Raw genomic sequence first — 65,970 nt, 5'->3', positions numbered from 1 at the left:
CATGGAAAGCTGGCGTAATTTGCATCTGTTTAAGTTAATAGATTTATGCGGTTAGTTTTTATTAAGAACTCAAACTTGAAATTTAAACAACAAATAGAAGTTATAAAGTGAGAATTGTGGATGCAAATTTCCGCCGTCTTTTTCTTTGACGAAAATGCACTGCAAAATAATAACACCTAAGATTAAGGTCAAAAGCCTCTCGCGCCCAAGATGAATTGGGGGGGGCTTTGGTCGAATAATCTCCGATGCCAAAGTTAGAATTTGAGAGAGAAAGTGTTTAGGAATTTTTGAGGAGAGAATGGCCTCGCATTTTAGTGAGAAAACATGACTATTTATAGGGGACTGATCGGCCCTATTTAGAGAATAGAGGCCGGCCACATATGGTCAAATTGTGAGTGTAATTGCAAGATATTATGTGAGTGAAATAATATCTTGCAATTAACTTGGCAATTAATCCCAAATTGAATAGGAAAATTGGGAGTTACCTTTTGAGTGAGAATTTGATGAGGAGTGATGAGAGGGTTTTGAATAATTACCATTTCGATCACCTTTGACTCTTCATTGATTGAGTTGTTATTGTCTGTTGCATGCGTGTGGGATTCTCGGTGTGCCTCAAGGATAATTTTGTCTTTTTCACCCAAAAGTTACACATGTTGCCTCCATAATTTTCTTGATTATTTTTGGCTCCACAAATGCCCCCATACCTGCTAGGCTGCTAGTAGGAAAGGGCAGCAGGTGTAGAGATCTCCAATTTTGATGCAGATTCCCATTTGGACTTGGAATTAGATTATTCTAGAAAAGGTAAATAAATCGCTTCCAAAGCCTATTTAAGCTTACCTTAAGTAAGGGATTAAATCAACTTTGGAGGGCAATTATTTATCCTTACAAGAAAGAGAGAAAGCTAGAGGATATCTGTTACCCCATCCCTAGCACTCTTCTTTGCTTGCCCATGCAAAAAACCATCTTCTGTTGATTTCTTTGTCTTCTTCGCATCGTACCAATGTAAGAAAAACTTAATTTTCTTTGTCTTTTCTTAGGTAGTGCTGCTACAGGGCAGTTGTCGGGATGGTGCGGCATGTCGGCTGGCAGGGGCCAAGAGTCGGCCTGCCATGGGCCGAGAATGTGGTGTGGTAGGGGCCACAACTTGTGCTACTCGGCTTGACTGAAGCAAAGGGCTGGCTCGACATGGGCGAGGAAGTGGCAAGGCATAGGCCACAGTTTGGGTTACCACGTTTGGGCTGTTTGCTAAGAATGAGGAAACTGCTTGAGTTTGATTTCTTAGCTGCCGTAGATGGAACAATCAAGGAAAAAGCTGCCAAGATCGGAGTTGCTGAAGATGAAATGTTTGATGAGCGAACTGTTGAGTGTGAAGTGGCTGTTGCCCCCTGACCATTTACTCCTTAGCTGGCCTTCGAATATTGGATCTTTTGAGCTGTGTTGCCTTCTCGCATTGGAGAGCAATTAGTTTACCCTCTCGCACTAGAGAGTAGACCCAAATGGGTGTCGGGAAATTAGTTTACCCTCTCGCACTAGAGAGCAGTTAGTTTATCCTCTCGTACTGGAGAGCAGACCCAAATGGTTGTCGGGGAATTAGTTTACCCTCTCGCACTAGAGAGTAATTAGTTTATCCATTCGCACTGGAGAGCAGACCTAGATGGGTGTCAGGGAATTAGTTAACCCTCTTGCACTGGAGTGCAATTAGTTTATCCTCTCGCATTGAAGAGCAAACCCAGATGGGTGTCGGGGAATTAGTTTACCCTTTCGCACTGGAGGGCAATTAGTTTATCCTTTCGCATTGGAGCGTAGACCTAGATGGGTGTCGGGAAATTAGTTCATCCTCTCGCACCGGAGAGTAGACCTAGATGGGTGTTAGGGAATTAGTTTACCCTCTCGCACTGGAGAGCAATTAGTTTATCATCTCGCACTGGAGAGCATACCCAGATGGGTGTCAGGGAATTAGTTTACCCTCTCGCACTGGAAAGTATGGAAGTCGTTGTTGTGAGCGCATTTAAGGAAAACTGGACTGCTAGATAATTGAAATAATCATTAGCTGTGAAGTCTTGTTCGGCAATCTACATGAGACTTCGAACTGTTTGTGGAACCCGCGTAAAAGTGTAAGTGAGAAACGCAGCAAGCTGCTCCCGGACATTCTTCAAGTATTGCGCCATTGTTAAATGTTTCGTCATGTGCCATTCCGAGGCTTGGTTGATGATCAGCTGAGAATCTAAATAGATTGCAAGCTTCTTCATCGCTAAGTCTTTAGCTAGCAAGGTCTACTAATAAAGCCTTGTTTTTTGCTCCTTCGTTGGATGCTTTGAAGTTTGGAATGCTATGGGCTTGGTCGGTGCGATTAGAAGACACAGGGCAAGATGGCAAGGTTAGGAGCCGTGGTGCAAGATTGGCACGGTTTGGAGCCATGATGACAGATCAAGGGCTGTGGAGAGCCATGAAGCAGGTAGGCATGACTGTGAGCACGAAGCTGGGGTCGGCTCGGGCTAGGTTATGCACCGTAGGCGGAAATGAACTAATAAGTCCTGGATGCTCAGTTGCTGGTGATGTGTTGCTTTAGTATTATGGAGTGATGAGAATAAGACATGCTGCCAGTTTGGGCTAGTGTGTTCTTTTGGTACTCGTTTGCCCCTATTGTGCCATTAGGCTGGGTTGCTACGTTTGTCGGAACATAAATAATCATTGTATCTTTTAATGTATATAGGATGGTTCTATTTGCTCGATCTTGTCAATGAAATGTTAATGTTACCTATTTATGTTGGTCATGTCTCATCGAAGCGCTTTGTCAAAAGCTTTGTTGCGTTAGAAATCGCGTAATCGCTTAGGCATGCGCCTCTTTACTTTTTCCAAAATTTTCCTTTGTTGGGGTAACGAAGCTCTCGGCTGTCTCCAGTCGTGACCTGTTAGTCTAGGTTGCTCTTCTATGTGTTTGGCTCATCTATATCGCATCTGTGGTGCATATGATACGCTCCTAACAGGCAAGCAAATTTCTTCGCAGGCTGCTGGTTGAACTTGAGACAGATTGTGTAACTGCTTATCTCCATTCTTCGTGCTGCCTACTCAGATGTAAGGTGGATGATGCTTTTTGCGGGCTTCGCCACACTTCGCCTGGAAAAGATTACTCATGTTGATTATTAGAGTGTGGCCCCAACTGTGAATGTATGTTCGTCCGTGGGCTTAACCAAAAGTGCATGCTCATCCGCGGGCTAAGACGAGAGTATATGCTATCTCGGGGGCCCAGTCGGGAGTGTACACTGCCATAACGCTTGGTTCATGATTGGTCAAGTGGCTGCTTGGTTCATGACTGGTCAAGTTTCGTTCTCTGCCATTGTCCTACTTCGGGAGATCTCATTTGGGGCACGCTGCATCTCGGTACGCTACAAGAGCTGATTCACCTAAGTAGTCTGTTGTGCAATGGCGCTTGTCAACTTTATGACTTGTCGAGATAAATGTTGTTCGCCATTTTGGGTAGAAGAGCATGGACGGTATACGTCTCCTTAAGTAGTGGAAGTGTAATGGATTCCAAGCGCGAGGTTTAAGATGGGATTTGTTAAATCTGCAAAGAAATGGGGTGAAAATACCCCTGATTCAATCGTCGGTCTAGAAATCTGAAGCTGGGACGGATGGTTGAACAAGTTTTGGGATTGCATGGAAGGCCACGAGAGTGGGCTGGGCCACGTAAGTGAGCTGATCTGCATGCAGGGCACTTGGGTGCAGTGCAGCCTGGTTTGCTTGGCTTTAGGCTGAGGGTGAATTGGGCTTGCGCAGGGCTTAGAGCGTGCTGGGCTCGCGTTGAGTCGTAACTTTGGCTACTTCTTGTGCGGCTCAGGTCGGTTTGCCTTGGGCATGGGCCCATGTAAGCTGGAGTAGCGTTGGGCGCGATTGCCTTGGGCTTGCAGTCGCCTGGTTTTGGGCTAGCATCTATTGGGCTTGCTGGGGTGCAGCATTTTGGGTTACTTTGATCTATGCTTGCAGCATTATGGTGCTAACTTGGGTTTGCTGCTGTGAGGTGGCACAGGCATGGGCTTGCTGCTACATGGCTGCCTGCCTACCGTAGGTAGATGGCTCACCAAGGGCTACCACAATGGTTGCTGCAGTGGTGGTTGCCACAGTGGTGCCCCATGGGGGTGGTGCTACTTCACTAACCATTGTGTTAAGCCTTGTAGATCGTCGTGGTGGGGCTATGCCTCAATCTTTATTGCTTGGTCCAAATCCTTAAACGTAGGAAGTTCCGTTCTTTGTGGTTTTCGAATTTTTAGTCATTGTACTTTTCTTTTAAGTTTATTCAAAGAACTTTATAAAAAATTATAGGAATAAGAATGTACGAAAAATCTGCAAATGAAAGAAAAATTGGAAACTTTGAATGCAAGAGTCTTCTTTGAGCGTGTGAATCAAGCTCTCAATGAAAGCACCAATTTGTGGATGCAAATTTCCGCTGCCTTCTCCTTTGACGAAAATGCACCTACAAAATAATAACACCTAAGATTAAGGCCAAAAGTCTCACGTGCCCACAATGAATGGAAAGGCTTTGGCTGAGGAATCTCTGATGCCAAAGTTACAATTTGAGAGATAAAGTGTTTAGGAATTTTTGGGGAGAGAATGGCTTAGCATTTTAGTGAGAAAACATGGCTATTTATAGGGAATGACCGGCCCTATGGTCAAATTGTGAGTGTAATTGCAAGATATTATGTGAAATAATATCTTGCAATTAACTTGGCAATCAATCCCAAATTGAATAAGAAAATTGGGAGTTACCTTTTGAGTTAGGATTTGATGAGGAGTAATGAGAAGGTTTTGAATAAATACCATTTTGATCACCCTTGTCTCTTCCTTGATTGAGTTGTTATTGTCCGTTGCATGCGCGTCGGAATCCCGATGTGACTCGAGGTAATTTTGTCTTTTTAACCCAAAAGTACACGAGTCGCCTCCATAATTTTCTTGACTATTTTTGGCTCCACAAGCATATACTAACTTATTGTTAGGTTGATAATTAAAGAGATTTTATAAATTGTATTGTGTAATTTTTCTTTAATGTTATTATTGGAGGATATACGAATTGAGATCTATTTCAACATTGAGAAAAGACTTTCGTTGATGCACATATTTCACTTAATTTAAATTTGAGGCAATGTCAGTCTAAGCTTATAACTTGGTTTAAATTTGAGGTGCGTTTTTAGTTTCCTTGAAGTAATTTGAACGTCTTTTTGTTCTCCAACTCCGTGTGATTGAGTTGGGCCTTTTCATGCTTAATATTAAATTTTCACCCAATAGGTTTAAAAGGGCGTTTCTAAGGTGGTGCGGATCGGAATTCAACCGTCGTGATTTGCTGAATTCACGGTAGAACCGGGCTTTTGTGACCTAGTGTAATTAAAAACTTTTAATTTTTTTATTTATTGGGTATGTTTTTGTTGAAAAGAAAGTGGGAGGTGGGGAACTGAGAGATTATTGGCGTGTTGAAGATGGAAAGTGAGGCAAAGAAAGGGAGCTGGGGTGAGGATTCGATTTCAGGTGGATTGAAGCTCCATTGCAACTGTGACCCGATAATCTTATACATTTAATTTTTTTTTGTCCACTAGGTGTGTGTGTGTTTTTTTTTTCTTCAGCGAGAGAGGGAGCCAATGAAGGGTGAAAGTGTTCGATTTCAGGTGAATTGATTGCAACCCAGTAAATCTTATACCTTTAAAAAAAAATTGTTCGATGATGTGTACTTGTCGGAGAGAGAATGATAGTTGAGGGTTGTATTCGTAGGGAAAAAGAGACAAAAAGATGGAATTGGTGAAGGGTGTGAACGCTTGATTTCATGTTAATTGAAGTTGCGCTTAGATTGGAGTTGACAAGGGTGGTTCATCCAGAACCTTAGAAGAAACTCAGGTTGTGAAGGTCAGTCTTTGAAGAAATCTAGATGCTCTATTATAATACATTTGCATTTTATTTTGGTATCACTTTCAAAATAAATGGGCTAATTGGGTCACCTATTAAACCTACGCGTTTTCTAAGGTGCGGTCTGAATGTGGTTCATTAGATCAAATCTGACAGGCTAAAAATCAATCCATCAAAATAAGTTTGCGATGAAACTAGGTCATAAATGACCCGTCATTAAATGAAAAGAATACCCGACACCAACTTAAAATTTTTTGGATTTAAACTCTCTCCCTCCCTGACAACAACAATAACCTTCTTAAATTTGTGTGCTCCTCCCAAACTCTCTATCTCCAGCAAGCGCTCAAATTTCCTTCCCGTTCAAAATATTGCTTCTCATTCAAAAATTTGTTTCCTGTTCCAAACCTAGTGGTACTTATGATATGCTTGTCTTCTCCAGCCTCATTGCACTTACATACGGCGGTTCAAAAAATCAGGGGAGTTTTGTTCAAGTGTGTCTAGTCGGTTTCACATAAAGGACATGTTTTTCGCTTCAATCAAGTTAGGTTTAGAGTCATAATCAATGTCATATGTGATTCTCCATAGTAAATTTCAAATTCGATGAGTAATGCTTTCTTCACAATAGATGTAAAGCTATGAAACTTTGTTAACAGGTTGTTGTAAGGGTATCTATGGTTGAATTTGTTTGTGTTAAGGATATGCTAACCCACGGTATTCAACTAGTAACCAAAGAAGAAAATTCTTATAAAAGAAAGGTTAACAACTTATTCCAAGCCCCATGTGTTCGGATTGATAAGGAGAAGTTTGATGAGGCATATCTTTATTCCTTTAGGGCAACCTGCTTTGGCGACCTTGAGTAACTGACCTATTTAATAGGTTATGAAATGAACAAGTTCACAAAGCAGGGTTTCTGCCTCAATATTGGGCTAGGATGTAACGAACTCCATGACGTAAAGGTTGAGCCAGAACGGATTAGGCTACTTAAGGAGTTTTTCTCGGGAAATTAGGGTTGGTAGGTGAAAGTAGCAAAGGGAGGAAAAAAATAGGACATAGGTAAAGCAAAGGCCACTCATAAGAAAGTCACCAAAAAAATATATTTGACTTGCTGGGAGATTGAAATGGTCTTTATGGAGTGCAAGAACGAGAATGATGCCTTCAAGCTAGGTCTGGTCTACTTTGCTGAGGTTGTGTTGAGTGGGACAAATACCAATGTAGCTATGAATCCAGACTATCTCTACCTTGTGGTGAATATGTATAGGTTCAACAATTTTTCATGGGGTTCTAACTTCTTTGAACAACTTTAAGACATCCTCTCCTACATTACTTTTAGGAAAAGTAAAGGTACAATTGAGGAAGAAGAAGAAAAAGTTAGGGAACCAAGAGAGGGCAGTGGTTCGGATGGGGCTGCAAAGGATGTTCATACGCTTTTCAGGTATTATGTGCTGCTTTCGTTGGTAATATTGACTTTATTACAATGATTGAATAATAATTAATTGAGCAATAGGTAAAAGTGTAGGCATATGAAAAAAAATTCCCAAATTAAGATGTCCTTATGTTATTGTAAGATGATGGATCCAAGAGCTACACCGAGAATTATACGGTGGAAGACAACAAAGAAGTAACCGATCCACGAACAACTGAAGTTGTACATAACTGAGAGCAGAAAGGTATCACTGTATTTCAAAACTTTTGAAATTTATGAATGAAAGTGAATGTCTATGAATAATGTGTGAAAATGTAAACCTAATAAGTGAATTTAAATAGAAGGTTGTGGAGATATGAAAGATTGTAATTGCTAAAGCGAAGAAGAACAAAGCGTACTAGACGTGGGTTGATGAAGTCGATGTTATGATACCTGACAACCTTATTTCCGACACAAATGATGTTGGTGAGTTGAAACTGTAGATTAAGGATTTGAAAGTGTCAAGAGAAGGAGATTTCAGATAAGAAAGTGCTGACAAAAGTGGAAGAGCTGTCCAAGGTGGTGGAAAGAAAAATTTGGCAACAAAACGGACTGGTTTCTAGTAATGTATCCCACTTAATTTTTCCTAATGTTGAAAATTGTGGCAATTGTGATGTTGAGTGTCTTTTTGTATTGATAAAATGTTGTACATGTTTTTTCTAATTATTTTACACTTGTGGATAAAACTACTGTGAACGCTACCATGATGCGAGGACAACTCAAAGATCAACTAGAGGCCGGAAATACATTGTGTTTAAAGGATTTGGGCTGGTGTTGTTGAAGACAATGATGGGGTAGAGGTGGAGTTTAGTAGATTATGGTTGGATGTTGTGAAGCGGGTCTACATGCCCTTGAGCCTTGATCACCATTGGGTTGCTGTCAAGATGAATCTTAAAGCTAAGAAAATAATTGTGTATGACTCATTAAATATAGCAACCAACTAGCGCCAAGCGGCTGTAAAATTGGCATTGCTCACGTGTTACCGGATGTCCTCAAAAGCCAATTATGGGAGGGGAAGAAAGAACCTTGGCCAATCATGATAATTCCAAGGTCCTCACAACAAGACAAAGAGTGAGTTGAAATGTTAGTGAATTTAGTCAAATTATTGAATTGTTACTGAAAGTGGTTGAATTGTTGTATGGCACATGGGGGATTGTAGTATTTTCACTTTAAAAGTGATTCAGTTGGTTTTTGCCGACTTTCCTTTAGATGTAGTAACGCCGTCCAATGTCCTTGCATTTCAACTCATGATGACAGTTGACATGTTGCATGGGGTACACGATTTGTAGAATGATTCGTGATTAACAATTTTAGTGTTAGTGTAGAATGATCGGTAATGAACAGTGTTAGTGTAGGGGAAGAAATACAATATTGTTGATATGTGGTGCTAGACAACTTTTTTATTTGTTAACATATTTTGTAGTTGTTTCGGATGCATGTAATGTGTTGGATAGCTGGTTGATTGGGAATGTTCTAAATATTTATCTATATTTGTAGTTGTTTTAGATGAATTCGTAAACATGTTGAACCAATGTTTTTCCATATTTCTACATATTAATTAGCAAATATGTTGAACCAATGAGGATTAGCAAGGGCTCATTCACAAACAATACGATGAGCAAACAAGGACATATGGTGATCACCAAAGCAAATATGTTAAGTAAAGAAAATTTGTTCAAATACTAAAGGTTACATTGCCCACAAATAAACCACATTTCACAAAAAAAAATCTTAAAGTATAAAACCATCCAACCGTCTAAGCTAGCTAAAAACTCAAACAAGAAACATAAAGTACTACTACTAGAGCATCAAGAAACATTAATTACAACTATTGGAACCAATCCGTGTAATTCTAAGTAACCTACAATACAATAAAACTACTGCAAGTAAACCTTAGGCTCACCAACGCAGGGAGAGGGGGGTGTGGTTGGCCGAAGGCTCTCCGACGGTCAAATTAGTGAATGATTTGAGATTCAAGAAGTGGGCAAGAGAATTAAAGTATATAGATTGCGTTGCCATAGATGAACCCTATGTGGGTGTATTTGAACCGTGGGAGAGATTTTTTAGGATAAAATCCTCATTCTAAGTTGGAGAATCCTAGAGGATATCTAGTATGTAGATATTACATCCTCTTAGTAGTTGTGATTATTTGTGGCACACATCTATCCCTACATTGTAGGGACTTCAAAACATATAGGATCTGATTGTGTCTATATTCGGGGTTAAATCGCGTGTCTTGTGGAACAAGCATGGTCATCCAGTGGAGTCGCTAGGACTCCGCCTATTACCCCGGCATTGAGTGATGGTGGCACCCTGCTCCGTATGATATAGCTCTGCCTAGAGCTGGTGAGTCCATGACCAGACTTTTGCGATAACAGTATTCGAATCCGCTTTACTCCAACCTTGAAAATCATGGTCCCACAAAAACGTCTAAACTTTAAAATTAAACAACCATCCAAATTCTTAAACTTCTCAACTCCATCATCATTTATTGTCACCTCTACAGTGACTGTTACTTGAACATTTAGCCAACGTATTTGTTTTTTTTTTTTTTTTTGGGAGGAGCTGGAAACGGGTTAGTGACTATCCTCTCCCTGTGGTCCAGACCAACTCTTGACTCATCCCTTACACCATCTTCCTTTCTACTCTCTGGTTGAGGGAAGCAAAGGATTAGATCATCCTCGAACATCTTATTAACTAGAACCAATCATCTAGCTATTTCAGATGACATCCATATCCCTTAACTGTTCGTCTCCCACAATATAAGCATACCTCAAAAACTTTTAATAACTGAAGAAAGTAGGCAGACAAACATCCTTCAACACTGTTGTTTGTAAGCGGGTACTAATGGTTAATGATTGATTGGGGATGTTTAAGAAATACGTCTCCATATTTGTAGTTGTTTTTCATAACTCCTCGTCCCTGTTTACCACTAGCACCAGCTTTAGCCGTAGAAAAACATCAATTTTTGTATTCACACTCTAATGGTCATTGCATTAAAGGAATTAATAGAGCCATCATCAACCCTTACAAGCTTGTCATTGGGTAGAGTGACGTTCTTGATGATCTTCGAGTTCCTAAACTAGATAGGTATCTGAGGGATTTAGACCCACATAGTCAACAAAGTTATAGGGTTAGATTCCCTAAACTCCACCATCCACCTTTCCAAATGAAAATTTTGTCCTCTCACATACCAGTGATGGTTGTGCATCACATACTCAACTTTATCTTTGGCAGTGAACACTAGGGTAAACCATTTATGGTCGAAATAGTATGAGAAAAATGTGTTTTTAAAGCCACATTTTCAACTCAAAGTGAGCTCCTTGTAGATGACCTTATCCTCGAAAGGTTTCCCAAACATTTTTCCATTAAGACCCTGGCCTTCATATGCTCCACGTAAATGATGAAAACCTGGTTGGTGTCCACCCTTGTCACACCCCTTTCCAAAACTTACAATTGTCAGTTTCGAAAGTAATTAGAGCATCCCTAGGGTTAGGAATTGGAATGAGTTTGCCCAGAAAGGAAGTATAGGGTTGGAGAATGATCTTCTAAGGTGGGATGAAGTAGCAACAACTAGGAAGTTGTGAGCAATTTTGGGGGAGGTGGGTGAGAGAGTAAGTGACGATTTAAAGTTTCGGGTTTGAATGAAAAAAGGGCAGGGAGATTATGTCATACACAAATGACACCACCAACAAATAAAGGATAAAAGTGGCGTGCAGAACAATATGAACAAGCAAATAATGATTGCAAATATTTCAATTATCTGTGCATGGAAATAAAGAAGCCACACCAGGCGCCTAGGGGAAATGAAAAGACTCCATAATTGAGATTGGATGACCAATCATGGCACAAAGAAGGTTTAACCTCTTTATGAAACGTTCCATGCGAAGAGGTGGTTCCATTCAATTATTCCCACCACTTGATTTCGAAACAAGGGTGTTTAAGATGAAGTCGTAGGTTTATTATGTATGGGATGATGAGTCAAAGGTTATGACACTAAACCCTAAATAAGTAAACAGCCCTACAAAAAACCATCTGGTTTCGCCATGTGGGAGGCTATGACTAGGTCTCTATTATAAAACTAAAATTCCACCCTCTGCACACCACCAGACTTGTCACATGGATGGCTAAGATTGAGCCTCTTTTATAAAAGTAAACCTTGACATTTCATTTCCCTCCACCTTATTGCTGCCTGATGTATCCACGAGGCTGACTCAGGGTATGCCACATGTAAATTAATTTGTAATGATAAATTTCTAATAAAAATTAAGAATGAAAAACGTACAAATATAAAAAAAAAAATTAAAAAAATTATGGAGCCGCTCGGGATCACATCCTCTACGATATGATCGCGGTTATATGGCGATATGTATTTTTGGAATTAATGAAACGGTCTTGAATATTGTTTTTACTAAGATGGGCCATAATTTGAAGAAATTGTAATAATTATTTTATAAATGGGAAAAATGTAAAAAAAATATTAGAAACGCTCTTATTGACAAAGCCTACAACTTTCGTGAAAGATTAAAATCCAAAACCTGAACCAATAATGCAAAAATAGTAGTGACAAACACTAACCGTCAGATTATCATTTACAGACACCTTTGATTTTTCATCACCGTTAGCCTATTTCATGATTCTTTTTTCAAAGTATCATATTTTAGTGGAATGCTAGATGAACGGTTTGGATCGTTGACATCATGTTCGGAAGATTAAGGTTTGCTCAAATATTACTCGATGTTCAATAAGTTTCTAAACACTAAAGAACATCACGTTCCGACATTTGATAATTAATTGCAAAGTGAATGTTTCATCTGTTGTAATAAAGTGTACATTTTAGCATTTGAACCCAACCGTCTTGCTTTTCTTTTACTGGGAGAAGAGGTTGAGATGGTACAAATTATTGTACAGAGGGTAGGGACTTGAATTAGAAGTGATTTTGTGCAGATGGTAGTTGAGATTTGAGAGCGTTCCAGGCTGGTCTGTTCAGTCTTCAGTATCAGTTCACGCTAGCTCAGTCCGACTCTTAAGGTAGGCTGTGCGGGTTATACTGTTGTATCTAAATGTACTTGCAAGTTGCATCAAATAAAAGAAATCTAATCCCTGGCATATCTTTCATTCTTTTCTCCAGATATCATCTAATGACTTGATTTATAGATTATTCAAGCAGAATGTGCAAAACGTTCGGTAGTCCTGTTCCTCGGATAGTTAATGGTTTAGCTTAATGTTAAGGGCCCGTTTGGAAGTTACTTAGGGAGTTTCATAAGTGCTTTCGGGGAAAAGCACCTCTCATGTCTCTCTATAAAATCACATGGAGATTTTATGAAGAAACACTTCTCATGTGCTGCTCGATAAAATCACGTGTTTCTCACAGTAGTGATTATGGCCCTCCTGGTATCACATTCAAACAAGGCCTTAAGATTCTTCTGAAAATGTTCACAGTTTACTTGACTCAAAGACTAGTTGGAAATATAAATTATCAGAATCTTGGTAGGTGTTTACCAATAGAGCGGCACAATTAGAAATGAGAAGTGATTTCCGCTTACCTTTTTTTCTCCCTTGGACGTCTCATTTTTATTTCTACTCATTGGATTCAATAAATCAAAGAGCACCAAGCAACATAATTAACCGAGGAAGTGTGGACATCATTACCTTCTATAAATTTTCAAAAACTTTTTTAGATGTGCAGATCAAATTCTGTATTTTAGAAGCCCGTTTAGAAAACCATAAATCTCAAGGCATAAATTGAAGAATCACAAACATCTGATCCCATGATCAGAAAGTACAAACAAGATTACAATTTTGAAGTTTTGAAATTTGGCAATTGATTTGAAACAAAGAGTTAAGGAAAGAGCCACCATAACATGAACCAACAAGATCAACACTCTGTGCTACTTGGGCTTGGTCAAACTCAAGCTAAAATCCCACAGTTTTTTAGCCAAATCTGCACCTTTTGCCTGAGAACTCTGTTTCCCAATGTTTGAGTCCACAAAGTATTCACCGGATACACCCTTAACTTGCGGGTTAAGTGCCAAATAGCATGTGGTTGCCGCACCCTACACAGACAATGTTCAATGTGATTATTCAACCACATCGGCTATAAAATGTCAAGTTGTCAACGGTACAAGATTATGTATACCGGAAATTATAATAGGACTGCTTGATCATATTGCAAATCGCATTTCAGATGAAAATAAATCATTGGTTGCTTATATTGTGGAAGTTCAAGAAGAACCTGAGGAACAATTTTAGTTTTGTTGAAGAGTCCACTCACACGAAAAAATACTGTTTCAAGTCAGTGAAAATTTGAGTTAATCAGTGGAAAACCAGACAAATTCTGTGGATAAATTCTTGATACAAATGATTCTAAGGGAGAGGGAGGGGAAAGTCAAACACATGACCTCGAATTTGAGATTGATCATATTCTTCACTCAAGGAAACATTGTTACTAAAATCATGATAAGTAGAGTAGAGAAGATGAGGCTTACAACTTAACAAGAAATCATGGTCTTTACCCCTTCTTGTTGTTAAAAGAACAAGTTAATTACCAAGTTGACGTCCAAGAATTACTGCAGATCAATTCTAATAGCAACAGGTTATATATTTGCATTGGATGACTCAAAATGTTCAATACCTTGAGACGCCTTGTAAGTTCATTAGTATGTAACAAGTTAGCAAGCTTGGATTGTGCAGAGGCATAATATCTGTTGTATCTGTATATTAGCAACCAAAAGGGTTAGATTATTGACGAAAACTTCTTCGAAACGTGCACTTCAAAATATTAAAAACCGATGCTAAAGTATTAAATCAGCGCAGTTGAAAGAAGATTTACCCTGCTTCATCATTAATTTTATGAAAATGAATCCCTTCGCGGTACCCATCTGGATGAAATGACAATGATACATTAACAATTCTCCCCTCTATTTTGCTTTCTCGTAACGTGCTTTTCATGGTCTTCAGCAGAAGTTCGGTGAGAAGAAAATGACCTGCACATTGGACGGTTCAAGTAACAAATGAATTGGTAAAAACAGAAGGAAATATTACAAAAACAATCCGTTGGTATACAATTTAAAGTATAAAAAAAAAATTGTTAGGCAGCAAACCTAAATGGTTAGTTGCAAATTGCATTTCTATGCCGTCTTTGGAAAGCTTGAATGGAGCTGCTCCTACCCCTGCATTGTTACTTACATCAAAGAAGAGATTGCATTACTTATAATTGTCATATTAACATTGTATGAAGTAAGCAAATGTTTGTAAATTCTGTCTTCAACTTGATTGATTCATACTATAACATTTTAAATGTTTTGGTTCAAATTGAATGGTTGTGTAAGACGGTATCAGATCTCAGTTGTACGCGTTGTATAATTTAAATCGGTTTGTTTGCAAATATAATATTGAACCTTATCTATACTGTCTAATTCAATCTAGTATGGCTCAAAAATAAACTAAAACAGTTGCTTTTCTTACACAAGGATGTTCAGTGGAAGGCCAGACGAATAATAATCTGCTCCAAATTTTCTTACAGATTCCAATGAGTTGAGATCCAATCCCTAACATCAATCTTTGCACCTGGGATTTCTTCAAGTATCGCTTCCTTAATGTTGGAGAACAATTCAGAAATAAACAAAAAATAACAGAAATAAACAGAACTTGAAATTCTAATATTTTATTAACTAAAAATACTTGATGTGCAGAATGAAATTATACAATAAATATAGAAACTAATATAAGAATATCAATGATACTAACTTGATCACAGAAGGTAGAGGCTAGTGTAAAAGTTATGTCATTCGAACAGTATTTTCGTCCCACTCTTGTGCTTGTGGTTCTACGTCTGCTCGACCAGGATTTAACTACCTAATTCTACAACCCGCACTGGATTCTAGAATTCTAGCGAATTTGCTTTGTGTGCTTACTCTCTGGAAATTTCATACGGAAGAAAAAGAGGAAGAAAGATGATCTCACTTGGATACTGTGATTGCAAATATATAGGTTGTTTCACACCCCTTCAAATACATGTTCAGTGTATTTGAAAGTACACAACTCTTTCTAATAGCTGTGTCTTTTAATCAAAACAATTTTTAATTAATAAATTAATTAAAAAACTTAATCCGAAAATTACAATTAATGAATCTGATTAATTTTAAATTCCAAGGCCCCAAGTGCCCTTGTCTTGATTAATTAATATTAATTGTATTTAGGCTATATTATATTCAAGCCTAATCCACACAACCATTAGGCCCAAACCTTCAATCCATTTTCAAATGGTCCAAGTTCTAATTACTAAGTAGAAGGAATAAGCCTATATAAAGGCTAGTGAAAAAATACTGTTGCCTAATGTGGGACAAGAAGGTCTCAAACTCCTACAATACCCCACATTTGAGACGACTCTTTGGTCCTAGAAACACTAAGATACGAGACTAAACAATAGATGTGACATACATCTGGAGAGGTGTCTTTTGCACTTGAACCTACCTTAGTATATACTTATCGGATTTACTAGATGACGCAGTGAATATAAAATCTTGAACTGTTCATCTCCGCAGTAAACCAAGACAATAAGCAAAACATACGCCACATTTACACATCACAAATTCAAACGTTTGTGTTTTTTTTTGGTCTTGAACAAATCCTGGATTCATGAGAGCTTTAGAGAATGTAGCCATGTAATTCTCATAAATGCGACTCTACATTTACTCTCATATAGGTGATATTGATTAAGAATAGGCTGCTACTATTCCACTTGATTTACAAGTATCAATATCATTAAACTAATGTATCCTACACCATCAGCAGTCACCACACTTCTTCCATCATAGGAATGGGTATGTAAGTGTATTTCTTCTTGAATCTAGCCAAACCAGTTTGCCTATTGAACCTAGACCATGGGATCTCCAATCAACTAGGTTAGATTTCCGTTTGGCAGTTTCATTTACTCTATTGGCTTTAAACCCATTCCCCTTGATATATGCTTAACTTGCTCTCTAGACAATCCTTTAGTAAGCGGATTCACAATATTATCTTTTGACTTAACATAGTCAATAGAAATTACACCACTAGAGAGGCATTGCTTTATTGTATTATGCCTTCGTCTAATTTGTCTAGACTTCCCATTGTATACAATATTTTTAGCTCGATATTGTGCAGCTAAACTATCACAGTGTATACATATTGCCGTTACAGGTTTAGGCCATATGGGAACATCCTCCAAAAAATCCAAGATATTGCTGCTCTTCCCAAAGTAAATACATATCCACTTGTGGATTTTGTATCATTACTATCCGATATCCAATTCGCATCAGTAAATCCTTCAAGCACAGGAGGGTACCTCGTATAATGTAATCCATAATTCATTGTATGCTTTAAGTATCTCAATACTCGAATTAAAGCTTCCCAATGATCATATACAGGATTGCATGTATATCTACTCAGTCCACTCACTGAGTATGCTATATCAGGCCTTGTACAATTCATAATGTACATAAGACTTCCAATAACTTGTGAGTATTCACGTTGAGATATAGCATCACCTCTATTTTTCTTAAGTTTGCTATTGGCATCGAAAGGAGTAATTGCATCTTTATTGTCCAAATGACCATATTTTCTAAGTGTAGCTTCTATATAATGGGACTGTGTAAGAATATATCCTTCTTGGTTTCTTTTTATTTTTACACCAAGAATCACATCAGCTAATCTAAGATATTTCATATCGAAACTTGATTTCAATATCTTCTTAGTCCAATTTATTATCTCTTTGTTAGTTCCCATTATAAGCATGTCATCTACATATAAACACAACATATCGCAAGCATTATTTTGAGTTTTTGTGTAGACAAACTTATCACACTCATTTATCTTAAAACCGTGTGTTATCATAATATGGTCAAATTTTTCATGTCATTGCTTTGGAGCTTGTTTAAGCCCATATAGTGATTTCACAAGTTTACAAACTTTGTGTTCTTGACCTTTAACCACAAACCCCTCGGGTTGTTCCATATATATTTCCTCATCTAAGTCTCCATTTAAGAATGCAGTCTTTACATCCATTTGATGTATTTCCATGTTATGGAGTCCAACTATAGCAATCAACAGTCTTATTGACGTAATTCTCGTTATAGGCAAGTATGTATCAAAGAAATCCAAACCATGTTTTTGACGGTATCCTTTAGCTACCCAACAAGCCTTATATTTGTCAATCGTACCATCAGGTTTTAATTTCTTCTTAAAGATTTGTACCCAATTGACTTATTGCCAGGGGGCAAATCGACTAATTCCCATCTATGATTTTGCATAATGGAATCTATCTCATTGTTAACTGCATCCTTCCAAAATGGAGCTTCAGGAGTGGACATGGCCTCCTTAAATGATTGAGGTTCTGTCTCGGTTAATAAGGTCACAAAATCAGGCCCAAAGTCCTTTCGAATTTTTGTCCTTTTACTCCTTCTAGGTTCAAGTTCTTCTTCTTCTTGAACTCTAGACGAGGATGAACCATCATCATGTTCTCTAGGTTCGTCACTAACCTCAGATACATCATCATGTAATCTCTTTTTCAATAAATTAGACTTGCCTATTTTGTATGGAAATATATCCTCAAAAAATATTGCATTTATAGATTCTATAATAGTATTGACATGTATATCACTGACTTCGGAATGAAAAACTAAGAATCTATAAGTTGAACTATTAGATGCAAAACCAATACAAACACAATCTATAGTTTTAGGCCATAATTTTGTTCTCTTTGGCAATGGGACTTGTACTTTTGCCAGGCAACCCCACACTTTAAGCAATTTAAACGTTGGGGTTCTTCCTTTCCATAATTCATATGGTGACTCCTTTCTCGTTTTAGGTGGAATTCGATTCAAAATTTTATTTGCAGTAAGTAAAGCTTCACCCCACAAATTGTGTGGAAGCCTAGAGCTATTCAACATAGAATTGATCATGTCTTTAAAAGTCCTATTTTTCTGTTCGGCAACACCGTTTTGTTGCAGTGTATAAGGGGCTGTTGTTTGATGAATTATGCCATGTGTGGCACAAAATTCAGCAAAGGCATGGGACTCATATTCTCCTCCCCTATCGAACCTTAAGACTTAAGTTGATTCTCAACTTCTGCCTTTATGTCTTAAACATATCCAAGGTCTCATCTTTACTATGAAGTAAATAAACATAACAATACTTACTGAAATCATCTATAAATGTTACATAATAGTTCTTTCCACCACGAGTTGGATATGATCTAAAATCACACAAGTCACTATGAATTAAATCTAATAAATCATTGGACTTTTCATGCACGGATTTAAAGCTTTGACTTGCAAATTTCGATTCTATACAAGTCACACATTGAACATTATCTAGATAATCAATTTTGGGCAGCAAACCTAAATTATGCATTCTAAAAAGTGAACAAAAATTTACATGTCCGAACCTAGAGTGCCATAAATTAGACGAATCAACAATATAAGCAGAAGCATTATTTATTTCATTCACAGCATTAGCAAGTACATTTAGTTTGAATAATCCATCAGCAATGTAACCCTTCCCTACAAACATTCCCCCTTAGTTAGTACAAACTTATTGGACTCAAAAACTAGTTTGAATCCTTTATTACTAAGGATAGGACCAGAAACAAGATTCTTCCTTATATCGGGGACATGCAGCACGTCAAGGAGGGTTAATTCCTTTCCAGAAGTGAATTTCAGAACACATTTCCCTATTCCAGCCACAACAGATGCAGATGCATTTCCCATAAACAGCTGCTTGTTTCCTTCGATTTTCTGGTACGAAGAGAACATATTTCTATCACCACACATATGGCGAGTTGCATCGGTATCTATCCATCAATTAGCGTGATTAGATACAAGGTTGATTTCAGAAATCATTGCAGCCAAGGCATCCACATTGTTTTCAATCAGGTTCGCGCGGTTGTTGTTGCCTTGATTTCCATGACCTTGATCCCTTCGATGGCGACATTCTTGAGCCCTATGGCCTTGCTTTCCATAAACCCAGCAACTTCCCTTGATTTTCTTGAAGTCTTTGCCTTTCGCACCAGGGACAAAGTGTTTTTCCTTCTTCTTAGTTTTCTGTAACTTTGGCCTTTGCTTTGATGACCTTCCTTTAACAACATTCTCCTTGACTTCCATACTCGAAACCAGGCCCTTCTCATTCTTTATGTTATCTTCCTCTATTCTCAGCCTGACAATGAGATTCTCAAGGGTCATCTCCTTACATTTGTGTTTGAAATAATTCTTGATCTCTTTCCAAGAAGGTGGCAATTTTTCTATAAAGGACGCTACTTGGAAAGCCTCATTGATCACCATCCCTTCAACATGAATGTCATGGATGATTTTCTGGAGATCTTCAGTTTGAGAGACAACGGACTTGGAATCCACCATTTTGTAGTCCAAATATTTGCCCACGACAAATTTCTTCGAACTAGCATCCTCAGTTTTATATTTTTTCTCAAGTAATTCCCAAAGTTCCTTGGCTGTTTTGCATACTACATAGACATCATACAATGAATCATCTAATGCATTGAGAATATAGTTTCTGCAGAGGAAATCATTATGATTCCAGGCATCTATAGCCATTAAAGTTTCTGCAGAAAAAATATTTTCTCCATCTGCAGTAGGTACAATCTCGCACAGAACATTAGCCAAATTCAAGGTTGTCAAATAAAACATCTTTTGCTGCCATCTTTTGAAGTCTCCGCCCTTAAATTTCTCAGGCTTCTCAAAATGAGGTTTAGTTCCTGATTTTTCTATACTGTTCGAAGATTGTTGGAGAACAATTCAGAAATAAACAAAAAATAACATAAATAAACAGAACTTCAAATTCTAATATTTTATTAACTAAAAATACTTGATGTCCAGAATGAAATTATACAATAAATACAGAAACTAATATAAGAATATCAATTATAGTAACTTGATCACAGAAGGTAGAGGTTAGCGTAAAAGCTATGTCCTTCGAACAATATTTTCGTCCCACTCTTGTGCTTGTGGTTCTACAATGTCTGCTCGACCAGGATTCAACTACCTAATTCTACAACCCACACTGGATTCTAGAATTTTAGTGAATTTGCTTTATGTGCTTACTCTTTGTAAATTTCGTACGGAAGAAAAAGAGGAAGAAAGATGATCTCACTTAGATACTGTGATTGCAAATATATATGCTGTTTCACACCCTTTCAAATACATGTTCAGTGTATTTGAAAGTACACAACTCTTTCTAATAGCTATGTTTTTTAATCAAAACATTTTTTAATTAATAAATTAATTAAAAAACTTAATCCGAAAATTAAAATTAATGAATCTGATTAATTTTAAATTCCAAGGCCCCAAGTGCCCCAAGGCCCAAAGCCCTTGTCTTGATTAATTAATATTAATTGTATTTAGGCTATATTATATTCAAGCCTAATCCATACAACCATAAGGCCTAAAATATTAGAATTTCAAGTTCTGTTTATTTCTATTATTTTTTGTTTATTTCTGAATTGTTCTCCAACACTTAACGCTTTCCCCAGCTTCCGTGTTCCTTACTGCCATAACTACATGGACACTGCGCAGTGCAAGAACCCGAGATGTCTCCGCCCCAATACCACTTGAGCCTCCTGAAATTTAAACCAAATGAAGCTCACTATGCCTATATCCCTTATCATATGATACAATCGTATATGAAGTTAAAGATAGAGAATGAACCTGTAAGTGTAACAATGGCATTAGACCAGTTCCATCAATCCCTTCAGTAACTTGCTCGGCTGTCGACCACGAGGAGAACCCAGATGCTCCTTTCTTGCTAAATATCCCACCCATTGATGTCGCAGACGATAATACGAAGTTAAAAATTTGCAATACAGAGAAAGGAGAGTGCCAACAAAGCAACCAGAAGACTGAAGTTATAGTACTCTTGAAATATTGTGTCAACGAGAATAGAGTGACACCCAATTCTACTAATTAAGGATATGGCGATAGCAATTTATAAATACAATAGATTCAATCTGAATAGCTTATATGTTTATACAAGCAAGTCTGTAGCATGCATATATATAAAAATTACAAAAAGGCTGTCATCATAATCAATGATGATTGATAGTAATCTAAGTTAATCATATGCATGCATGAAACAATCGTAAAATGATAAAAACGTTCGTATTGACACTTAAAACAATATATTGCAAACAAAAAATAAGAAAAATGAGTGTGCATCTATTTCAGAGTGCTGAAAGACTCCGAAGAACATGTGATGTGATCTCACCCAATGCCACTTGCACCTCTTGGTATTAAACAAATTTATACACTAAAAAATATTTAAACTTTAATTAACAATCTTATTTTGAGAAGAAAGACTTTTATGATACAAATATGTAATTACCGTAGTGTTTTGCCAATAGACATGTGTAAGTTTTTCTTTACATAACGTTATATCATTGAAAAAAGTGTTGAGAATGAATCCTACATTAATGGAAGCAATAACCTTATATGGGTTTATAAGTAAGTTGATCCACTTCTCATATTACTAATTGATTTTATAGTGAAACTTCAACTTCCTTCACAAATCAATGCCCATGCAAGATGGTATATACATGACAAATTGCAGCTATATATAATAGCTTTTATTACAAAAACAGATCATGTATAAGGACATTTTTTAACTTGTGACGTGGAAGGAAACTCGAAGCCAAATATTTAGTAATTTGTCATTTTTTTATCGGATGTCCCCCTTGTCATCTAGTTTTTGGAATATACAATGGAAATTGTTATTGACACTCCATAATTCACATTTGTTCTCCAAACTTTCTATATTTAGAAAGAAAAATATACTTGTGAGGAGTACAAAATGAGATTTTTGAAGTGTCAATAACAATTCCTTATTACCATTAAGGAATAAGATAATATATATTAGTTTTCTAGGTCCTTTCATGTAGTTTATATAGTCCAGTTTCTAGTCCAACTGATTAAATTACAAATACAGTGCAAACGGGAACTTTAAGGTATGAGTCGTCCAACGTTTTATCACAGTTCAAAATTTGGCAATTGATTTCACTACACAAAAACTGGTCAATGGTAACGAAGCCACGACAACACGACGAACCAGCAAAGTCTAATACCCCTCATTATTTGGGATCGGTTAAAGTCAAACTAAAATCCCAGAGTTTTGCAGCCAAATCTGCATCTTTTGCCTGAGAGCTCGATTTGGCAATGTTACAGTCTACAAAGTATTCGCCGCTTACTCCCTGTACTTGTGGATGAAGTGCCACAAAGCATGTGGTTGCCGCACCCTACACGGCCATGTACAATGAGATTATTTAACCACATTGGCTATATAAAATGTCAGCGATACAAGATTCCGAACCCCCACGAACCAAACAAAGAAATTAACTGCATCATATTGTAGATCGCATTTCTAATAGAAGTGAGTCCGACTTATACTTTTGAATCTCACCTCTTCAATGATGTGGTCTACAAATATGATGCATGTGGCATTAGTCCCAAAAGTATAACAAAAGATTATATATAGGCACACTTTGTGGAAAGTATAGAAGTACATACCTGCGGAATAGTTTTACCGGTACATATACCGAACACGTTAAATAAACCTGTGTCAAGCCATTAAAAAATAGTCAGTTGATCAGTGGAAAACCAAACAGATACTCAGTGTCAACACAATAGATACTGAGGGAGGGAGAACCAAACAAGGGCCTGGATGCAATGCAAAATGTTCTTAGCAACTTAAGCTACAAATCATTTAGTTATGTACTCAAGAACTTTGGTTATGAGCTAATATGTAAAATGATGCATCATGTATCCATGAAGGTAACCCTCCCTTTGGAACAATATGACGTTGGTAAAGTACAAACGACGAATTCTTACACTGAAAAAAGCAATCATTGCGGGTAATTTTGGTGCCAATTGCTCCGGGATGAAGAGAATTAGCAGTTATCTCTACCCCTTCTTCCTGTTAAAAAATAAGTAACCATGCGAACCAAGAATTAGTGGAGATCAATAATAGCTGTATGAATACTTATATGTATAGATATATGCAGTGTATTGCACTGGGTGACCTAATTAAAATGCTCAATACCTTCATACGCCTTGTAAGCTCATTAGCATGCAAAACGTTAGCAAGCTTGGATTGTGCATAGGCGAAATATCTGTTGTAGCTGTGTAGTAGCAAACAAAGCGGTTGATTATTGGCATATATTTATCCAAAACATACACCACAGAATGTTAAAAACGGAAATAAGTACGAAATCAGCATACCCAGCTGTATCATTAATTTTATCAAAACGAATTCCTTCACGGTATCCATATTGATGAAGAAGTGATGATACATTGACAATTCTCCCCTCTCTGTTGCTTTCTCGTGATGTACTTTTCATGGTCTCCAACAGAAGATTTGTGAGAAGAAAATGACCTGCACATTTTATGGTTCGATCAAGTTGCCCAATGCATTGATAAAATTAAAGCAAATTGTACAAAACCGATCTGTTGGCTGACAGTTCAGAGTTGGAAAAAAGTTGTTAGGCAACTAACCTAAATGGTTAGTTGCAAACACCAGTTCTATGCTGTCTTGAGAGAGCTTGAATGGAGTTGCCCCTGCCCCTGCATTGTTACTTCCAACAAAGAAGAAAGTTTAATACTTAAGTCAGTGCGTTCGCGATGTGCAGATAGAATTCAAACTAATACGATCCAAGAGGGTATATATCTCTAGCACAATACACACAAAGTGAAAGTATAAACTGAAGGAAAAAAAATTAATAAGGTGGTTGCTCTTACATTAGGATATTGAGTGGAAGGCCGGCGGAATTATAATCTGATGCAAAATTTCTTACAGATGCCAATGAGCTGAGGTCTAACTGCCTGACATCAATTTTTGCGTTCGGAATTTCTTTAAGGATTGTTTCTTTGACGGTCGCCCCAGCATCCACGTTCCTTACTGCCATAACTACATGGAGACCGCGCAAGGCAAGAACACGTGCTGTCTCTGCGCCAATTCCACTTGAGGCTCCTGAAATTGAAGAGAGTTTAGACAATGAAATTCATACAACCTTATATATTACAGAGGAAGACATGATAATTTAGAACCAAAACTGAAGGATATAATATATCCCAGAAGAGACATCTCTATATTACACAAAAGAATTTATTATATAAGAACAAATTGATCATCCAAAAAACTAACAAAAGTACTTAAATAAATGTAAATTAAAATATAACCCATTCGAGCTCACCTTGGCATATATCACAGAATTAGTAAAATTAGTCAAAATCACCTTGTTCTATATCCTTTTTGTATTCTTACATGAGAAAAACCTTTATCACATAAAAGTAAGGTATTGAAGTTGAGTTCCACTTCTAAATCAATTGGCACATTTTACCGTGGAGTTTTCACAGGTTCCACTCCAAAATCAAATGGGTATTAGTGGAGTAGCCCAACTACTTAACAAAAAATCTGGAGTCCTTTAACTTTCCGGTAATTAGTACTTTACTTTATCACATGTATTATACGAAATTTAGAGTCGAGGATGACCTGTAACGATGGCAGTAAGGCCAGTTCCCTCAATCCCTTGAGTAACTTTCTCTGCCGTCGAAGAGGCGGAGAACCCAGATGCTCCTTTCCTGCTAAATATCCCCATTTAATTCTGCAGACGATTATGAAATTACAAAAATTACAACAAACTGAATGCTAAGAAAGTTAAGCTAACATAGTAGAGTTGTAATCTTAAGATATTGGCAACGAAAATAACTGCCAATTAAGTGAGGACAACAACGGATATATTTGATTAATGGACATCCCTACTCCACCAAGTCGGCAACTGTTTTCTTGCTGTTGTTCCTGTCCCATGTCTAACGTCGCAAAAACTCTTGGCATTGTTACAAGAAACGACGTTGTGCCTAGGGCAAAATTTCCAAAATTTTGCAAAGTGTTCTGGACCTATTTTGATAAAAAATTCAAAATATTCCGATTCTTTAAAGTTATTTACTAAATTTAATTTTTTAATTAATTTTGGTATTTTATTGTTAGTTTTGGATGCATGTTTTCTCGATTGTTTTATGTTAATCATACACTTATATATTAAAAACAATAAACATACTAGACTTACTAGTATACAACAAAATTAAATGGATTTATACATGAACTTAGTACTACGGTATAATACATGAACTTAAGACTACGGTATAATGATGTTCTTCATTAATGAGTGAGAGATCTTAGGTTTAATTACCGCTATTATGAGACTTAGCTCACTTCCCTACCTTTTAGTGTAGATAACATCGTAATGTATTAAAAAATATATTTATAAAAGCATATACCAAATATTAAGAATTGAACAATAAAAGGTATGAAAAAGTTCGAGAATTTTGAAAAACTTGAAAAATATATGAAATTTTTAATTATGTTTCGAAATTTCCGTAAAATACTCAGATTCTAAAAATTGTGAATTTAAATATTGTGGTCTGATCTAATTTTAAAATTTTGGAATGATAATTGGAAACAATGTTTCCCATCCCATTCTTCCGAAAATCATCCATAGTCCCTTAGATTGAAATGCTTAGAAAAAAGCCAATAAATCATATGCATGCATGACGCAACGGTAAAATTAAAAGGCGTTGTTATATATTTGATGCTTCGCTTAATCGAAGAACAACTAACAGAAATGTACCTCTAAATCATAAATACCTTCGAATTAGTGAGAGTACAACTAATAGAAGTGTGTCATTAGAATAAAAAGTTTGATTAATGTTTATTGGAGTAAACCTTCTCGTTCGTCTTTTGTTGATTCATCATTTTATAGATGGTTGGTCTCTTTTTCTTCTTGCATACTCTAAGAGATTAAATAGTAGGTTTTTTATTTTTTTTATTTTTTATTTTTAATAAAGGAATTGCGCTCTATTAGTCAGCTAGAGTGAATCTTCCTGAATAAGAGAGAATTAAGTTATACTTGAATATTTAGTTAACCATTCGTGTATGCTATGCCATAAACAACAATTGGTCTTCCATTGTAAGGCGTGTGGTTAATCTAAACAATTCAAGGTATGTCGTGTTGTGACAAGGGGCTATTACAAGTCATGTAATGCTAGGGAGAATAAATTTGTAGATTAAATCTGTAAATTAAATTATGTGTCACTAATAAAAAATCAGAACGTTTATCAACGTTTAAGTAATAATCCAATCATTAATTTTCATGTCATTTAATTTACAAAATTTAATCTTCCTAGCAATAGTCATTACAAGTCATATCAGATCAAGGTTCGTTGTGTCGTTCGCCCAATAGGTATTCTCGCTTTTTGGAGTGGTACTTCTGTACTTTCGGGATTTACGAAATGATCCACTATGGCATGACTTTAAACACATTATCTTTTCTTTATTTTGTCAAATGAAATTACTTTCATTAAAAACTAGTACAAGAATAGAGATCAAAAAACCTCTCACAAAACAATAGAAGGTAAAATAAAAGGCTCAAACAAAATAAGATCTGCAACCCAAGATACAACGGGAGGCCTCACAAACTTAGGCCCGTAGGTAGAAAAAATAAACAACAAAAAACCCTAATTTGAAGCAGCATAAACCAAACCGCTGACGCCACCACATCCTCGAAGAGAGCCAAACTCCGAACTGAGAAAGTGGATACCAGATTCAAATCTCCTTCACGAACTCCTACAACTATATACAAACAACGTACCATATGGATAGAAAATGAAGCTAAGAGGGTATGTAAAATACCCTTACTGTGACAGAGGCCACAAAACACATGGCCTCGATGGGGCTTCAGCATACCAGTTGTGGAGGGGAAGTGAGGGAGGGAAATGGATCTAATATCCAATTTCAAATCGGAGCATGCAGAACCGAGCTCATGATAGGGGAGATGGAATATCACGGCGAAAGAAGAGGGAGGAAGGAAAAGTAATAGACATAAAGTAGTAAGAATAGGCGAAAAATGCTGGATAAGGGGAATGAAGCCTAAATATGAGACAAGCTCAAAGTTATTGAAACTAAGCTCAAAGAAGATTGGAAAATGGGAAGGAAGATAGGGTGGGAAGTTGTAAAAGGGAAGGGGCAGAGGAGATGGGAGGGGAGGAAAAAAAGGAAAATGCAGAGGAGAAGGGAAGGGAGGAAAAGAGGGAAAGAGCAGAGGAGATGGGAGGGAAGGAGGAGGAAAAGTGGGAGGGTGTAGCAAGCAGTGAGAAAAAATGAAGGAGAAGAGAATAAGGGTGGGTTGCCACCAGCACCCAAGCCAAAGGCTAGGGCTGACGACGAAGGAGAATATTGGGTTAATGTTTCAGCAAAGAGAGAATTTTTTTTAGAGAGATGTTACCTACTGAAGAATAGAAAACCCAAATTCATCTTGTAGACGTGACATTATCTATATTTAAGAAAGTTTTCTTCAATGTAAAAATAGTTATGACTTGATCTCCTTATATGATGACATGATCTCCTTATACGAGGTGAGATATATGTAAGAATATTTTAATATTATAGTGTGGTTCACATGACATGGTCTATATGTGATATATTCTGGTTAATAAGTAATGTTTTAGAAGCAATCATGCTGCTTCTATGCCTATAATAGTGCACATACCCATCTAATGTATACACGAATGAAGAACACGTATTAGGATTTTAACGTGCAAGCAAGACTAGAGACAGAAACCTAATTTCCTTCACAGCAACAGCTCGCCTATGGATTGCTCAAGATAGGGATGTGCAATTTACGTATTCGACAACAATCGTTTGTGAAGTTCATGGTGTTCAAGATCTTGGATCATGGATTGGGTCTTATAAATTTACCTAATTTTAAGTTTACTTGTTAGAAAGAAAAGAAAAAAAACAAAAAAAAATTTACTTGTAGTATCAGAGCACATGATTAAGAACTCCCGTGATTTCTCCTTATCGAATAGAGTCAAAATAATTGACCAGATTGATTGAGCCGCATAATGTTTTGGCAGCTCTATAAGGAATTGGTTTTGAATCCATCACATGGGCACACACACCGTATTGGTTTGGACTAAATAATAGTTTAACAATTCCAGAATTTGATATTATGAATCCGTTGAATCAATATTGCATATACTTTGGTCAGTTTTTCTTATACTACGTTTTTGGGATTTTTCCGTATATGAATGGGAATAATTCGTTTTTCCCTATGTATATGAATTTTGATAAGAAAATTTTATTTGAACTCATATAACCTTACTTTACACCCAACTTACATTACTACAACTAAAACTTTTCGCAACAAAGACAAATTTGTTGCATAAAGACATATTCCGTCGCATTCACAGGTTGAAAACTTCGTCGCAAAGTAATCGTCGGACAAAGCTTGTAAAAAAATTGTTTGCGCGACGAAATAATGGTATTCATCACATAAAATGTAAAGAAACCAAGCCTGTTGTCGCGCAGATAACAAGGGTACGAAACTATGTTGTCATGTTGAGTTCATGGTGACAACAAAACGTCGTTAGGTAAGACGTTGCGGGACAAAGGTCTCTGCCGAGTAAACCTTTATGCAATCCAATTCGACTAATTTTTATAGTATTTAATTATTCCGTTGTTTACCAATTCACACGATGACAACCTTTCTTGCATTTAATCTTATGCGATGGAGTGATCCGTCGCGTAAAGGTTTTTTTTTTAATTTTTTTTTGTACGGTTTTCATATTTTAATAAATATAGGGGCTTTTAGATTTGGATCCAAAAACATAGATGATTTTTAAGAGTGAGTTCAGTTATCTAATTACATGTTTTTCTTTCTATTATACTCTTTTTATATTGTCTAAAAATATTAAAAATCAATTAAAATCTTTGAATATCTTATAACAAAAAAAATAATAATAATAAAAAAAAACTAATATACCAACATAAATATACCTACAAAACATTCTACCCTAACTCAAGTAACAAAAATATAAATGTATATTATATCTATAAATAAGACATGAAACCTAGAAAAAAACTTAATATACCTACAAGCAATACAGATTAATCTGTGACATGTTGATTATAAAAAAGAATCTGTCACATAGAGAGATAAATATAATTAACCTATGATATAAGTTAATTATAAAAACTAATAAATGGGATCTAAAGCAGTAGGAAGAACAAGAAATAACAAAACAGTAAATAAAAAGAAATAATCATAAAGCAATCTCAGGATGAGTGACCTACTGGAAAGTTCTTGTGTGAGTTCCCAAAAACAAAACTGTGAGGGCGTGGCCAGGACCCAAGGCAGACAATATCGTGCTACGGCGGAGTTGAGACTGGGATATGATAGAATGGTAACAAAGCCACTATGTCGTTCGGTGCAGATGTGTCGGCGAGGACGCCGGGTTCCCCTTAAGTGGTGTGGATTGTAAGATTCCACATCGGCCAACGAATAGGAGGTGATGTGCCTTATATGTACATGCTCCCCTCCCTAGCTATAGCACGAGGCCTTTTGGGAATTCACTGGTTTCGGATTCCATTGGAACTCCGAAGTTAAGCAAGATTAGGTGAGAACATTCCTAGGATGGGTGACCCACTGGAAAGTGCTTGTGAGTTCCAAGAAACAAAACTGTGATGGTGTGACCCAAAACGGACAATATCGTGTTATAGTGGAGTTGAGTCTGGGATGTGACATTCTTTTATAGGAACCTTAACACAAAAGTATTTTTTTTTTTTTTTTTTTTAGTGAAAAAGTAAATTTATTACCAACAAGGAAATATTACACCGAAACATTAGACACAAGGAAACCACAATAGTTACAAAAACAACATGGACTTCCAAAAATAAAAACAAACAAGCCCAAGTATATAGTGTAGCTGAGCACACACAAAACACAACCCTAAGTTTCTAAAGCTACTGTAGAAACTCCTTCCACCGCAGACACACCTCATAATGAAACTTAAAAGCCAACCTCCATCACCATCCAGAAAACCAAAATTGAAGATGAAGAAGAATGCTGCACCATTATCCATAGACCACCAAAACAAACACCACCCAAAAACAAAGGAAACCCGCAGGAAGAAATATCTGATAAGCGACATCACCAACAAGGGCGAACACCAGGAAAGACCAACAAAGGTCAACAAGGGTGATGGTGTGGACACCCGAGCCAAAGCTCTCTACACCCTCGTGTTAAAACGTGAAAAATCGCAAGAAAAAGTAAGCAAATCGAATTGACCCACTAAAAGATGATGAGGCCAAATGGTGAGGATGTCATAGGAAGGGGAAGATATGGAATTCGAGATCCAAATGGTGAAAATAATGGCAAGAAAGGTCTAGATCAGGACAGAAAATGGGGTGGGCTTATTGTAGACAACAAAAAGGGAAAAGAAAAGAAGAAAACACAGGAAAAGCATGGACCAGTGTTTTAAAAATCGGCCTAAGCAACCGCCTAGGATGCGTTTAGGCGCAAAATAGTCGGTTACCACCGCGATTAACTTGTAATAAGTCCTAATATCAGAAAGCATATTAGGCAAATGACTAGGCGAAACTAGGCTGGATTAGGCAGAGCTGGGCAGAGTTGGGCAGGCCAGGACAAAGGTTAGGTGGGCGTATGCACGGTACACAGGAATCTGGAAATTTTCTTGTTGCAGAGCCAATCTTGCGTAGGGAAGACGATGACCTCTTTAATGACACAGTTTCTCACTCAAAAGGTCCCCACCATCTTCTATTTTATTTATTTTATATTTCTTTATTGTTTTCTTTAATAGCTGCTGCTAGATACAGACCTAGACTGGTGTGGATAATCATATGGAATCCTAATAAAATATGCAAGTCCTTTCGGTTTTAGTGCTAAGTCGCTTTTTTTTTTTTTTTTTTTTTTTTAATAAACGATATTTTTTTTTTTTTTTAATAAACGATATTATCTAAACTAAAATGGAGGGGTTAGGCTAAACCTCACAATGGACTAACAATAATATAGTTCAAATTCGGCTTTGGCGAGAATCGAACCTATGACCTCTCACTTACAAGTGAAAAGGAATACCACTAAAACGCAATACTAAGTGACGTGCTAAGTCACTTAGACATGAAAGCATTTTGTAATTTGTAGGGCTATTTGGGCAATGAACACTGTGGACTCTTTGGGTTCTTTGCATTTTGTAGGCTTTTTCATAGATTGGTACAAAATCAATATTTAATGTCAAAGATAATAAGCTGTATTCTTCTGTTTTGTATTTTATTTTCTTTGAAATTTTAACGTAATTATATTTTAAATAAAAATAGACATTTATTTATATAATATATAAATAAATATATGTAAATCTGCCTAGTCCACCTAGGTGTTAAGCCCCAGCCTGCCGTCCGACTAGAGCCTAGCATCTTTTAGAACCTTGGCATAGACTACCACCAACCCTGGCCATAGCAAGGGCCTAAGTTGCTCAAATTTGAAGATCTTTTACTGAAGAAGACGTAAATTTCACCGTAAATACCAAAATCATCAGAATTTCGACAACCGTGTCTTAGGGTGTGTCTAAAACATGTCTTAACCGTGCCCAACCAATGTCCGGGGTGTGTCGACGTGTCTGGATGTTTGACACTCCGACACTTCGGGGTTGGGCAGGCGATTACACAAGAAAACGGATGAGAAAGCTGAAACTCACACTACGGTGAGAAATACTTTCTTGGAGAGAAGAGCTCTTATTGGAGGAGAGAACTCTTAGAAAAATGTCCTTTTACCATAACACAGAAGTAATGGAGAGATATAGATGAGGGAGTTGGGGATGTATTGCGAGGAAAACCAAAATTTTGGAGCCTCGCGATCAACACCTTCCAAATTGCATCGGAAAGGGAATCGATTTCTGATCAAGAATTCATGAGGATTTGTAGGATTTAAAAATCCAAACGACAATGTACCCATCATCAAAGTAGAAAGGATACAATCACGAGCATTTGCATATTTTTTCACTCTTTTTCACACTTGTAAATTAATTATTATGAATGTTTAATGTGCTTTAGAATTTTTTAATCTCACTTATGGGTCATTAAACACTGTTGCTATTATAGTAATTTTTTTTTTTTTTGTAGTTTACAATTATCAAACTAAATTTTTTCTTATCAGGTTGAAATGAGTTACCCATGGGTAAACTAGCTTAACGTGTGACCCAATAATGACCGGCTTAGTTAACGTGTTGATCCAAACCTGTTATTTTCATGTCCCTTCGGATCGAGTTTACATGTCATATAAGAAATTGCCAAGTCTATTTACCATTTAGTACTCAAGTATTATCCTATAAATGTGGTCTTCGTAGCCCTATCCAATGAGATAAACTCATAGGAATATGACTTGTACATATTACTTGTCAAATCACATGGTACGCCAATATAGTACAAAAAATGTAGTATTCTTAACATTTTTCAAATTTTATTTTTATTGGTCATAGCCATTATGACTTCTTAATCGGAGAGTATGGTTGGAATATAAATTTTATAGGGAGTTTGTAAGATATTTTCTAGTCTTTCAAGTTAAAATTTCATTGAAATAAATTATATTGAAATCAGTTCTTTAAAAACAGACATTTAGAAAAGTTGGGCAAAAATAGTATTTTCGGCATTTTACATTTTTTGAATTTGTTTTCACAAAACAATTCTGCCTAATGCATTTTGCACTTTTTTTTGGCAATTACAAAACGAAAAACTATTTTGCAAAGAGTGGTGTTATTCCCACTTCAATGTCTTATCTTCCCATCCACCTTTTAATAAAAAATTAAATTAATTACAAATTTGTTCATTTGTAAATTGACTGATAAGGATATTAATTACCCTCTTTTTGTTGCTGTTCTTATAAGATTGAATGCATTTACTTTAACTTAGCTTATAAATTAAATGTATTTTTATGCAAGTGTTTTTGAAACCATGTCATCCAATTACTCTACTCCCTACATTATACGTATACAATAGTTCATATCCATTCTAGAGAATACTGTCATAACTAGATAGACCGCGGAGCTTGATGAAAATTGAAGTTGGTACAGTGGTTGTCCAAAATTTTTAAGTTTCCCATTTTTTATTGGTCAATTGTACGACTTGTTTGCAATTTTAAGCTTCAGTTCTGACGTCAGTGAAGACTTTTCCTTGGACACTCCTATAGTCCTATCCGTCGCTCTCTTCCCCTTGGTTCTTGCTCGCTTTTGTTTCTTAATTTTAGGTTTATATAGGGGTGTGATATTCACACATCTCATTTTACTTTTCACACACTTTTTTAATTTTCGGCCGTCGGATCGGATGAATTAAAGAAAATCAACGGATAAAAATTAACAAGGGGTGTGTAAGAAGTAAAATGAGGTGTGTGGATAGCACACCCCTCTATATATTATTTGTTTATATTTTTTAAGAGTAAAATGGGATGTGTGGATAGCACACTCTTTTATATATTATTTGTTTATATTTTTTAAGAGACAATTTTATAATTTTATATGTACGCATATATTAAAGGAAAATTAATGAAAATAGCTTGAAACTTTGAGTTTTAACGATAAGGACAAAATAAAGCATAAAATGAATAGTACCATGTTTGACTTTTTAATGTAAAAATGTAGTTTTTCATTAAAGTGAATAGTATATGGAGCTTTTCGTTAAAATTCTCATATATTAAAAGTTATTTTGAGAATAATAGTGAGTGGAAAATAACATTTTAATCTTTTAACTTTTTAAAGTGGATGGGATAATAATGTAGTATCCCACATCGCCCGTGAGGGCGTGGTCTTTGGGCCTTGTATATCCATGCCTAGAGCTTTAACTTCAAAGAGGCCTTTTGTGGACTACGGTCCACAAGAACAAAACCGTGCGGTAGCTGGGTGGCTGCGACATAGTCCAGGCCCAGAATGCCAAAGCGGACAATATCCGAGAGGTTGGAGTCTGGGATGTGACAATAATGTGGATGAGGAAATAAGAGAATGAAATGGATCTAGTAGCTCTCATAGAAAGTTAAAGAAAAAGCTTCTTGCGGCAAGGACGAAAAATCAAACGCATTTTTTTATGGGGCAGTTTGATCCAAGTCCAAAAAATTCACCTGTTTTTCGGATTGGGTCCAATTTTATTTGATTTTTTATTACACCTATTTTGCCCCTTGAAAATAAAAAAATATTTAAATTCTTTATTTTTTAATTTAAAAAATTTTAAATTTGAATATTCAAATACCTTTATTTACCCATTTTCTAATTAAAAACATTTTAAAAACACATTACAACCAATCTTATAAGTTTATCAAAAATTAAAAGAAACGTTGTCGAGGTAGATAAAAAATTTGTGATGTAGGTAGATAATATTAATTAATCTATGATATAGGTAGACTATGGATAAAAACCTATCGTATAGATAGATAACACAAAATAATATGTGATATAGACAGACTAATGAGCAAAAACATATCGTATAGGTAGATAAAATACAATTAATCTATAACACATGTAGAATAAACAAAATATACAAATAGATTCATTACATAAATATATAATACAAGTAGATAAACAAAATATACAACATCTATCATGTGGTTCTATATTTTGAAGATGGGCTATGGACACGAGTTTTCCTCTACATAATCTTGTGTGATGTTATCGATTTCCACATAACTAGGATCTTCTTTGTTCTGGTTATAGAAAGGGTGAAACTTTTTTTTTTTTTTTTTGCTCGTTCTAGTTTCTATATGCTAGATCCCAACAGTGTACATTTTATACATCTTGACAACCACTATACTTGAATTTCATAAGGCGAATGAGTTGGTTTAGTATCCTGGATGTTGACTCGGATCCATCTGCCTGGTTTGGAATTTGTTCAGCCCGAAGTTACTGGTTGTTTTAGTGTTGACAAGTTTTATTGTTTCTAATTTTAAAGTAGTTGAGTCTCTGTTACGTTAGGCTTGGCCTTTTCATTCCTTTTGAATTGAGACATTCTTATCGAGCAGGATGTTGGTTTCAATTTCCTTACGCCTGTGGGCTGTGGCTGTTTAATTTATCCTGGGAAGAGAACATTTTTCTGGAAATTTTAAAACTTGAAAGAAGAAGACTGAACAAGAAGGAAGGGGATCGGAGAACACAGCAGAAATTGTATGCGGGAGTTATGGAAGAAGAGATATACTTTAAAACTAATTCTACAAGTAGGGGATTATTTAAAGACAAATAATTAATTTCATAATACAAGTAAATCTAGAATTAAAGGATAATGTTAATAGAGGGGTAATTTTGACAAAAAAATGAAAATAAAATGACGTGGACAATGAGTCACTGGACTTAAATCAATAATTAAATAAAATTGGATTATATCTAGTAATTGCTTACAAATTTGGACTTATTTCAAGTTTTCCCTTTTTTTGTTTAGTTTGGCCCAAAAACCCTTGAAGGTGCTTATAGGTCATAAGCCTTCGGTAAGGAAATTAAATTATGTAACGGTAAAAGGCACTTGCATTTTCCAATAGATTTTTAGTTTGACGACCAATCTATTGTTCCCAACTAATCTGGATCAGTCAGGCAAGCTGAAATTCTATAGCTTCTTTGACAATTCTGCATTTTCAGCCATAGAGTTTCGGATATCCTTTGTTCGACTAGTTTCAAATGACTTTTAAAAAAAAAAAAAGCCAGCATGTTGTTGACGCACCCTGCGTGCTCCAATGGAGTCAACGCATATTGCGAGAGAGCGAAACCGGGAAGAAAGGGATATGAGGGGTCACAAGTCGTGATTTGTGATTTCGATATCATTTAATTTTTCTCATTCCTTAATATAAATATATCGTTGTATATAAAGAAATTTGGTTTTTCCCTTGATTTTAAATTTACCAACTTGAGGTTTTGATACAAACACAGAAATTTTTGCACTTTCAATGCAAAAAAACAGCAGAACTGTGGAAAAACGAAGGAGAAAGATTAAAACTTTCTTCCAGATTCAAGCACAAAAAACAGTGGCAGCAAAACACTGCAAGTTATAAAGCAAAAATGCAGAAGAAAGTATAGACAATATAGACAAAAAAGGAGAAACACAACCCTTCTTCCATGGATAGTCAAAACACTCTAGTCCCAGAAAAATATCCTCCCGACTTTTCAAACAACTGAGGAAAAAAATAAAAAATAAAAAAATCAACTAGACTAAATGCTGAACGGGTTTAGATCCACTTTCCAATTTTTTCCTACTGGCAACTGCCTCAAATCTTTTGTGAGAAATTTTATTTGAACCTATTGTGTATACGCTGATGCATGCAATGTTCCTTCTTCAATCAATATGGGATTCATTCTCAACATCACTACTTAAAATGTCAATGTGTATAGTCAATCCTAAGGAAAAAGTTGTTGCTGTTTATGTCCTAAATTTACAGGATTCAAACTGAAATCACAAAGCTTCTTTGCCAATTCGGCATCGTTAGCTTGAGAGCTCAATCGGCTTTGTTGCTGTCCACGGTACATTCACCGTTGAAATCCTTAATATAATGATGCAACGCCACGGAACATTCCGTTGCTGCTCCCTACAGGTCATGCCAAATATATGAAAAGACAACCAAAATGCAATGAAGCTGGTTCAGCTTATCTTGTAAGGATTGGCTGATGGTAACATGCCTGATAACTAAATTTTAAAGACAATTGAGTACAGATCTGAACTTTAGTCTGAATCCAGTATCTGATTAGAGTTTGCAATTTGACAATTTTATTTATCGACACAACAAAAAGAACATTAACTCCTGCTACTCTGGATTGGTCAAACTCAAGCTAAAATCCCAGAGTTTTGCAGCCAAGTCTGCATCTTTTGCCTGAGAGCTCGGTTTGGTGACGTTGCAGTCTACAAAGTATTTACCTCCTATTCCCTTTACTTGTCGATGGAGCGCCACAAAGCATGTGGTTGCCGCACCCTACAAGTACGGCCATGTTCAATGAAATAATTTTAAGCATAGATGATATAAAATGTTATTACATGTGTGGTTTGTGCCTGAAAAATAAAATTAGCTGCCATATAGTACATAAATAGTTCAAAGTAAAAGAAGTACGTGCCCAACTGTTTTGGATACCAATATGCCCAGCACCTTAAGCAGACCTGTGTCAAGCCAAAGGGAACATAAATTGATCAGTCGAAAACCAGACAAAAGTTTCACTGTCGAGAACATTCAAAATTGATCACAGTTGTAGAGTATAGGAGCTGAAACTTACACCGTAAAAAGCGATCATAGCGCATAAAATTAGCTGTTACCTCTGCCCCTTCATCCTGTTTAATTTGTTTCGAAAATAAGTTACCGTATCAATCAAGAATCATTTTAAAGTGCATTAACAACTTATATGAATGTATATGCTGAAATAAAAGACATAATGATTGATGATTTTAAGGAATTCAATACCTTCAGACGCCTTGTAAGCTCATTAGCATGCAATATGTTAGTAAGCTTGGATTGTCCATAAGCATAATATTTCTGGTATCTAAAAATTAGCAAGTAAAGAGGGCAGATTGTTGATCATTATCTAACATATACCTCTAAGGCTCGAACAATTAAACAAAAAAAACAGATGCCAACTTATTAAACCAGCATATATATACCCTAAATGCTTCAAAATGATGCTGCATATACAAGAGTATACCTTGAGTCGTCACTAATTTTGTCAAAACAAAATCCATCGCTGTATATATATCGATGACCTAGTGATGATACATTAACAATTCTTCCCTCTGTTTTTCTTTCTCGCGATGTGGTTTTCATGGTCTCCAACAAAAGATTTGTGAGGAGAAAATGACCTACACATTGGATGGTTTTGGTAATAATATTAAATAATGAAAGAAACTTTGTTAAAAACTTGATCCATTGGCCTCTGGGAAAAAATTCATTAGACATGTTAGGGAGCGTACCTAAATGGTTAGTTGCGAAATGGAGTTCTATGTTGTCTTTGGAGAGCTTGAATGGAGTTGCCATAATCCCTGCATTATTACTTCCAACCGAAATGAGAGAGTGTTAATACTTCATCGTCATAGTATAAAATAAACAACTGTTTAGTTCTGCCTATACGACGGTGAGATCTCTGTCCTTATTAAAAAAATAAAGAGAAACTGGTTGGAATCGCAGTGATAAGAATGAAAATGTTGCTTATCTTACGTAAGGATGTTCAATGGAAGGCCGGAGGAAGTATAATCAGTTGCAAATTTTCTTACAGATGCCAATGAGCTGAGGTCTAACTCCATGACACCGATCTTAGCATTGGGAACTTCTTTAAGAATAGCTTCTTTGATGTTCGACCCAGCTTCCATGTTCCTTACTGCCATAACAACATGGACACGGCACAATGCAAGAACACACGATGTCTTTACGCCAATACCACTTGAAGCTCCTGAAATAAACAAAGTTCACACACACTAAAGTATTTAGCAACCTTACAACCTTAGTTTGAGAGACACAGGCAATGAAGTTAATTATATAAAGCTTAAAGAAGAACATGACCTGTAACAATGGCGGTAAGACCGCTTCCGTCAATCCCTTGAGTAACTTTCTCTGCGGTGGAAGAGACAGAGAATCCAGATTCTCCTTTCTTGCTAAATATCCCACCCATTGATTCTGCAGACGATGATATGAAGTAATAATTTGCAACACAGATGATGGAGTTCTTTTTCCTTGAATTATTTTCAATGGGATTTGGACTTACAGCGAATGTCAAAGACAAAGCTATGGTTGGTGTGCCTCACTAGTTATAGATACCAAATTTAATTTAAATAATTTTATCTAATTGATTGTTTAGCCAGCAATATTGTTTGTCATGTTGTTCTCCTATTTAAAAAGAAGAGATTCGTTTTTATTACGAGCGATATTATTACTTTAATCTACACTAAGAGGTTCTTGAGGTGTTTCCAAACCCTTTTCAGTTTAAGGGCAGCTCGCCCTGTTGAAGTACCACAAAGGCTTTCTAGGCTTACACCGTTGTCTTAGCAGTGTTATCGAGTGTATACAATTATGTATCTAATATCTCTCATCACTAATAGATGGCAATGCAAATAATCTAATTTAAAAATAACCAAGGAAATCAGAAGAAAAACTAAGGGATTAATAAGAAAGCAGCTTATATCTATGCTGACGGCTTTCCTACAAGCCAACAAGGCTCCGGCCATAGCCTATATAAGTTTTACTTGATCATTCAACATTTTAGCTTCAACTAAGTCTCGAACCATTGTTGCCAAATATGGAGTACGGTTTGTTGCCAAATACAGAGTACGGTTCGAGTTCGCGATTTGTTCGGGTACGGAATTCCCTAGTTACTACAGTATCATTCGTCGTAGAGTACACATAGACAATATGATATTCAGTTTGATTCGTTAAATATATAAATAGTTTGATTGTAAAAACATTTATAATTATACATTTTGCAACTATTATTTATTATAAGGAATTATTTGTGTTTTATGGAATTGATTATTTGTAAGCAATTATTTTTTTACAAATGAAAGACAATTAATTTACTTAACTGTTTAAACAAAATATAATAGGGAGATCAAATTCTTAAACCAAATTGGCAAATCAAATGATGTGTCACTAATAGAAAATAATCCAATTATCAACATCCATATCATTTGGTTTATAAAAATTTGGTTAAAAAGTTTAGGTAATATTAGGGAGACCAAATTTTAAAACCAAATTGTATAAACCAGATGATGTGTTTTAGACATGGCAATTTATTCCTCAACCCGCTAACACGACACGAAAACGACACAAAAATAACGGGTTTCAAATCAACATAACAACTAATCATGTCATTATCAGGTCACTCGTTAAAAACTCATTAATAACAGGTCATTAACGGGTTTACACAAGTTACCATGAGTAACCCGTTTTGACCGATTAAGAAAAAAAATTATTGATGATTTTAGAGTTAAACTACTAAAAAAGCTTACTATAAAATACAAGAGTCATAGTGTATATTTGGACATTAAATATGTATTGTTGTATTATTATTCTATATAAGTAAAAAAAAAAAAAAATTGGAAATTGACATAAATAGGCAATTTTCTTAATCTTTGGACCAAAATAGGACAAACCGGCCATGCACACCATGCACAAAAGTGGAATGATGAAAATACCCACATATAAATTGTAAAAACTCATAGCTCATTATGCCAGTTTTCAATTTCGAATTTGGGGGAGGGAGAGTTGTGAGCTGTGTGGGCTTTTGGGTTGAGCTTAAATGTGTGAGGTTTGATTTCGAAGAGAATGAAGTTGAGAGAGAGATGAGAGAAGCGAGCTGGGTTTTGGGTTGAGCTCATAGCTTTAATTTCAAACACAGGGATGTCAAGAGAAAAGTGAAAAGAGCGAGGTCGGGGTTTTTTGGGTTTGAGGTTAGATCTGTGAACTTTGTGTATTATTCTTCCATAACCAAATACAATAGATTATTCCATACTTAAAGATAGAACATTTGTGCCATATTTTCTGTTTTGGCCGGAAAGTTCTATTTTTTCCTGTGATTGAAGCTTCGGCAGGCATAGTAAGGTAGGGTGTTTAGTTCCAAGTTTTTATATTAATAATTTATGGAATAAATGGGTTGTTTCTAAGATGAACTAATACTTAAAAGTTAAATTAGGGTTTTTGTTTTATGTTGGGGCCTATGGGTTGTGGAAAAAAACATTACCTTTTGACATGCTAGAATAGTGGGTATGTTCCAATTTCTGTTTCAAGTGTCCAATTGCAGAAATTTGTGAAGAAATTTCCATTATGTGCATATGGCGTGCATAGTGTGCAAGGCTATAACTTAATATGAGAAGCAAGAATGTTCTAAGGCCGGAGTAAGGTGGATCAGAATATGAATACCTTTGAAGTCTGGTCATGGACTCAACATGCTCCGCTGCAAAGCTAAATACACACAAAGCAGCAATGCCACCATCATCTTGTTCCAGAATAAGTGGGCGAAGTCTACATCGTTGAGATTGCCCATGCTTGTACATTTCCACCTTTCATGGTGATGCACAAATTTGGTTCTAACACCTCAACAGTCCAGTAATTGATCAATAACTTTGGACTCATCGAGCTACATAGATGAATCAGCGATGCCACCATCATCCAGTTCCGTATAAGTGGGCTAAGTCCGTCGACTTTGTTGAGATTGATCATTCTTGTTCCGAAAGATACAAAAACCTGATCTAGTATGGAGTCAATAAGGTTTCTATATTCTTTGAAATTCCTACAATCTAGGGATTTGGCTTGCGCCGCAAGTAATCACACTCCTAAGACAGTGCAATATTTACTAAGGGTGGGCAAACGGGGTGGGTTATAGGGATTCGGGGTTGGTTCGGGGCTGGTCCAAATAATTTATAAAGAAAATGGGACGGGGCGAGGCGGGTTCAAGTAAATAGTGGGGTGGGGTGGATCCAATTTTGAATACAAGGGCCCCCGGCCCAGACCGTATCACACATATACAATTCACACGGGTCTTCTCACTAACTCAATTCCCACTTTCACGATCTTTCTCATGAACCCAAACTAAATCTCCTCAACCCTCCCTCTCGAATCTATATAGTCGATAGTCAAGTTCTTCTGCTGGTCCATGGATCCAGGTGCTGAGTTTCCAGCCTCCTCGTTTGATATATTCTTTAAATGTAAGTACTAAGTCATTTGCAGCCGCCGCTGTCGCCTCTTCCTCCTCCTTATGTTGCTTCAACCTCAGTACTCCATCGAACCTCTGACCTCACCACCTCCTAGGCCCCTGCTTCTCTTCTTCTCGCCACCCAATTTCAGTTTTATTTTATGAATTTGAATTTGGGGATTTAGGAATTAGGGGTTAATTTCCTAAATTATTCGAATGAGGGATTCAATATTGTTATTTGTGTGTTATGGCTTTGTGGATTATCAAATGGGCCATTTGTTTTCAATTGATTTTTGTATGATTTTATTTTTCGTTAATTCTGTGGTTGGGGCCTGTGAAATGCTTGAAAAGTGTTGGATTTGTTTTGGATTTGTGCGTTTCATTTCACCTATTGGATTTCTTTTGGTTTGGGGCCTGGGAAATTCTTGAAACTTAAAATGGTTATTAATAGGAAAAAAATAAAATAAAAGACCCGTGGACCCGTAGGAAAAGACCCATGTTCAATTCTGGTAGCGCAATTATGACATACTTTATTTCGTTGCCTACTGGTTGTATCTTATCAATTGCTTACTAACTTGACTGTCGGAGAGTTTTTGCCCGGCACCCCACTAGTTCCAAGGTTACTTTGTGGTTATTTGCTATTTTACGAGTAATGGAGTCTGGGCATTTCCACCCCACGCGGTGGTGCGTGAATTTAGGTCCACCAATTTCTCTCTCTCTCTCTCTCTCTCTCTCTCTCTCTCTCCAATGACTTATGCAATTATCCTTTTTTTTGTTTTTGTTTTGTCAAATTTGGCTTTTAAATCTTAAAATAAAAATTTGTAGGATTAATCCATGTGGCACCAAATGATTGGATAGTTGGAACATACTTGTGTGTCACATCAGCAAATTGATGTAAAACTTGACGGGAAGCTAATGGAAGGACCAAATGGATTTGTGAAACTCATTTTCCGGGACCAAATCCTGATAAAACCCTATTAACATTATAATTGATAGTTAAATTTGTACTTCTGAGAACATTTTTTTTAAGTGGAATAATAAATTGGTATCGAACTTGACATATATGAGGTTCAAACCTAATATTTATCAATTGCAAATGAAGAAAAAATATCACTAAACCATAGTACTAAATAGCTATATACTTCTAAAAATTTAAACCAACTGTGCCATTATCATGAAACACAGTTAACAATTGTATTATCTTCAAGTTTGGAAAAACTGAAGCAATTAACAATCATGCGTGTTAGAAGTAATGGATTGCCTTAATAGGTATGGTTTGCTTTTTCAACCCACTGCATCACAGGTTTAGATCTTCACCAAATTCTAGTGTAATTTAAAGTAGTAATATCCCTAGTCGTGTTCTTGTCAAATTCCCCAAGTGTGCTGTGTTCATTTCGAAATGATCCTGCCCTTGAACACAAATACTTCCTAATACTGTATTTGAAGCAGTTTGAATTCCTTATGATCTGCAACTGAAAAAAGTTCTTGCTAATGGTAAAAAAGGAGTTTTGAAAAGCTCACTACTTTGTAGCCTTTAATGCGCCCTACAGGAGATTTCTACCAACGCGATTTTTTCTAATAAACGCCTGTCCAATTCAAAAAAGTTTCTCTCACCCAGCAGCTATTTCTTACTGTCACCCCCAGATAGTGGGGTAATATGTTACTTAAAAGAGAAAACCTGAGGCTAAGACCTGGTTTGGTACTGAGGTGATTCTGAAAAAAGCTGGTATAAAAAAAAGCTGGGAGCTGTTTTTGTGTTTGGTAAACATTCAGCTTCAGCTTTTTTTCACAGTTTTGGGTGAAAAAAAGCCAAAAACAAGAAGCTGCAAAACCTAGCTTTGAAAAACTAGTTTTTTTTCACATCCGTTTTACATAAAAGTTTACCAAACATTATAATACTGCTTTTTTTTTTTTCAAAAGCACTTTTACAAAAAAGTTTACCAAACACTCTCCTGTTTTATTTCACAGCCGCTTATTCTCACAGCATAGCAGAAACAGCTTTTTTTCAAAGCACAGCAATACCAAACCAACCCTAAGGGTACGTGAGCTTCAAAGCTGGAATTTCTGAGTCTATATACATATATTGAGAATAATTGAGAGCAATGAGATTAGAGTGAATTAAGAGGAACAGCCTATTTTATCTTCATTTGTAATCTTGTTTACTTTGATATTGGTTCACTCAGAAGTGAGCCTAACTTACGGTTAGGCTCACCTCATTATATCTTGTGTTTGTGGTTAGCCATCTTTAGGAAATATTTCCTAGCAGCACCGTTTTTCCTTTTAATCTAAATTATTGAGCCACTTAATATTATGGTCTAGTAGTATTCCTCTTTACTTATAAGTGAGAGGTCTTAAGTTCGATTATCGCTAAAGACGAATTTGAACCACATTATTATGGCATGCCCAATGTAAAGCTTGGTCCACTCCAACCTAGACCTGTAAACTTTATTGGGTGTGGGTCGGATTTGACCCGACCCGTTAATTTAATGGATTATCCGAACCCAACCCATTAAGTTAACGGACCATCCGAACCCAACCCGTTAAACTAATAAGTCACTCGTTTCACCCATTTCACCCGTTAACAATTTTTTTGTTTTTGCATTTCATCCAAAACAAGAAAAGATTGGTGCTTTCAGTTGTTTTCTTCTGCTACCTCAAAACCCAAGTCTCCCTTGCAGCTGACTCCATCACCGCCAACCAGTATCTTCAATGCGATTCAAAACCCAAGTCCTTACCCTGTCCCGGTACGCTTTACTTCGTCCTCCAATTCTTATATCATTACAATATACATATATATACCTCTATATATATATATATTATATTTTTATGCATTTCAGTTCTTTGCTTGTAACACTGAGATTTGTACTCTCTCTGCCGCAACAGCAAAAGTCTTAGCATTTCAGAGACACCCAAAAGATTTTACAGTGCAGAGAGAAATAGAGAGAGAGAGAGAGATTTGGGTTTTGAGGTTGAGGTTCCAGTGGAGTTCGATGTTGAGGACCTGAGGTCCGGGCAGAGTTCCCAGTTTTGAGTAAAGTTCTTGTTCTTGTTTTTTTGGTAGTCTTAGGTTTACGAAATTGGACAGAGTGAGGGTTTTCTATTAGGAATATTGAAATTACACAAAAATCCTCAATAACGGGTGTTAACGGGTAGTTAATGGGTTTCGCAGGTTCACTCAAAATGATCCGTTATTTAACGGGTTGACCCGTTAACCACCTGACCGGTTTAGCACTCACCCGAATACTAATTTTAACAGGTTGGGTCGGGTTGGGTTAACGGTTCGAGTTGAAAATACTTGGTCTACTCCAACCCATCCCTTGGTATATAGATGATATCATTTGGTCAAAAGAAAAAAAAAAAAAAAAAAATTATTGGAGATGGACTTGGGTGGACCAGGGACTCTCCCACGGGCTAAGTTCAGTAATACAAAAACCTTAACCCATAAAATAAATTCTACATTCAAAACATGTCACAGACTTTGAATACATGATTGATTAAGTTGTACTGCATACTGAATCAATTAAGGGGGCGAAGAAGACACCAAAAAGGGAGAATGGGACACTAATTAAAAAGTAGAGATGTTGAAGAAAATTAGCTCCTGGACTTGAAAGGAATGGCCCTGATGACTATCTGGTGGTAGATAGCAGCAAGAGCAGCACCAATGAATGGTCCAACCCAGAAGATCCACTGCAAACAGAATAGATTGTATACAAAACCATCATTAATAAACCGAAAACTCACCACGAAATTGCCTAATTAGTTTTGATTAATTCACTTACGTGGTCATCCCAAGCGTGCTCCTTGTTGTAGACAATGGCCGCTCCAAGACTCCTGGCAGGGTTGATGCCGGTTCCAGTGATGGGGATGGTGGCCAAGTGAACCAAGAACACAGCAAAACCAATGGGAAGCGGGGCCAAAATCTGCATACAGATATATATACACTCCAAGTTAAATCACAGTCCAAACTCCAAAGGAATGATCTTTCTATCCACAGAGCTTCAGAGAATGATATAGTATTAACTTAGGCTAAACAAAATTAACAATTGTTCGAAAGTGTCATCATTTGGTCAACTCCTGGAATGAGCATAATTTGGACAACGATCCGATACGTATCGTGGGTATCGGATATTGACCCTAGCTCGTCCAAATTTAAAGTATTTGTGCAGCATAGGTAAGAGACCATACAAATTAGATTGCCAAGCACATGTATAATTTCTTGTTGCTATTCTTAAAAGGTAGGTCACATTGCCTAAACAAGGATTAAACTAACAACCCCTTTTCCATTTATACGCATATATACAAAGAAGGAGGATTCTCTTCCCTCCTAATCTTTCTCCCATTCCCTCTCCGCCCACTTGAATAGTTACGGTTAAACCACGTCAACATCTTATATTGGTTTTTTTTATAGAAACAATAAGACAAAAAGTAATATATGAGATGATAGAAGGTAAAGAGATGGGAATAGTAGAGGAGGAAATCCTACTCCTTATACAAAACCCACCAAACACCAGTGTGGGACTCACATGCACGTGAAACCTTCTGGGTAACAGCAGAATTTTCCACCTTAAAGGCACCAGAAACAAACAAAAGCAAGCACATGGCAAGCATCATTGTTTCCCAGGATTCACAGAACTGGAGAAATGACAGATTTTACAGTCCCAATGACTAGATCCAATAACAATTTCATCCATTTGGGCAGCTTGGATGGAATTATATACCCATTTAAACATATTCTCAGAAAAGCCAAATTCTGGAATGTACCAGCTCAAACAAGAATCAACAAACAATTTAATCCACCAGACTATTAATTAACCAAAAGATTCGGCACAGCTCAAAGAAGTACTAGTCCATGGAAAAAGTAATCAACTTCTAATTCAAATTAGCAAAACAATTAACAATTCTAGAAGCTTCAAAAGCATACATATAAGTCAGAGATGATAACAAAGAATAGTAAAAATAATAATACTTACAGGGACATGAGAGTCTCTGGCATTCCTCTTGGCATCAGTAGCGGAGAAGACAGTGTAAACAAGGACAAAAGTACCAACAATCTCAGCTCCAAGGCCATCACCCTTGGTGTAGCCATGGTTAACAAGGTTGGCTCCACCACCCAAAAGCTCATACTGGTTCTTCTGAAAGCCCTTCACAACACCAGCACCAGCAATGGCACCAAGGGTTTGCATCACTATGTAGAAAACGGCTCTGGTAAGGGAGAGTTTCCTTGCCAGGAAGAGCCCAAAGGTCACTGCTGGGTTGATGTGCCCTCCTGTTACATGCAATTGAAAACACACAGATCTTGTCACAAAAAGTATTTTATCACAACATTTCAAGCATCAAAGGTAGCAAATCCATGTTAAAGAATCAAATAGTTAACCCATATCCAATAATTTAAAGAAACGTACAAAAAATTACCCTACAGTGAAAAAATGACGAAACCCATGAAATATACACCAACAGAAAGATGTTTTCCAGTGAAAGTTACCCAACTTCATGCAAAAAATTGAAAACTGAAGATATGGGAAGGGAGGAGAAGAAAAATAAAGAAAACCAATATCAAAGTAATTTTAAAAAAACACAAAATATTTATCCCAAAAAAAAAAAAAAAAAAAAAAAAAAAAGAAAAAAAAAAAAGGAAGAAATTCGACCCATGATTACACCAAAAGAAAGCATTTTTTCGGTGAAAGTTGCAAACTTTATGAAAAATATTGAAAACTGAAGAGATGGGAAGGGGGAGGAACAGACCTGAGATACCAGCAGTGGAGTAAACAAGGGCAAAGATGGTCCCACCAAAGGCCCAAGCAATTCCTTGGATGCCCACAGAGGCACACTTGCTAGTAGTTCTATTGACACCCATGACAGTAAGGATGGTGATGTAAAGGAACAGGAAGGTGGCAATGAACTCAGCAATTCCAGCTCTGTAGAAGGACCAGGAGGTGAGCTCACCTGGCTCAAACAATAGAGCTGGTGGTGGCTCCTTGTAGTCCTTTGGTGTCTGTGCAGAGGTCCCAATGGGTTGCCTCTCTGGGAACTTGTTTGCTCCAAGCTTCACATCTTCTTCCTTGCCCTCCATGGCTGAGGTTTCTCTCTCTAGGTGGTCTGGTTTTACACTCAGAGCTAGGGTTTTGTGAGTTGCAAGAAAAGGCTGAGATATGAGGCGAACTATTATGGCTGACATATAAGGCGAACTTTTATGGCTGAGATGGATAATATCAGTCTATTATTATTATTTATTTTTAACTAACGATATTTTTTATATTAAAAGAGATATGCTTAGTCTTACAGTGAGATAATAATAAGTGGTTTAAATTCGTTTTTTACGATAATTGAATTTAAAATTTTATATTTACAAGTAATAAGAAATACCAATATTATTATTTTTCAAAATAAAAAACATTATTTGTGGTAGCCCTTAATGAAACTAATGTAATTAGTGCTACTTAATGTTTAGAATAATATTAATGAAGAGGGCTTTAGAGATTTTGTTTAGAACAATATTAAGGAGAGGGTTATAAAGATTCGGAGATTGTTCTGGAAGGGGCAGGACTTGCCGAAGGATTGCTGACACGTTGTGGTTGGTTTGTTTTTATGTTCTTATACTCTACAACAGTTTTCCTTAATTATTTATCTGGATTTGTGGGGCTTTTAGAAATTAAGGAATGGTTTCGGTTTGGTAACCCATATCAAAAATTGAATCAAACTAGTTTAAGAATTAAAAATTTATATTGAAACCAAACCGTATTTTTTAGGTTTTCAAAAAGAGAATTATTATTAGGACTCTAAAAAATCTCATTCTGCACTCTAAATTTTCTATAATTAGAAATAAAAATATATTTATGAGGAGTGTAGATTAAAACTTTTAGAATGTTGATAACAGTTCCCTTCAGAAATTCGAGAATCGAATTGGTTCAGTAAAAGCATATTGAAAAAGAAGAAGAAAGGAGAAATTGCGGGAGGATTCTAAATAGCAGCAAGCTTGCAAATAAGAAACAACCATCAAATTCTTAAACTCTCAAATTCAACTCATCCCCTAATAATTTATCCCAAATTAAAACCCTAAATTTTGAAATACAACCCCCATTTGGAAATTAAGACTCAAATTCCCTTTCACAAATTCTTAAACCTTGAAATTCATCCCATGATCTTAGTAATTTATTCCAAATTAAAACCTTAAATTTAAAATTTATCCCCAATTTGAAATGAAGATCCTTAATTTCTCAATTTCATAATTCGTAGTTAGACTTACTTTGAAGGAGAGAGACAAGCAGGACAAAGTGGTGTTGGCTGGGCGCCGTCTAGAACAAGGAGAGAGACAGCTGAAGGAGTGGTAGTGGTGATTGGGTTCAAGATAGAGAGAGAGAGAGAGAGAGAGAGAGAGAGAATTGACTCTTGTTGTGAGATTGTATCGTGTGGTATATTGTTGCTGGACAAAAGGATAGAGAGAAACCGTCGGAATCTAAGGAGATAGACTGTCAGAGTTGAGAGAGAGAGAGAGAGAGAAAGATGGGTGAAGTTGTTGAGTCAAGAGAGAAGATCACAAGTTATGAGGTGAGGTCGAGAGAGAGTTGAGTTTAATTCAATGGTTGAGAGTAAATCACAACCAATCTCTTCAAAAATCTCATTCTGCTCTTCACAAATGTATTTTTTTTTTAAATATAGACAATTTGAAGTGCCAAATGAAAATTTTAAAGTGTCCATAACAATTTCCAATAAAAATTATATCTCGGTTTTCCCCAACTAATGTGTCTGTAATCCTTAAACACATACCGAGTTTTTTAGACTTTTTCGGTTTGGTTACCAAATGGTTCAATATAACGGGCTCGATATTTTTTCGAGTCTGTTTTGTTACAATTGAGATTGGGTTTGATTTTTTCGATCATTTTTCCAGCCCTATTTGGAAAGCTATTTCATCAGCTGTTCTGTTAAATTCATCTAGGTAGCGTTTGGTACGTGGGATGGGACGTAACGTAGTGGGACGAGACGTTCCGTCCAATGTTTGGTGCGCCAAATTGACTGGGACGCATCATCCCATGGAACAAATTTTAGTCATTTTTTGGTTCCACTTTACCCTCTGGAACGACTTGTTCTAGCCCACGGGACACAAAATTATAATTTTTTTGGACAACAATACCCCTCATCTTTTTCATTAATTCCACTGTCTATCCCTCTCTCTCCCGTAGCCTCCCTCTCTCCCGTAGCCTCCCTCTCTCCCGTAGCTTCGTTACCCTCCCTGTCCCTTGTAGCCTCCTCCACCACAAACCCAGTAACCCAAAAGCAATCCTTTTTCTGTGAAAATCACTCTTTGTGGACAAGGATAGCGATGAAATGTCCGTATTCAGTTTGAAAGAGCAAGAGAAAGACCTTGATTTATTGTAATTACAACTCTTTGGGAAAACGCAGATGCTGCTTTTTTTTGTTTTGATGATGATGATGATGCCAGGACAACAACAGACTGGTTTTGCTCAAAAATTTTCCCATCCATGGCCGATCGATCGATCTCTGAATTCAATTTCCACCAAAACCCCCAAACAAACAAACACCAAACCTGGTTCTGTCGCATAGCAAAGAGGAGACCACGACCGTCGGTTCGGTCCCTCCGCGCTCCACCTTCTTCTCCGACGCTTCGACGAAGCCTCTGTAAGTTGATTTTTCTGTCTTTGGTTTGAAGAGAAAGAAATTAAAAGAAGAGAAATATGGATTTGAATTGAAGAGAAAGTATGGGTTTGATTTTTACTGGGATCAATCTGAGCATGCAAAGAACAAGAAACATAAGGAAGAAGAGAAAGCACAGAAACCCGGGGGGGGGGGGGGGGGGTGGTGGGGGAGGAGAGAGTCAAAAGGGTGGGGGAGGAGAGAGTCAAATAAAAAGGGTAAGTTAGTCATTTAATCCTGTTTCGTCCTATTCCATCTTGCTAGTACCAAACATGACACAAAATCTTTGTTCCGTCCCATTCCATCCAGTTCCGTTCTGTGTACCAAACGGTACCCTAGTTCCCACACCTAATGCCCAATAAACAATGTGTAAATAAAATTTGGTATATATGTGTAGTTACATGTTCTGGTCCAATTTTCTAATTATTTAAACAATTTTTTCTACTTTCTTCTTGGGGAGGGGAGATAGGTGGTCCTTTTTTTTCTTACCAAGTAAAAGCTGGTTGTTTTATATGATAACTGTATGCCTTGCATGTTGCAATATAACGGTATAATCGTTAAATTAATCGTTAAATTATGAAACAAAAGTAGTTAAAAAACCTATAATCACATCGAGCGGTGATATATGTTCAAATTTATCAATTACACTGTTAGTCTAGCATCACAGATACACACAATTGAATTTCTGTTTGGACACTGATTACTGGCCAGTTTAAATATAATTTTGTGGACTCAATTTTTGTTCGGACACATTATTAGTCGCCATTATACACACAATTGTATTTCTGTTTGGACAATTGAATTTTCGATCATTGGATTTATATACATTTTCAGTTTATATTTCTCACTGGTTTAACAAATTTATGTGAGTATATATGGTGTGACATGACAAAATCTCTCCTCAATATGACCTTTTTATTGTTTGGTTCAATCATTTACAAATTTTTTTGGGTTTAGAATTCTAACTTTTTACCACTTAGTATTACAGTCTAGTGGTATTCCTCTTCATTTGTACATGATAAGTTTTAGGTTTGACTTTGACTAAAGGTGAATTTAAACCATATTTTTGCTAGCTCGTTGTGAGACTAAGCCCATCTCACTTTAATATGCACAAAATTGTTTTTTGTAGGAAAAAAAAATTCCAACTATTTTTTTTAATCTATTTCCTTTTTAATAGGGTTTGACGTTGCAAAAATTGGGGCAGTAAATGGTGAGGTGTCTAAGTTCGTTTGTGAATCTCAACGGCACGGAAAGCAGAGCTGCCTACAAATTGAGTTCAACGGGCGGGAAATATATGGCTAAGAAAATTTGGCCGTTAATTTTGTGACCGTTTTCGAAACTGACAACCCTTTGTAAACCACATGGACACCCAATGCCGTACGACATGATCGCCGGGTATAGTAGTTTTGCTTAAAATCCTACTTATTATCTTATTTATTATTGTTGAATAAATTTAAATTTCAAATTTTACGTAATTAATAGATACAAATTTCAAAATTTAAAATTATACAATGAGTAGAACGGTGAGGATTACCAACACTTGAACATGGTGAGTAAAAATACACCCCTCTACTATATACTGATGCATAATATCTATGTCGAACAACAAGGACAGGACCATATTCTCCATAACTCCAAGCCTACGGTTGAGATGGTGAATAAGTAATCTCATTTACTACTAAATACCATGTTTTGGTTTCAAGAACACTGATTATGGTCAATCACTCATGTGTTTTGAGTAACTTTTAATCATTAATGCATAATGCATCTAAAACGCACAATGCATCATAGTAACGCATGATGCATCTAAAACGCACAATGCATCATAGTCTTAAATCACCCGAAAATTTTCTGGACAATCGTCAGTAGCATTATTCTTAGTTATATGAGGAGATTTTAACTTTGATGTAGAGTGTGCAAATAGCTATAGCTAGTTTGATTACGCTCATGTATATATCACAGGAAAGAGTATATGTTATTGCATTGAATCGCAATATAATATTTTAATCCTCTTCATATATTTTTCGATTGAATGTTCAAATTCTAACATGTTTATAGAATAGAGAATGTGTATTATACTACTATAATTATTCATAATCAGTGATTACCTAGTAAATGAACATTAACCTAATCATCTACAATATCTAACCCAAACAAAAATAGAGGAGTAGGGGCAAGTTTATCGTGGACAACTCAAGACCCATGGTCATGGGATGCCTTCTTGTTCTTGGTCTTCTGCCGCAATTCACATGCAATGTCCAGCCCCACAATGCAGCCTTAGGCCCCGTGACAACTATATGTGACATTGAAAACAACAAAAACCAGAAATAGGGCTCTCTATATCTCAAAATCCCATAAAAAAAAAGATATTCGATATAACACGGCAGTTGGCGTAACATGTTGATCCTTATCTTTTGTGTTTCTCTACTTTTCTATGTCAAAATAGACACCACCCATCAACTAGGATCACCAAACCCCACTTAAGCCAAGGAACCAACAATTGAATAAATAACATAAGTTTAGTCAGGCAACAAAATAAGTGACACCAAAAGTCAGATTAACAATATTTTGTGTCATGTAAACTGCTCTCAAATGAAGACTTAATGTATATGTGTGTGTGTTTTTATGTTTTATTGGTTTAATTGTATAAGAAATGTATGTAATAGCCGTGATAACTTAAACCCCAGTCACAACACAAACTTATCCCGTAACATAATGTTCATACCTCAGTTGCAACACAAACCCTTACCTCACTCATATCTCACTCGAACCCGCCAACGTGCGTGGGCCTAGGCTTTTGATCCCAAACACCTCACACTCACACGTGGTATGCGCATCACACGCCAGATGAAAGCATTGTGAGCCCATGGGGTCAGGCCTATCGGCCATTTCATAATAGAGTTGATGACTCTTTGGCTAACCAATGGTTTAAATAATATCACCGTTGGTTGATCCAACAGTCATATCTCAAACTTTTTTATATATTATTTATTTTTACTTATAATCCCACAACTATAATCAAATTGAGGTCAAATTTAACGGTAATATATATATATATATATATATATATATATATATATATATATATATTCAACGGTCCTAATTTAAATTAATTGCTAAACAAATAATAATAATAATAATAATAATAATTTAACTCAAATTTTACCATAAAAACTCTATAAATAACTATGTGTATGTTCAAACATCCATACAAAAATTACTTATTTCATACAATTCTTCCATTATTCTTCTACCCACTTTCAAAATTATTTCTTCCCATTTTCAAATTTTTTGAAATGCCAAAGATCATGTAAGAAGACCTAATGGTCAAAGTGATGAAGATATAGCTTTATGCGCATGAGTGTCATGTGTTTCATGTTGTTCCAAGACTTTCATGTGATGAAGATATAACATTTGAATGGAAATTGTAACCGTGAGTTAATTTGAATTCAATAGGTGTCGAATCATATCCATGTAGATCTTGTACACAAGAATTCGAGAGGTATTTTGTTAGTAAACAAATTAATTCTTAGCATGACACATCCCAACCTAGATTGAAGCATGCTAGCCGTCACGTGAGAATGACGTAACCATGTGCACAGTGCGGAAGCAATATTGATATAGAGAAATACGAATAAATAGAAACCAAGTTACCAGCAATACTAGTTAAGAAAAGGTGCTAGTGCGAGATTAAGTGTGGAATACACAACCAGAGCATAAATAACCTAGGTGCAGTCCGACAGGACAAGTACTAATTATACAACACCCAAAGGTGATCCTACATTTGTAAGCCACCAACGATAACTCCTACCTAGAACCTGGAGGGGCGCAAAACAGAAAGTGTGAGTGGGCAAAAACAAAGCTTTTCAAAACCATTTCATTTCTCAAATGTTCTAACTCTTCATCGTAAAACCTGTATAATTTCACAGAAAATAGAATATATATATTCGTATCTCAAAACCATGCTCAACAAGCTTTAATCATAAATATGCCATGCCAAATATCTCAATACAACAGAATAAGTAACTTAGGTAAAATAGATCAATGAGAAATAACATATCAGCCGGATCCACCCAAAGTGACCTGTACGACTGAACTCCTAGCTCATACATCATGCCTGCACACGAGTCGGAACCACTTATAGTGGTCTGTACGACAAGACTGGGTGTAAATAAATACGCTCTAGTGCTACGATCACGTGAAGACTGTGCGAATAATCGTGGGTCACCTACGAGTCAGAACTATCTATAGTGGTCTGTACGACAAGACTGTGCACCTAACTTGGATCCAAGGTGAGCATATATGTGGTTGGAGGTGAACATCACGTGAAGGACTGTGCCCTAACCATGGCAGGAGCACTAACACCGAGGCGCAGGTTTATCAGCTCTCAACACATCTCACATAATCATCATTTTTACATAAACAATCTACAACTCACCTGCTACTTAACTGAGCGTCCACAGCGTCAAATTACATTTATGCATACTATATTAATTCAATGATCTACTTATAAATCAATATGCATGGCATTTCTAAACATAAATTCATTTAAATTGATTTTCTGGGAAAAATCTCAAGTATATAGGTATATACAGAAAACCAAAAGCCCACTCACTGGTATGTGGAAGGGTCGTAGCCTCCAAGCCTTGATTGACTACGCTCGTCCTAAGGATATGTCTCACCTATATGCGAAACAACTATAAAAACGTTATCTAGCTAATAACTTCTCAAACATTGCTCAAATGGGTTGTTTGATATACCAACGTGATCTGCTCAACACCACAAACATCCCCATATTTTTAGAAAAATTTTCCGACCACCCACGCGTCGGCCGCGCACAGGCACGTGCCTGACACACGTACGGAAACCCTAACGGTGTTAGGGAATATTCCGTCCAAAAATGGAATATACCGTTATATATACCTGGAAAAACTTAGAACTTTAATATCTTCTTCATTTCTCAACCAAAATCCATGAAATTTGTACCAAAATAAAGCTTACAATGAGAAGAACATAATCATACCACTTTGGGGACCTAAAACCAATGGAAAGTCGCCTAAAAAAAACCTTCGATATTCCGGCCAAACTAGCAACTCACTAAACCTGGGCTTCCCGATGTCCAAATCACTTCAAAATTACTCCCCAAGCTTCGTGAAGATGTTTTAAGGCTCCCTATAACCTTAAAACTCGTTGAAAACTTCACGATCATGAGTGCATGAACAATACTCCAAATCGGGGTTCTTGGTTTCTCGGGAAAATGAAGGCTTCACGTCCAACCAAAGGTATCAATGGGTTTCTAAGATTGCAAGGAACTCAAAAGCAACCTCCTCGACGTCGATCCGTGGTTTGAGAGCTAAGTTCAAAGAGTGACCGTACAACTTGTACGGATAATGGATAGAAACTGAGAGAAGGAGAGAGAGAGTGTCAACGGGATGCTTGGGTGTGTGAGTGTGTGTGTGGTCCAGTTTGCAGCCAACCAAAACAAAGAAAAATAAAACCTAAATCCTAAATAGTTCCAAAAGTCTAGGAAAACTAGGAATCGGACCATAACCAAAAACATATCACACATAACACGTCTCAACGTCCAAGGGTAATTTAGACATTTCATATCGTCGATAAAAATAATTCGGGACGGTCTGTCACATAGCAAATATATTATATTATGTACACTGATAACAGCTAAAAATATTGTTCGTAAACGATAATTTCAGTTATTGAAATGGTATGAGGGCTTAAAAAAGATTGAAATACAGAAATGTATGTCAAATGTACTTATAATGGGTAAAAATAAATAAAACTAATGAAAAAGGCTTGAAAACTTTGAATTTTAATAAAAAACCATGCAATAACTTTATTTAATGGTTAGGACAAAACCCAACACTAAACTAGTCCAATTAAAATGGCCCAAACAATGAGTTTTCTATTTTGTCCCTAATAGCAAGCCTTTGTTCGTTATGGATATCTCAGCTGTGCTGTGTCTCCCCCATTTCTTCATGATTGACGGTAGACAATCTCCTCTTGAAGAAGAAAAGGAAAGAAGAGGAGAGATCGTTGCCAGCGATCCAATACCAATCATTCTCTTCTCCGATCACCCACCTCTAATCCCTTCTCTTGTATAACAATCGCGACTCGTCGTCCTCTGTCGTAAACAATACCAATTCTTAAGGATGGCCTCCAGCAATGGACGTTGTCGTTTCGAAAAGTCTTGTCCTGCGATTGTTGAAGCCTTGGCTTGAATCTTGTAGACGATTGCATAGTCGTCCCATTAAACTGTAAAAAAATTTCATTCCAGCAATCTCCTTTTCATTTTGCCTTTTTTCTTTTTTAAAAAAAAATTAATAAAAAGTTGCTAGTTTGATTTTTCATTTTATTGTTGATTAACTTTTGCCATGGGCATAAGTGCTTGGTACCTTGGAGAATAGCAGGAATCAAGACCACATGTCCTCATTATCTTGTGCAATGTATTAACCATTTTGGAGAAATTTTATTTGATGTGACTAAAGGTTTTGCGAATTTTTCACCGAAAGGAAAAAAAGTTCATGTAGATAGCATATGTTATGTCAGTGATCCAATTTTTTGTGTTTAGATTAGTTGGTTTTTCCGACCAAAAAAAAAAAAAAAGATTAGTTGATTTTTTAGTATTAATTTTAATAGTCGCTTGTATACTCATATTCAAACGTAAAGTTATAGTATTTGGCTCAAGACATGTATGTTAATTTGTGGTGAGTTTAGTGTTTTCGTGCAATTAAAACACAAAATAGGTAAAGAAACCCCTCTAGTTTAGTCTTTCGTTCAATTAATTTTGAATTGAATCATCACATTCTAATCGTCTTTTAAACTAATTACATAGAAAAATTATTGTGAGAGGAAAACATGTATCATGTATGTACATTTGTTGTAGAACTTTGCAATATTATATAGATTGATCCAAAAGTTGATTACTTCTGGTTGGTTATTTTTCATGTAAGACTTTTTTTCTTGGATCTGATAAATTACAAAGATATGGATTTGTGAATGAAACCTATGTGTTGCATTTGTGGATGCCTAAAATTGTCTTTTTGTTTCATGCATATCACACTATTTATGAAACTACAGCAAAATTACACACTATTTTTGAAAATTGAACTAAAGTACCTCACACTATTTCTGGAATGGAACACAATAAACACTATTTTGGAACTACAACAAAATAAACCACACTATTTATGAAACTGAACTAAAATAAGCTACTATTTCTAGAACTACAACACTATTACACACTATTTTTTAAAATTGAACCAAAATAACTCATATTATTTCTGGAAGGGAACAAAATAGACATTATGTAACATCCCACAACGCCCAGGGGAGTGATCCTTAAATGTATTTTCTCATCCCTACCTAGCACGAGGCCTTTTGGGAGCTCACTGGCTTCGGGTTCCGTAGGAACTCCGAAGTTAAGCCAGAAGGGGGCTAGAGTAATCCCATGATGGGTGACCCATTGGGAAGTTACTGGTGAGTTCCCGAAAACAAAACCGTGAGAGAATGGTAAGCCCAAAGCGGACAATATCGTGCTACGATGGTGGAGCGGGCTTGGGAAGTGATCTGCCCTGGTCTGGGATGTGACACATTATTTCTGGAAATACAGTAAAATAATTCACACTATTTATGGAAATGAAGTAAAATAATTTACACTATTTCTGAAAAATAACCAAAATAACTCACTATTTATGGAACCACAACAAAATAACACACACTATTTTTGAACCATAACCAAAATAACTCACACTATTTATGAAAACACAATTAAAATAACTCACACTATTTATGGAACCACAACACAATAATCTACAATATTTCTAAAACATAACCAAAATAACTCACAGTATTTATGGAACCATAGCAAAATAACTCACACTATTTCTGAAACTAAACCAAAATAACTTACACTATTTATAAAACTACAGCAAAATAACCAACATTATTTCTTAAACATAGCCAAATAACTGAACCAAAATAACCTACACTATTTTTGAAAATACAGCAAAATAACCAACATTATTTTTGAAACATAACCAAAATAACTCATACTATGTTTGGAACTAATGCAAACTTACATACTATTTCTAAAGACTAAACTAAAACATTTCACACTATTTATGAAAGAGAACAAAATAACCATGATTTTTGGAACTACAACAAAATAACATTCACTATTTCTGAAACTGATCCAAAATAACCTACTATTTCTGGAACTATATCAAAATTACACACTATTTCTGAAAACTGAACCAAAATAACCTACACTATTTTTAAAACTACAGCAAAATAACTTACACTATTTTTGAAACTACAACAAAATAAGCCACACTATTGCTTGATGTGGAATTTGCTTTTCTTGGAAATAGAACATACAATGTTTGATTTAATTACAAAGAGAGCACATTCAGTTTTAGATTGAAATTTGGAAATTCTAGAAGGGTAAAACTTTAACCTTTTCATATTAGGTAAAGAAGGTGAATGCACTAACATGAATGAGGATCCTCTCTGGATCCTCTTTGTGAGGATCCTGGGGATCCTCAAATTGTGTCCATTCATTGTACGTCGTGTGTCCAGTCTTCATCAGATGCTGCTCATATTTAATTTTAAATAAAAGTAGTTAAAATCATTTCTGACCGCACGATATACGATGAACGAACACGATTTGAGAATCCCTGGGATCCTCACAAAGAGGATTTGGAGAGGATCCGCAGTGCTCTAACATGATAGGCTCTAACTTTTAAAAGATTATCGGTCGATCTCTTTTCCCTCCCAAACACACTGTTAATGGTATTGAAATGTCCACCCCAACTAATTTCAAATTCGATTATCTTTTTTAAATTGTTTTGGCCTCGGTCAATTGATTCTTATTTTTGATCGAAAGGAGTAAAAACAAAGGCAGAGAGTCAATCCTACCTGAAAGATATTTTATACACAAAGATCCTATAAATTGAAAAGGAAGCAATCAAAGTTCTAGTTATGTCAAATATTTATAAAAAAAATCAATTCAACCTTAGAAGTCTGCAAAGAAAGTAGTCAACGGACAAACTTTCTTTTTCTTAGTTTTCTTTAATTTTCATGCCTTCTCTTCCTTCTGCCCTTTTTCTTTTTCTCCTCTTCTCGGTCTACCATAGCAGATGGAAATTTTGATTAGTTTTGATAAAATTCGAAGCATCTTAAAACCTGCAGCAGCAACTTGAGTTACATGATAACCCTGGAAGAATTTGGTTGCTGTGTCAAATTTACAAACTTAACTTTTTTTTTCCCAAAAAACTAACCAAGATTCCATGCTTCAAATTCTACATATTGAAAAACCACCAGCAACATGATAATCCTTGTGTGCAACCTCTAGATTGTTGAGCAAAATTGCTAATTTTCAAAAAAAGAAAACAAATTGGTGACAAGTTTATGCAGATTCATAGAGAAGAAGGGAGGGTTGGAGAAGAAAACCAAAAAAAAAAAAAGAGAGATGGCGTAAAAACCAAGGTAGACATTAATGCTTTGTGATAGAAAAAGCAAATGGAATTTAATTTTCGATCACAGTTGGATTTGAATAGGATAATAGGCTTGGTTGGATTCCGCTAAGGGCAAGTTTGGAAAAAATATTTATTGTTGGTTTGGACTTTTAATGCAGTCCGTGAGTTGTTACGTTTGTAGGGCTTGATACATGAATAGTTGCATCTTTATGATTAAATTTTAAGCCCTTTTGATTAAATAATACTTTGGAGATCTTCAAATCATTGTCCATGATGATCGTTATGGAAGTATGACTATCATTATTGTTTGGGTTGATATTTAAACATTGGGCTTTGCATTAGGGAAAGCCTAAAGGCCCCAAAACAAGTTGAACTTGCCCGAAGCCCAACAATGAAGCTTGAAGCAAACTAAAGCCTTTCCAGCCAAGGCATAGGCCATTTGCCTATGATTGAAGTGACAACTGACAAGGACTAACTCACTACTAGCCAAAAAGCACTTTCTAGTGGCATTACAAGTAAATAGATGATGACTCACCACTTTCCGAGAGCCATCGGCCAAGAACAAAGCCAAGGTAGTCAGGCCAAACTGCCTATAAAAGGGGAAAGAGAAAACAGAGATAAGGACACTCAAAAAACTAATCAATCAACATACAAACTCTGCTCTCAAGCCATTTCATACCCAGAAAAGCTGAAACTCGCCCAGATTCAGTCCTTTTAGCAATCGTTTCCTTAGAAAAGCTATCTTTTGTCTAGTGTAAAAACTCTGCTACCTTCCCTTAGTATTGTAGTATCGATTCCCTCATGTAAAGCCTATTTACCATCCATCATTTTTAGCATACAACCTCTGTAAACCCAAAGAGAGTGGCTGTAAGAAGTTCAACCTTGCCCGAAAAGATTAAATCTTGCCCAAGTCTTTTAATTTGTACTTTCATTTAGTAGATCTATCACTTCATGTACTTTTCAATATATATTCAAGTCATTTCCAACAGCTTTCTACTTGAGAATCCTATTTGCATTCAAATATGGTTAAGTTAATCAACCTGCTTTCATTAAAATAAACTGTGACCGAGGAAATGGTTTAAAGGGCCCTGAACTCCCTTTGTTCTGGACGTACTAGATTATGAACTAAAAGTCCTTGTTTATAAGGCAAGAAAAAGAACTTAATGCAAACTTAACCCATGTGTGACAATCTTTTGATAACAAGAAGTCTGAGTAACTTGGGGCCCAAGTAATCAACTTAAATCAAATATGTTATACTGAGATAGCAGTGGCACACCTAGCACTTTGTTAGTTTTGATTGTGAGCCTCAAGGCCTACACTTAAGGCCCCACAAAGGCACCCTTCAAACTAATTATAAGCTTATATTGCAGCACACCAAGCAGCAAGTGCAAGCCCGACAACCAAGTGCTAATACCCTTGGGGAGCTGTGCGAAGAAATAATCCATCCTTGCCTCGAACATAGTTTTGGCATGCCCAGTGGGATTAATAGTCTTATATGCCAAGAAGAAGAAGGAAGAGTACGAGCCACCCCATTGTCTAACAAGATCAAACATGACAGATCACCTAGAAGATTTTCCCTCCCTACGAGGCCCTGTGATTCTGAAGAGCCCAACTTATTCTTAGAAGTCAAGCGAAAAAGTTACAAATTAAGACTTGCAAGCTACCATGGTGCAAGTATTGAAAAGCATGGAGAAGATCTTTCTAGAGACTAGAGCAGAGGTCAGCAAACTTTGTTAATTAACAGAGAGTCCACAAATGAGATTAGAGTTGGAGTACTTTACCCCAAAAGATGGTCATGCTAGGAAAATGATGAGAGAGGAAAGTCCTAAGAAAGAGCTAGTGATTCTCCTGTTTCCTTTGCTTGAGAACAATAAGGATAGGGCAAGAAGAATGAAGAGCCTAGAACCAGTCAGTTAGAAGAGGAAGAGATCCAGGAACTAAGTTTACCCGACCCTCTATTATTCCCACTAGATAGTAAGGGTAGATCGGGCTAAAAAGAAGGAAGCTTGGAGTGACTCAGCAAGTTGGAAAGTTCAATGGAAAAGGTGTGTTCACAGCTGGGGGCAAACCCCTCCTTATAGGCCATCACCATTAGCTAATACGGGAAATGAGGCTAGGTGGAGACAACCAGAACCACAGAAGGAAGCTTTCTTGGGCAATGAATGTAGCTTGAAGTGGGGACCTCCTTACACCCTACACAACAATGCAATTAACCAATAACTCATAAATGAGTTAGTAGAGTTGAGAAGGATGATGGTCTAAAATGCCCAACCACAGGCTCACTCGATGTTCAGGATCACCTACCAGAAACCTTACCCGAAATATATTGATAAGCATAACCCATTTCCCCTTAACTTCAAGATGCCCGCGTTCCCAACCTTTAGTGGGGAGGATTGTAATGTGTCTTCTAAAGACCACATTTTCAAGTTTTCCAACTATTGTGTGGCATTTGAAGACAATCCTAACTACAAGTTAAGGTTGTTTGGGAATTCATTGGTGGGCTTAGCATTTCAATGGTACTCTCTGTTACCCTCATCCCTCCTCCCCAAAAATTCTATTACCAACTGAGGGAAAATGGAGATGGCTTTCCATGAAAAGTTTTATAAGGTAGAGCTCGAGATGACTATTAATGATCTAGTAGAGGTGAAACAATATGAGCATGAGTCTACTGAGGACTTCATGATGAGGTTTAGGAAGACAAGGATGAGATGCCAGTTCTCTATCAATCACACTCAACTTATATCTATTGCTCAAAAAGCTCTGAGATTGCCATTGAGGAAAAAGTTTTATGATGTGCAATTCAATGAGCTTCAGGAGTTGGTAATTGCTACTACGAAGTATAAGAAGTTGTTACCTGAGGAGCAGCAAGTGAACCATTCATCCAAAGTGCCCTATTTCTACAAGAACAAAGCCATAATACTCCAATTAGAGTTCGAAGGTCGAAAGCTGAGAGAGAATGAAAGCAATATAGGATAAGGAATCGAGTTGTGCGCATCACAGATGACCACCCCCCTTAAACCTTTGATGGTTAATGGATTGGTCCAGCCTATCAAGGATCAGAAAGTTGTCATCAATGATGGAGGTTTTATGCTTATGAAGCCCATGAAGTACCAGTCTTATTCTTTTGATCTGGCCAAGAAAGCTGACATTTACGAAGAGCTAGTAAAGGATAAAGTGATCATGCCCGACAACACCAAAAATATGCCTAAACCAGGATAGTTAAGAGGAAAGAAATACTGCAATCTTCATTACATTTTCAATCACTCCATCACCAACTGTGTACAGTTTAGGGATTGGATCCAAAACTTAAGGTTGGTTTGGTATTGTTATGCTTTGAAAAAAAAAACTACTTTTGTTGTGCTGTGAGAATAAGCTCATTTTTGCTACTTCACGTTTTCAACTTTTTTTCACCCAAAACTGTGAAAATAAGCTGTTTTTAAGTGTTTACCAAACACCTTTTCGAGCTCAGCTTTTTTATACCTATTTTTTATAAATGCACCTCAGTACCAAATCAGTACTTAATAGTTAAGGGAAAGCTATTGTTGGAAAAGCCGTAAGCAAATATGATGATTGATACAGATCCCTTCCTAGAAGCCCCAATCAACATTATAAACCTTAACTGGGTTGAGAAAGGAAAAAGAAAGGCTACATGGGAAGAAAGTGGTCAATGAAAGAAAGTTGTTAGGCCATTTAAAGGTGTTAGAAGATTGCCCGATAGACCACAAGCAGCTGTAATCAAGGGAGTGGTCATATGTAGTAAGTGTCAATGTGAATGTGAATTAGAGGTGTCAGCATTAAGCTCCATTATTGATCGAGAATTAGTAAGAAGAAAGAAGAAAGAAGAAAGAAGAAAGAAGAACAAGATGCCCGCAAAAGTATTATGTGAACATCAGAGAAGGAAACTTCTAAAAATGTATTCCAAAGGTTGGGTGGAGACTCTGGACCTAAAGGCTTATATGAGGTATTCAAAACTATGAAGTCTCTGAAGAAGCTGAGGACAAGGAAGCCAAGATGCTAAGGTGGGTAGAAGTGAAACCTCCTCAGCCAAGTTATCATGGCAATGCAAGGCAAGGGTGGAGAGAGAAGACCAGGAACTCAATTTCCCTAGTCACTAAGAAAGTTTTAGCCCGACTTGGCCGTAAGTGGTACATAGTTGGAAAAGATGGGAAGCTAGTTAGAGAAATGGGAGCATCTATGATTAGGAGAGTCCAAAAGGCAACATAAGGCTCACATGAACTCATTGAAAATTCTTACCCTTTTAGAAGCTTCTGGAAATGTCAAGTTTGAAGAGGCCACACAGCTCCAATAGAGAAGCAAAAAAGAGATAGAGATAGCTAAATAGTAAAATGAATGGTGAATGTGATCATGTGCGACATAATCCTCATCCAGGAAAATACAAATGCTGATGAGAGTTAAAGAGAGTGTAGTAATGATGCCTACACTAGGTTGGAGACCAGAACCTTTTTGTTTTGGGACCATCTCCCCTAAGAGGGGAATACCCCCACCACTAATGGAAGATAGACCCAGTCAAATACCAAGATAGCTGCTCAACTTTGATATAACAGTAGAGGAAGAGGTGCCCTAATTAATGCTACCAAAAAAGGCGCAAGCATGAATGGATGAGTTTGTGTGTCAAATTGGAGGAAAGAAAAAATAACTACCTGGACCCAGCAACTTCCACGTAAACATGACCTATGTTTTATCCGCCATGTTTTGCACTGAGCCAGATCAACCAGCTATGATGGAGGGTGATTATTTGGCAGCAGAACCAATAATGGCACTTGTTAGTGTTGAAGAAGCTGGGAAAGAAGGATTAAGTGTGGTAGACTTAGCCGAACTTGCACGAAAGGAGCCTGAGACGGTGTGTTTAGACCAAATGGTGTTCAATAGACCTAGCCTGGCCTTGGCCAACCATCTCAAGCCCATATGTGTAACTGCCCATCTGGAAGAAGTACCCTTCAAGAGGGTTTTGATAGATGGTGGAGCTGCGGTCAATGTACTTCCTCTTAAGCAAATGAAACGGTTGTGTAGAAGTGAGGAGGATCTTATTCCCACTAATCTTACAGTCTCCAGCTTCTCTGAAGCCATTACTAGAACTTATGGGATATTACCTTTGGTGTTAGACTTGGGGTGCAAGCAAATCATGCTAGCTTTCTTTGTGGTGGATAATAGCTCTACTTATGGAGCATTGCTTAGCAGAGACTAGATTCACCAGAGTTTGTACGTGCCCTCTACTTTACATCAATAAATGGTTGTATACCATGACGCTAGAGCTGAATGCTGCATATGCAAACTTCTATAACCCCAATATTGGAATTTTACAGTGTTTGGGAGCTGATGAAAATGGTCGCTCGACTAAGGTGACAGTCCAAAAACTTCTAAAACAAGGATTATCTCTCACTAAAGAGGAATGACACATGCCCCATACTGTCCCAGCCCCCCAAATCCAATGATGTTCGAACAGAGGAGAAATGGCCAAGTAGTTGCAGTCAGGTCCTTAATCAAGAGACTGATGATGTATAGGAGAGAGAGAAAAGAAGTAAGAGAGAACTTAGCTAAGGAAGAAACAGAGTGGAAGACAGAAACTTCAAGCACCAAGAACAAAGAATAAGAAGAGTTTTTGGGAGAGGAGATAGAGGCAGCCATACACATGGCTGAGTGTATATACAACTTGGACTGGCCAAATGATGTGCCTGAGGGTCCAAAGTCAATTGAATTTTTGTGTACAGAGCCCGACAAACCAGCTCTAGAAGTAGAAGACCTCTTGGAAACCATTAATTTAGGGACCAATAAAGATCTAAGGTCAATACAACTTAGTAGCTTATTAGAAGATGGAGATCGGGCAAGAATAGAAGACCTCCTACATAAATTCTAAGACTGCTTTGCATGGCATTACACAGAGATGCATGGATTAGACCTTGGTTTAGTACAGCACAGAACGTCTATCAAGGAAATGTACAAACCT

At 36.6% G+C, this 65,970-nt stretch overlaps 3 protein-coding genes and 1 pseudogene across 4 annotated transcripts; all 4 read right to left on the bottom strand.

Annotated features, from left to right (window-relative positions):
- Positions 1–13,242: 13,242 nt before the first annotated feature.
- On the bottom strand, positions 13,243–21,165 carry LOC137712231 (short-chain dehydrogenase TIC 32, chloroplastic-like; annotated as a pseudogene).
- Positions 21,166–22,466: 1,301 nt separating this feature from the next.
- Positions 22,467–24,989, bottom strand: LOC137712230 (short-chain dehydrogenase TIC 32, chloroplastic-like). Its single transcript, XM_068451343.1, has 8 exons — positions 24,884–24,989; positions 24,130–24,361; positions 23,887–23,966; positions 23,614–23,767; positions 23,435–23,504; positions 23,224–23,308; positions 22,903–22,949; positions 22,467–22,631 (listed from the first exon to the last, which is right to left on the bottom strand). The coding sequence occupies exons 1-8, from the start codon at positions 24,987–24,989 to the stop codon at positions 22,467–22,469; spliced, it is 939 nt and encodes a 312-aa protein (XP_068307444.1).
- Positions 24,990–37,004: 12,015 nt separating this feature from the next.
- On the bottom strand, positions 37,005–38,847 carry LOC137712229 (short-chain dehydrogenase TIC 32, chloroplastic-like). Its single transcript, XM_068451342.1, has 8 exons — positions 38,739–38,847; positions 38,397–38,628; positions 38,153–38,232; positions 37,888–38,041; positions 37,650–37,728; positions 37,465–37,519; positions 37,326–37,351; positions 37,005–37,169 (listed from the first exon to the last, which is right to left on the bottom strand). Exons 1-8 carry the CDS (start codon positions 38,845–38,847, stop codon positions 37,005–37,007), a joined length of 900 nt encoding a protein of 299 aa, XP_068307443.1.
- Positions 38,848–45,250: 6,403 nt separating this feature from the next.
- Positions 45,251–48,035, bottom strand: LOC137713000 (aquaporin PIP1-3-like). Of its 2 annotated transcripts, none has more exons than XM_068452227.1 (4): positions 47,605–48,032; positions 46,833–47,128; positions 45,642–45,782; positions 45,251–45,549 (listed from the first exon to the last, which is right to left on the bottom strand). In XM_068452227.1, exons 1-4 carry the CDS (start codon positions 47,930–47,932, stop codon positions 45,454–45,456), a joined length of 861 nt encoding a protein of 286 aa, XP_068308328.1. In that variant the 5' UTR covers positions 47,933–48,032; the 3' UTR covers positions 45,251–45,453. The 2 variants fall into 2 exon arrangements, with proteins under 2 accessions (XP_068308328.1, XP_068308329.1); XM_068452228.1 differs by having other exon boundaries at positions 45,340–45,549; positions 45,638–45,782; positions 47,605–48,035.
- Positions 48,036–65,970: the final 17,935 nt, after the last annotated feature.

This window comes from Pyrus communis, chromosome 13, assembly GCF_963583255.1.
Source record: "Pyrus communis chromosome 13, drPyrComm1.1, whole genome shotgun sequence".
Taxonomy (NCBI): domain Eukaryota; kingdom Viridiplantae; phylum Streptophyta; class Magnoliopsida; order Rosales; family Rosaceae; genus Pyrus; species Pyrus communis.
The sequence above is the reverse complement of the archived record's forward strand: the minus strand, read 5'-3'. Positions and strand labels throughout refer to the sequence as shown.

Bases quoted from the DNA above. Each gene is read 5' to 3' on its own strand.
- LOC137712230 (XM_068451343.1), bottom strand. From the start codon at position 24,989: ATGGGGATATTTAGCAGGAAAGGAGCATCTGGGTTCTCCGCCTCTTCG. The intron at 23,967-24,129 runs GTAAGAGCAACC...CTTTGTTGGAAG, and splicing joins CTTCCACTCAATATCCTAAT to TAACAATGCAGGGGCAGGGG. The intron at 22,632-22,902 runs GTATGTACTTCT...ATGGCCGTGTAG, and splicing joins CCGGTAAAACTATTCCGCAG to GGTGCGGCAACCACATGCTT.
- LOC137713000 (XM_068452228.1), bottom strand. From the start codon at position 47,932: ATGGAGGGCAAGGAAGAAGATGTGAAGCTTGGAGCAAACAAGTTCCCA. The intron at 47,129-47,604 runs GTCTGTTCCTCC...TGCATGTAACAG, and splicing joins CTCCACTGCTGGTATCTCAG to GAGGGCACATCAACCCAGCA. The intron at 45,783-46,832 runs GTAAGTATTATT...ATCTGTATGCAG, and splicing joins CCAGAGACTCTCATGTCCCT to ATTTTGGCCCCGCTTCCCAT.
- LOC137712229 (XM_068451342.1), bottom strand. From the start codon at position 38,847: ATGGGTGGGATATTTAGCAAGAAAGGAGAATCTGGATTCTCTGTCTCT. The intron at 38,233-38,396 runs GTAAGATAAGCA...TTCGGTTGGAAG, and splicing joins CTTCCATTGAACATCCTTAC to TAATAATGCAGGGATTATGG. The intron at 37,729-37,887 runs GTATACTCTTGT...GCTAATTTTTAG, and splicing joins AAAATTAGTGACGACTCAAG to ATACCAGAAATATTATGCTT.